Source organism: Dermacentor andersoni, chromosome 1 (genome assembly GCF_023375885.2).
Source record: "Dermacentor andersoni chromosome 1, qqDerAnde1_hic_scaffold, whole genome shotgun sequence".
Classification (NCBI taxonomy): Eukaryota; Metazoa; Arthropoda; class Arachnida; order Ixodida; family Ixodidae; genus Dermacentor; species Dermacentor andersoni.
Window position 1 is genome coordinate 279,080,455 of NC_092814.1, and position 52,627 is coordinate 279,133,081.

The following is a 52,627-nucleotide window of genomic DNA, read 5'->3' on the forward strand; positions in this document are numbered from 1 at the left end:
AGCAAGTCACAGTAGTGCCCTGGAAGAGCACAACTGGCGAAGAAATAGGGTTACGAACAGCAACGAACGCTCTACCGTTCTGAAAGCGCACCAGGCTAGGAGTAAGGCTAAGCCCACCAGAAATGCAGTGACCGCTCGGCGCAAGGAACACATCATTAAGAATAGTGTCGGAAGTCAGTGTGAGAATATGTTCACTGCCCGCGGGAATGAAACAGTCAGTAGACGTGACGAAACGTAGGCCATGAGCATCGACAGCGGACGAAGATTCAGTGTCCGTCATACGAATAGTTCGCTGACGGCAAGAGATGAAAGCTGAGGTGGAGGACAGGAAGTCCCACCCCAAAATCATCGCGTAGGTACACGAAGACAGCACGACGAACTGAATGTGGTGAAGGATGCCATCAATGAAAACACGCGCAGTGCAAACACCGGAGGGCTGAACAAGAACTGCATTAGCACAACGAAGGGGAGGGCCATTATACGGTGTCTTCACTTTTCGCAATCGAGAACACAAGTCAGTACTAATAACGGAGAGCGATGCACCTGTGTCAACCAAGGCTTCGATTCGCATACATTCAATACACACCAAAAGTACATTTGACGGGCGCTCCGGAGCAGTTTCACGTTGTCCAAAGGATGCAGCTTTCCCTCCTGAAGCTGCATCATTTAGTTTTCCGGGTGGTGATCGGAGGACGAAGTAGCCGGTCGTAGAGGGGAAGAGGAGCGCCGCATCGGTGATGGAGAGCGACGACGCGGGAAACGCAATGAACCGGCAGTGTTGAAGTCCTGTGGAGATTGGGAACGTCGTGGATAATAATCGTAGTAAGAACGCCGATGTTGTGGTACGGGGCCAGAAAACTCATCCCTTTCAAACCCGTCCTAGACACGTCTTTCATCTTACTGAAGCATCGGCAAAACCTTTAAATGTGGCCGCGGATGCCGCAGTAGTAACAAACTGGTCGAGGTGGGCTCCATGAGTTGTAAGACGGAACAGGTGTAGTGATAGCATTCAGGGACACGTGCGGTGCAGGTGCCTGTTTGTTGTTGTGGCTGCTGGGAGGGTGGCACTATAGAGGCAACCTGAGCGTAAGTTGGCGTAAGGATGGCGGGCAGGCTCGGCACTTGCGGGCAGATCACGGCAGCTATCTCTTCCCTCACGATATGGCATAGGCCGCCACCAGGAGGTGTCAGATGGACCTCAGGAGGGTTTGACGAAGCTTGGGCGTGTAGTTCCTCACGGATGATTGAGCGAATCAAGGCACGTAGCTCGCTGTCGTTGGACGCCTTGAAATCAGATGTGTCAGGGTGCAAACGGAGCATATGAAGCTCATCGAGACGCTGACACGTACTGATGATGTCTGCGACGGTAGTGAGATTCAGCACTACAAGGGCATTGAATGCCACAGTCCCAATACCCTTGAGCAAGTGACGTACACGGTCACTCTCTGCCATCGAGGTGTTCACGCGGCGGCAGAGGGCGAGAACGTCATCTATGTACGAAGTGTAAGACTCGCCCGGGTGCTGAACACGCTCAGCAAGCTTCTTCTTGGCGATATCAGAGCGGACAGACGAGTTCGCAAAAATCTGGCGTAGGTGGTGTTTAAAGGTGCTCCAGTTGACGAAATCGAGCTCGTGGTTGTAATACCAAGATTTCGCAATGCCCGTTAGGTGGAAGGCGACGTGAGCAAGTTTTGCTGATTCGTTCCAGTGGTTAAAGTCACTCACGCGCTCGTATAGCTCCAACCAGTCTTCAACGTCGTCACCTGGATCCATCTGAGGGGTGGTGACTGTCCAAGAATGGGTTCCCGCAGGAGCAGGCAAGGTGGATGTCGTGGTATTGGTCTGCTGGTCATGCGACATGGTTGAGTGCAGTTGGTAGAGGCGGCGACCCGAGCGGAGATTCAGGGATGTAGCGTAGGTGAAGCTGGAGAGAGAGCGAGAGGACGAAGGGACTGGACAGCACACTCCACCACTTGTGAGACGAGGTTTAGGCAGCCAGTCTCTTCTTTATTCTCTCGAGTGAGAGCCCCAGCAACAGGACCCAAAACGGTGATGATGAGTATGTACAGGTGAGAATATGAAGCGTATGAATAATGCTCGCAATATATATAGTAAACATTTTTCCGTGGCGCTATAACGTTATAGGGCCCCTTCGGCACGTATACGCCATCACTCTGCCAACTCTGCTTTGCTGGGGATCCGTTCTGGCGGCATTTTTAACGTTCCGTTGCACGTCGCCGCGATCTTCGACCATCCAGCGCAAGCTAAGTAAAGAGAATCGGATCAATCACACACGCCGGCACCATCCTCTTCAGCCGGTTATCTACTTTCACCATTCTGGCTCGGCCCCATCGAATCCCTCTCCATTTGAGCATACTCGTCGCCTCTTGTCAGCCAATTCTATGAGAAAATCTGCGCAATGTAGGCAATGCTGTTCGTTTTGAAAGCAAGAAAAGTGACCTCCCATAAAAGAGGAGAGCGTTCGCTTGGGTTTTTAAAACAACGCTGTGGGTTACCGCCCGATGCTTGCGTCAGTGGTTACGTAAGTTTGACGTCAGGAGATTGGAATAAAAACAGATTGGAATAGTTTTACGTTATAGGGCCCCGGCGTACATGTGTCCCGGTCTGTAATCTCATCTTTGTGGTTTCTTAAACCATACCATCGCCGTGCATTGGAGGTAGAACATCAAGTTGGCTAACATTACATACATATGAATCCCATCTGTTGTGGGTGGTCACACGCTCATACGGGGCAATCCAATCTTCCACGTCGACCCTATTGGTGTCACAGAACTTTCTTGGATCTTTCGGATACGCCAGGCGAACGGTTGGGCTTGTCAGCACTGGCCCCACCTCTTCAAGCACGATGTTGAAAGACATGTTTTTTGCCTCAAGTTAAAATACATACAAAAGGAAGACACATAGAAGACAACACGGGCGGCTTGTCTACACGCATGCGCAGGCTGTTCACGAACTTACATTATCCAGCGGTCAAACAATCTCGTTTCCGATTTGTAGAGCAAGATAGATGTATCGCTAATGCAACTTGAACCTTTCTTTTTTATATACTAAGCTTCCATTAGCTCACGTGCTGTTTTATTTCTGCTTTTGCCAAGAATCTTAATCTCAGAAAAACGTGGTTTGCACATGCAGGCATTGCAGTGTACTGGCAAATGTGTCACGCCATCTTTCATTAGATTTAGTTCGTGTTCCCTGGCTAATTCATTTATGCAGCGTCCAGTCTGTCCTATGTAGGACTTGCCGCACTCAAGGAGAATTTCTCACACCATCCCCGTGGCGCATTTCCCGTAGGACGCGCCATGTTTCTTGTCACAGTCTTGCGCACCATGTCTTTTAAACATGTCTTTTAGCAAGCACCAACTAGGCCAACAAGCAGTTCTGTTGTAACATATGTCACGATGTTAATACCGAGGCGACGACCGCTCCGTCATATTATGGGGCTGCCCCGAACCTTCACAAAAATTCCACGGCGACAAATTAGTGAAGCAATTACGTAAAAAAAATGTATCTACAGATTGCTTACAAGCTCCGGCCACGCTGCATAGACAAGATGGATGCCGAACCAACGGCGCATTCTTCCCGCCAAATCTACTTTGTTAACAATCATCCGCGTCTTCAGCACCACGCCCTATATATACGGCTTAGTAACAATATTACTAAAGTTAACAAAAGCTTCGATATTTCAACTTTTATTTCCACACTCGACCTTTGTTTCCGACTTCTTCACTTCTCGCATATTCTATTTGTCGGTTGAGGGATCGACTTAGTGGCACATAAACAACGCACATACGCAGTGGCCGAAGCTGTCTATTGGGAATACCCAGTGGCGCATACCCAGCGACTCAAGTTGTCTATTCGGAAACCTACCAACTTGCACAAAATACCCAGTGGCCAAACAAGTAAAGCTGACAAGACAGCAACGGCCAGCTGCCAGCATCCACAAATTGGGGAGAGAAGGTAAAGCAAGGTTCTCTTTAAAAAAAATTATACTGTGTTGTAGTTGTAGTGTTGTACTGTGTTGTAGTGCTGTAGTTGTTCACCTAGGAAATCAGTTCGTAGGAAGTGCGCCATCTTCTGTGTTGAGTCGTTTTGTGACGCCTATGTTGTGTACAAGAAATGATTGTAGCCAAAGGAGCATTCCTCCACCTGTGAGATACCTGCTGCTGTCTGCGTAACAACTACTTGCAGAGCACTTTGAGGCGACGTAGAGTGTTTGTAGATTGGGTAGAGTGTGGGTAGATTTGTTTAAAGGGAGACGAATAACGCCCATAAATGAGCGCATAACCGACATAACTTGTCGATCTGCCAATAACACATCCTTGGTGTGAGTACTGCGTGTAAAAATAGGGGCAACGCGTAATGCCCCCACTGAAGTATTGAGGAACAACCAAACCTACCGACTAACCCGCTTTTTGGCGAGTCTTCCATAGTGGTCACCAACCACTGAGTACGAGAAAACTAACACGTCGTTTTTCTTTTATCTCTCTGCCACGATTCAATTTTGCAGAAGACTATGGGCACAAACGAGGCAGTCATAGATCACGACGCCTGGTTCCTTTCACTGGGATTCATTGCTTCCATCGTGGTGGCGTTATGTAGTTATGGATTCAAGATGGTCTTGGTGATCGTCGCTACTCTTGCGGGCACTAAGTTGTACCTGCGCTGGACCAAAGGCATTTACAATGGCATTAATCGGATGGATGGCAAGACAGTCATAGTTACAGGAGGCAATGCAGGTGAGTCGGGGGTAAACTTATTGATGCTTCGATTGGGATTGTTCTAGTTCTTGTAGCCAATGGGGCTCATGTGCAAAGGATTATTGTACCTTTGTCTGCAATGAAGTTAATTTACTGCGTTCAATGAACGCGTTGTGTAATATAAAATACCTCCTAAAATGTTTGTTCACAGCGGGTAATTCCCTTCGTAATACCGTCTATAGTATACCGCGGGAAGTTGTATCCCGAATACCACTGGTTTACGAGTGACGCTGCATGCACTCATTATTACCGCTGGAAAGACGGGAAATACTGGAATACGATGCGCTTCGCTGTAACCCTTTACTAGAATAGTTCAAGACTGCGCTTTATATAGCCTATGCTAGTTTGAAAGAGATAGGCGGAGAGCCACTAGCGATGGTGAGAAAAACGATATGTGCAGCGCTAAACGGCCTACACAGATCAGCGTGGATTAAGGATCGAATACGAGAAACTTGAGGGAAAGGCTGACTTTGATGGGAAGTTCGAGGTGTCACGTTAAGGTAGGAGGAACTGTTATGTTTGTAACCGGCGGCGACGTGCCGTGAATAACGGTACTAATAAAAACGTTTATTTCGTCTTGAAATAAACATATGGTTTTGGCGAGTTGGTCCAAGTGAAAAAAAAAGAGGCTGGAAAAATTCTGTACCGAAAATTGAATCTCCCGTCCCCGACCGATAGCTGTCCATGTTGTGCGTGAACGGCAGTCAGTCTGGTATAGCTATTGGCAGGTGATAGTGGTGACAGCACCCTCCCACTGTGGTGCTCTCTTGTACGTCAAAAACACCTTGGAACGATATTGTCAGCGTTATAGGAGCAGTGTCTTGCGCTGGTAATCTTGCTAAAGCTGGGTTTTAAACATTTCCGGCAGCTCCCGTATTCAAACCACATGATGCGTTGCGCGCGACTTCTTTAAGAGGCCGGACTCTGTTTCCGATTAATCTCTCTTGATGCCTTGTACCACTGTAGTGTGTAGTGCATAGACCGGCGGTCAAGCGTATCGCCCACTTCCAGGGATCGGCAAAGAGACTGCCAAGGAACTCGCGCGGCGAGGCGCCCGCGTCATCCTGGCGTGCCGCAGCCCGGCCAAAGGTCAGCGGGCAGCCGAGGACATCCTAGTGGAGACCGGCTGCTCCGTCGTCGTGCGCCAGCTCGACCTGTGCTCGCTCAAGTCGGTGCGCCAGTTTGCCGATGACATCGTTCGCAATGAGCAGCGGCTCGACGTACTCATCAACAATGCCGGAATTTTCCCAGGTGCGCTTACCCATCAAACAAGGCAGAGACACTGGACTCGCCCCCATCGAATGGGCACCCGAAAGGGACATAGACCGCAGAGGTCCCCGCAACGCGTTTGGTCGCTGCTTTTGATTTTGTATTTTTCATACACTGAGTCTGACCGAGAAGTTTGCGACCGCAGGCGCATGCGCGGTTTTTAATTGAGTTATTCACGTCAGCTTGTCGGCCGTACGCTCGACCATCTCCGATGTTATTAAAAAAAATATAGAGGATAGCTCGTTTGGACCTTTGCACCGCGTCGAATGTGCACAATGCCCTCAGGAGCTCCCTGGGCGTCCCCACATTAGCCTCTTGACAGCTGTAATTATCCGTGACCCTCCGCAAAAGCATTGCAGCAGCCGCTTACGTTTCTACTTACATGCAAGTCCATAGGGAAACTAGTTAGAATGATAGCGAGAAGGCAGAGAACGCGTAGAACCAACGCAAACGCGAAACGACTGAATAACAGCCTTGTCATGCTTCCCTCGTAGGATAGAGAAAAGGTGACATGAGGACATGACAGCGGTTGCGGGCAAACGGGATAAACTTAAGTTCAAGGCGCGGTACAGTACGTTTCTGGTGTTTCTGAAAAACAAACACCATGCACATTTGCCAAGGGGACAGCTTACGCAGGGCGTGCAGAAGCAGAGCCGCATTAAAGCGCATCGTAGGGTCTAGGCGACACTATACGGAAGCGGTTACACGTCAAATCAGCACTTTAGTGCCCGCCGCGGTAGCTTTGCGGCTGTTGCATTTCTCGAGTTCACGGGTTTGATTCCGACCGCTGAAGCCGCATTTCGACGGGGGCGAAATAAAAAACGCTCGTGCACTTAGAAGTGGGACATGTTAAAGAACATCCCAGTGCCAAAATTAATCCGGAGTGCGCGACTACGGCCGGCCTCATAATCCGATTGTGCTTTTGGCACGTACAACCTCATTATTCAATTAAAGCTTAATACTTCTGCGACGAGGCGATGAGCCACGTGACAAAATAGCAATGCTCAACCCACTCATACGTTATGAATTATGGCGCACAACAATGCCTCAAGCAAATACCTCTCCCTGTGTGTTCTGCAGACAAACAGCAGTGGTGCACGCAAGGTAATGTTTAACATCAACTCACCACTATCGCGTTGGACTAGAGGTTGAAGAAATTCAACACTCGCCGTCAACATCACTGCTAATTATCGTCAATCAAAGCAAACAGCACAGAAAGCTTCGCTTACATTGATTCCCACAGTGCGTGAGTTCGATATCATTTATTTTTCTGACGGCGCCAAACTAGGTGGGAGCAAAAATTCCCAGGAATCGAGTATGTGCCCCGCTGCCGTAGAACGTACATTATTATAGTCGATAGACATGTCTTTTTATTGTAATATTATTTAGGCACAACATTATTATATTTTGTTGTGTAATTTACTTATAAGAATGGCAAAAATATAGCGTTTTCTAGAAACTATATGCAAAAAATTCTTATATTCAGAAGCCCAAAAATACAATCAGACAAATGTCCAAAAAGCATATTATCTTCCAAAGCTTAATTTGCACCTCAGTTTCACGCAAGAACCTCGCAAAGCCACGCTGAACTTGGAAAACACAGTATGTTGGTCTATGTTTACGCGTCCATAGAACACCGTAGCGGTGCTTGAAAAAGTCTGCCAAATAACGGCCATCATAGAGATGGACATGAACTATTCGTACAGAAAGTTTGCGAAAAGGTAATTTTGTTGTAAGGATGCACAGGGTAGTGAAAGGTCGGAGCTGTGGTCGAAATTAAAGACAAAAGACGCGGTTGCATAGCATAATAATGTAGTTAAGCTTAGCAGGGTGGTTCACAAAATACGTTCAGAATTTTTTTTTTAAATAGGGAAGATGCGATGAGAAAGCGACTTCTTCGACATTGCATTTAGCACAGAGACCTACGTACTAAAATGACTAGTAATCAAACAAGCAATAATGCGACTAATTTATAATCGGGCGTGGCTCGATGGGGACGCTCGACGGTGCGGCGTAATAACATTACTCACAGCCGTCAGCTAAAGGCATTACATTTGCGTTCTTCGTCCGTTCAGTTTAGATTTTCTTGGTGCTATTTGACGAAACTCATTTAGGTGCATACGTTAAGAGTGTCAGCTTTTGCATGTCTGAAAGCGGTTACGAACTCTCGGGATGACAGGCTTTAATGGTGTTGGATTATACTCGCTAAAAAATAAAGGCGTCATGTGCATGTGCATGCAGATATGCATATGCTGCGTTTACTTCCCAGGAAACGTGTTTGTTATTTTTTTCGAATGCTTTTCTGACGGTGCATGGAGTAAGAAATTACAGAGCATTCGCTGCAAGTACTCTACTGTACACGCAAATGCACTCACATCTCAACTCCACGAACCATCGATCACGAACGTTTTGAAGAGTGACGGCAGATTAAAGACGCCGTGCACGTGGTTCATGACACCGATACTGTGGCAGAAAAAGCACACTGAAATGTCACACCTTGCGCACTACTTCGCACTACAAGCTGCGCCACAGATGTCGCCTATTTTCTTCTACGCGACGTGATTTTATTACATGGAGCTCCGCGACAACTTCTCACAGACCATGGCCGGACATTCCTATCAAAAGTTATCGCGGACATCCTGCAGTCCTGTGCCACGAGGCACAAGCTATCCACGTCATACCATCCGCAAACAAATGGCCTCACAGAGCGTCTCAATCGCACTCTCACAGACATGCTCGCGAAATATGTCTCTTCAGACCACACTGACTGGAAACTGGCATTACCGTTTGTCACATTTGTTTATAATTACTCGAGCCACGACACAGTCGGTTATTCCCCCTTTTTGCTTCTGTTCGGCCGAGAACCGGCACTGCCCCTCGACACAACCCTCCCTGTTCACGCGGCACCGACCAGTGAATATACACTTGACGCCACCGCCCGCTGTGCCCACGCAAGGGAAATTGCCCGTGACCGCGAAACACGCCTCGAGACTAAACTCACTCACCTCGTAGAAACCCTCACGGAGAAATTAGAGCACCGCATAGAACACCGCTTCATAGAACATAGAACACCGCTTCACACAAATGCGTCCTTCCATACCCTCGCAACCCACCCTTCAGCCTACACAATTCACCCCTCCTGTCCAACACATTCCAATGGACACGCAACTAACCCCCCCTCTCCGCCCCCCCCCCACGCTCCAGTATGGCGGCGCGGGGAAATAATTACCTACAAATTCTAACTTGGAATTGCCGTGGCTTCCGGGGCAAGTGTGCACCTCTGCAGCTTTTACTTCCCACACTCACTCCTCAGCCCCAAATACTTTTACTCCAAGACGCTGCACATTGCGCAACACTTCCCAGCTACACCTCGGTACATTCGGACGCCACAGACAAACCCAGGGCGTCCACACTCATACACCGTAGCATCACTCACAGGGTACACCATATCACTTCAGAGACGCCCTGCGTGATCACTGAAATCATAGGCCATAAACGCACGTTACCATCCATATTTATTGTCAACATTTATCACCTCCCATCACACCCGATGGCGTCTCTAGAGTCCTTACTTCGATCGGTGCACCGGCTGGCAGGAAAGCACCCCCTGTTAGTCGGCGGAGACTTCAACAGTCAACATACAGACTGGGGATACAAAACAACAACACACCGAGGTAGCAGGCTCTGGCTGCTCCTCCAGAACCTCCACCTCACCGTACACAACAACTTCCTGACGCCCACTCGGATCGGAAATAGCGTCAGCATGGGCACCAGCCCGGACTTGGTGCTGACCCCCTCCCTCCGAGGCGTCACCTGGACCAGAACACAATACACACTAGGCAGCGATCATTACATTATACAGGTCACTGTCCCATACAAACAACCCCGTCACACTTACATGACACACAAACTCATAAACTGGGACTCTCTCCGCACCACTCGGGCGGCCCGCTCTGACACCCCTATTTCCGATATCGACACCTGGGTGAAATCACTCCAGGATGACGTCCAATGCAACACAAAACTCATTGAAACCCCTACAGAAACCCCTACATTAGACACCCGACTGGCCCACCTCTGGGAGGCCTATCACAGCCTCCTAGAACGGTGGAAGAGGAATAAGCTAAACAGGACACTTAAAAAGCGGCTGGCCGCGCTGCAAACCCAAATCCAACAACATTCTGAGGAGCTCTGCCGGTTCAACTGGGGCCAGACATGCGACGGCATTGCTGGGAACCTGTCCACCAAGCGGGCCTGGCAACTCCTCCGCCACCTTATAGAGCCGACGCAGACAAAAACAGCAACACAACACCATGTAACAAGACTCGTCCACGCACACATGGACAACCCTGACAGCCTTATAGATACACTTCAAAAAACCTACACCTCCCCAGGCACACCGACTCGCTTACCTCCCTACACAGGGCAGCCCAACGCCACACTCGACACGGACATAACGGAGACGGAAGTCAGAGCGGCCCTCCTGACTCTCCGTACCAGCTCCGCACCTGGCGCCGACCAGGTAACCAAATCTATGCTTCGTAATCTGGATGATCAATCCATCACACAGATTACGGACTACTTCAACCAGTGTTGGAGGGAGGGCACCCTCCCTCAGTCCTGGCGCCATGCGAAGGTTATTTTCATACCCAAACCCAACAAACCACTTACACTCCAAAACCTTCGCCCGATCTCGCTAACCTCATGCCTCGGAAAGCTTTTCGAGCATGTAGTATTATCGAGACTCACACAACACATGGCGGAAAACGACCTTTACCCTCACAGCATGGTGGGCTTCCGCCCCCATTTATCCGCGCAGGATGGCATGCTACAACTTACGCACGACATTTTCGACCCCCTTATCCTGGGTCACACAAAGGCAGTCTTGGCTTTGGACCTCTCCAAAGCCTTTGATCGCGTAGAACACCATGCGATCATGACTGCCCTCTCGCCACTGAATGTGGGTGCACGTACGTACACCTACATTCAAGCATTCCTGACCGACCGCAGGGCTCAAATACACTTTGGCCCGCTCACCTCCCTCTCTTTTACTTTACGGAGTGTTGGCACCCCGCAAGGGTCCGTTCTGTCCCCCTTTCTATTTAATATCACCCTAATCCCCCTGGCCCGACAATTGGCAATCATACCCCATCTCAAACACACCCTCTATGCCGACGACATCACGCTGTGGACTACCCACGGCAGTGACGGCGGCATAGAGGACACTCTCCAATCTGCAGCCACCCTGACCCAAAATTATGCTGCCAGTGTCGGTCTTTCTTGCTCCCCAGAAAAATCCGAACTACTACTCATCAGACCTCGTAATCGCTGCTCCCCATGCTCCCCCATCACGATCGAGCTGGACGGACGCCCAGTGCCGGAGGTTGAAACCCTCCGAATACTGGGACTCCATATCGAGAGTGATGGTAAAAACACCACCACCCTGAAGAAACTCAAGCAGATTGCAGGTGCGATTTCGCACCTCATTCGCCGGGTTTCAGCCCACCACAGAGGCATGAAGGAGCGCGACCTATGTCGCCTCATCCATGCCTTCGTCCTCAGCCGTGTGCTTTACACAACCACATATTTACACTTATCCCGACACGATACTAATGCCCTAGATGCATTAATACGCAAGGCGTACAAAGTAGCATTAAAACTACCCATTAATACACCCACAGACAGACTACTCGGCCTGGGCCTCCACAACACTATCGGGGAACTTGTAGAAGCCCACCGACAGGCGCAATACATTAGCCTGACACGAACATCCACTGGGCGGCACATCCTGGACTCCCTCGGGATCCGGATACCGGCCAACGACCCTACACAACTCGCCACTCCACGCCACATCCACCGGGAGCTGCTTATTAAGCCGCTCCCGAGGAACATGCATCCACAACACCACGAGGCGCGCCGCCGAGCTCAAGCTAAGGCGCTCCATCGCTATTACGGCCCCGAACCGGACGCCGTATGGGTGGACGCCGCATGCATGGGAGAGCAAGCGGTTGCCGCCGTGGTGGACTCCTCCCTCTCCCCACTCATCACACTACCCCTCCCCCCACACACTTCCCCAGAAGCTGCAGAGGAAGCTGCGATTGCCATTGCCGTCACCCCTACGGAAGCCCGGTACATAATAACAGATTCAAAAACAGCTATACTAAATTTTGCACGAGGCCGAGTCCATGTTCCTGCTTTTTGCATACTGGACTCGCCCGTTGCACCTCCACCCCGCCATGTGGAGCTGATATGGGTGCCTGCGCACTCCGGGAATCCCGGAAACGAGGCTGCCAACCTTTTAGCCCGAGGTTCTATTAACCGGGCTCAGGTGGCCTCCGATCCGGGATTCACGAAGGAACGCATGCACTCTTTCAGCGATCTGACGCAGGCTTATAGAGCAGCACGTCAGACCTACCCCCCACCTCACCCATCCCTAGACAACAGGCATGGACAGGCAGACAACAGTCTGGAGGCGACTCCAGACCCACACACTCCCCTCCCCTGTCACCCTATCCCATTACCATCCCTCTTTCCCCACGCGCGCGCCTGCGCCCTCTGTCCCGAACCGTTCGCATCCGCCATCCACATCCTCTCGCTTTGCCCGGCGGACCCTCCCCCGCGGGGCCTGGAGCACCTGACATCGTGGGAGGACTGGGAGACCGTGCTCCGCTCTGAGGACCCGGCAACGCAGACCATCGCGACCAGCCGGGCTGCCAGTGTTATGGACCTACGGAACATAAACACTTGAGTGGACTACGGTCGTGCGGGGGCCCAGGGATCTACGTGGCCCGAACACCGCTGTTTAAATAAAGTTTTTAACAACAACAACAACAACGTGACCGCCTTCTGAAACCCCAAGAGAGTCAAAGGCGTTGGTACGACCGGCGACACCGAGACGTGCACTTCCCGGCTGGTTCTTTGGTGCTTCTATGGTCTCCGTCGCGTCAGGTCGGCCTGTCAGAAAAAACTGCTGTCTCGTTACACAGGGCCATATCGAGTGCTTCGTGCCGCGACTCCCGTCATCTACGAGATCGTCCCTGACGCCCCATCTGCTTCCCAGTCCCGTGATATCTTGCACGTTACACGACTGAAGCCGTACCACCCCCCCAGTGATGACATTTAGACGCTCCGGGATGTCGCTTCTGCCGCCGGGGGATTATGCTACACGGTTGTGGTATTTCATTGTTTGAACGACGCACGTGGGCGCTATCACTCGAGAAAAGAGGAGGAAGAACGCTCTCTGGCTCTCGAGCTGTCGGCTGAACTGGCCAGCGCTGCATTATCCCTTGTAAATATATTTTGTAAATAATCTCCAGTTTTAATCCTTCGTTCGTGTAACAATATGGCTGACCAACTAGTTACGCACCCCTGAAAAGCATTCCGACATGCAGCAATCGTAAAAAATTCCAGGCTATTGGCGAGTTCCGTAGACTGTCACGCCACCCCGCGGCCACGGGCGAATTTTTTTCAAGAAGTATCGGAGTAACCGCAGCCGCCCGTGGGCGGCGGTAGCGCATTTGCTTGCTTTCTTTGTGGCGGCCAGTAGGCTTGATTATCTATTTTTACGGATCGTTTGAGCAAAGATGAAATTCAATATCAATCGCATGAGCTGCGTGCCGCAGTGCACCAACATAGATGTGGCAAGTGAAGTGAGCCTCCACTCGTTCCCCAAAGATGCGGCATAGAAGAAAGAACGGATCGTCAAGTTGCGAATTTGCAAGCCGGTCACGCTACGGATGAAAGTGTGCAGTGTGCATTTCGTCTGCAGTGACTTCTTCTGAAGCCACGTAGTTAAGAAAACGAAAGTTCTGTGCTGATGTGCATTCTCGTATTCGTTTTTCTACGGAGAATCGATGCGTTATTAGAACAACCCGGCTTGGGAGAGTGTATTGCAGCAGCGCGAACGGCTGGGTTTTGATCCCGAGTACATGTACTACGTGGGCGAGCATCAGAAGTATTTGCTCAGGTTTCGCCTGCATCAACTCGTTGTGTGTGGTTGCCGCGGTGTCTCGTTTCGCCAGAAACGCACGTTTTCGTTCTCGCTTCACCCCGTGCTCCGCCGCGCGGCCAAGCTCGAGTTGCGCGCTTGAGGCCAACGCAACGAGGACACATGAATGTATGAGACCAAAACTGACGTCTTTGTAGCAATTTGTAGCAGCTCTAGAGAAATGCTACAGTAGGTCTACGTGGGCGGGCGTAGTAAGTCTTTGACCGTATTTCACCGGTCAATCTATAGACGACGGAACTTGCGAATACCGGAGGAGCAAGACATTGTTCGAGTGACGCACGGATGTCGTCAGTCTTGTGAATCCACTTCTTCGGGCTTCATATTTAGCCCTCACAAACATAAAGAATTTCGTTCTTTGCACGCTTTCTTCGTTTCAAAACGAAAACAAAGTGAAAACAGTGTCCATGAGAGAAGTTTTGATATCTGACACCGGGCGCTGAACGAATAGAAAGATAAAAAATACTTGCGGAGCGCCAATGGACTCAAGGCAGCACTGCATACGCGAGAGCTCGCTGAAGCACCATGTAATTAGATGATTATCTCCAGTCCAATGCCTCCGTTTGCTGCACACCCCGGGGTGCAGGAGCTTTTTCACGGCTGATCGCTCTCTATTCTTAATTTAATAATCCGTCTTTCCGTGCCCGCAGAATCGGTCAGCCCCGTAGTTGCAAACACTCAAGTTCAACGAATCGCCAAAGAGGGCGACAAAATCCACCGCGGCGTTCTAAGCGTAATAACGACAAAAGTACGGAAAGAGAAACAACATCTACGTTGGAAAGCGCACAGCCACAGGGCTAGACGAGGTTCCCGTTAGGCTGATTAATCAACTGGGACCAAAAAGTAAGGAAGCTCTGTTGAAAGCAGCAGAAAAGAGTCTAAAAGATAGACGAATACCAGACAGTTGGCGACAAAGTAGAATGAATTTAATTTATAAAGGCAAGGGGGAGAAAGATAGAATTCACTCGTATAGACCGTTGACCATTACATCGGTAATATACAAGCTAGCAATGCAGGCAATCAAATTAAAGCTGCAAGCATGGACATAGAATAATGGCATTTTGGGAGAACTTCAGAATGGCCTCAGAATAGGTAGGCGCGTTTGAATAATAACTTACTTGTTCTTACTCAGTGTATCGAAATATCAAGAGTAGAAAGCAGACCGTCCTATATGGCCTTTTTAGATATCACAGGAGCGTATGACAACGTAGACCGCAACATTTTGTGGGGTATTCTGCAAGGGGAAGGCTTGGGCGACGATTTTCTTCAGCTTTTGAGAGAGTTTTACCTAGAAAATACCGTTTGCGTTGAATGAAAAGGGATGAGGAGCGAGGAGAAAGTTGGTATCAACAAGGGACTGAGGCAGGGGTGCCCTTTATCCCCACTGCTATTTATGGTGTACATTGTGAGGATGGAGAGGACGCTAGAAGAAAGTAATGTCGCTTTTAATCTTTCATATCGTACATACAGGCGGGTACAGTAGTAGAGCGGCAGCTTCCAGGTTTATTTTATGCGGACGACATTGTGTTGCTAGCTAACAAGCAAAGTGATTTGCAACGTCTGGCTAACATCTGTGGACAGGAATGCGAGAATTTGGGTATGAAATTTAGCGTTAGACAATCGGGTGTTATGGTACTCAATGAGAACAGCCAACAGTGACAATACAGGGCCAGCAAATACCTCGGGTAAAAGAATATAAATATCTTGGTATATGGATAAACGAAGGCAATAGACATATGGAAACACAGGAAAAAACAATAATAGTAAAGGGGAAGCGAAATGAAGCCATAATGAAGCACTGTGCGCTATGTGGATACAATGGGTACGAGGTGCTCCGGGGTATGTGGAAAGTTGTAATGGTTCCAGGACTTGCTTTTCGAAGTGCGGTTGTTTGCTTGAAGTTAGGGGTACAATCAGGACTCGATGGCAATTAAAAGTCAGTGAGACGCCTCGAATTGGGCGCTCACGGGAAGACTACAAATGAAGCTGTGCAGGGTGATGTGGGCTGGACAAGTTTTGAAGTGAGAGAAGCTCACAGTAAAATTAATTATGAAGAACAACAGAGGAATATGGAAAAAAGTAAATGGGCTGGGAGAGTGTTCAGGTATTTGTACAAGAATAACATTGATTCACCGTGCAGGAAAAGAACTATATAGGAAGCTTACCAGCAAGTATGGGGCATGCAGGGTGAGTAACACAGCAACAAGGAACATCAAGAGGTAAGTCACAGAGGCTGAAATAATCTCATGAGTGGCGGCAATGGAAACGAAACCTGCCGTGATCAACTACTTAGAGGAATAAACGAAATCAGGAAAAGAACAATTTGCGATAACTCAAAGGCAAGCTCATTAGTTTTCGAAGCGAGATCAGGATAGTAATAAACTGCAGAAGAGTACGCATTTGGGCTGGTTGGTTCATGATTACCAGCAGTAAACAGCGCTAAACAACAGGACAAGGAGAAGGACACAGACGGCACCGCTGGCTAACATCCAGGTGTCTTTATTCTTTCAGTCAGGATATATATACTCCGCCGCTGTCTCAAAGCACAGAATCAACAGAATTGAGCCTGCGCAGGGGCGAATATTGCAATTAATGCGATAGGAAAGTAATCTCCTTCGGAAGGAGAGAAATAGAGGGAAGGCTTACACATTCTTCGCCGCTAATATGAATGTGGAAAGCTTCGGAAATAAAACGTGCGCGGTCATCGCGGTATTTTGACAGATATGTCACATCTTTAAAAGAGGGCTTGCAGCCGCATTCATTGCACTGCAGTGATAACTGACTATCTCTATCTCGTTTTTGAACTTTGTTTCAGTGTTCGCGCATGCGGTCATTGATGCACCGCACCGTTTGACCGATATAAAAACGCTTGCATGAAAGACGAATCTTACAAACCACACAATCACAACAGTCACCAACAAACCTTTGTCTGTGCTGATTTTTACAACTTTTGTTGTTGGTCTCGGTCACCCGATTGACTTGATGGCACAGGCTACCTAACTTATTTCTGGCAGTGAACAACAACCTAACGCATGCCCTGCTGACAACCTTTTTGAAATTATGTGCAACCTGGTGCACATATGGGATAACCGCAATCATTTGCCGTGAGCGATTCTGAAATTGAGCAGCTGCCGATTGCTTTCTTTAAAGGCTTGTTGCGAGGCTTTCAGCGATGCTAGTTAAAAGCGGTAACGGGAAACCTGCGAGCTTCAGCCTGGCTACTTCCAATATTTTTTTTTTAGATGCGAGGGTAGATGCCTCAGGGCATACAGGGGTATGGGATGGGAGTGAATAAGGATGATTAAAGGAATGAAAAAAGATTTACTGATCTAGTGAAGTCCAAGAGGGATCGATAATGTGGTCCCTGCGTCCAAGAAGTGTAATCGCTCGGATTATGCGGCGAAAGTACCGCTACTGCGAGGTGCCGGAGCCTCGTCGGTTTCAGTGCAGGGCAAACCCACAGCAGGTGGTGGATGTCGGCTTCAGCATTTCGCGACTTGCAGAGTGGACACCCAGGGCGAGGATATAACGGGCGAAAGTGCGGCCCCTTCCGAGTCACGGCAGGAGTGAGGGCAACCCCGACCCCGATCCTCCGAAGCCCAACCTCCTCTGCACGGGTAAGACCGTGGGGGAGGTTTACCGCACACGGAGGTATGAAAGCACGTGTGCGGCGCCGGAGGTGCTCCTTTCTTGTTAGAAGGAGGGTGGCATCATCTAGGTGAAAGAGCTGAGGCAGTGACGATGGAGAGGTCGCGAGACGGGTCGCAGAATCTGCACGGCTTTGAAAGCTCAGAAGGTCGCGTGGGATCCACTCGATAGATATTGGCTGCGGGATGCGTGCCGCCAGAAGATGGATCTGTTGACATATTTCAGGGCTGCGACTGACGTATCGCAGAAGCCGTGTCGCCTTGAGGGCATCAGTGCGGATGACGATGCGGGCCCTGGGGACCACGGGAAAGGCGGCCACAGAGCACAACGCTTCTCTAACAGCAAGGAGCTCAGCACAAAATACTTGCAATTCGAAGCTTGCATCGACTTGGTGGTCACAAGACCTGACGAGGGCCGCCTTCATGCAAGATCGTGCAATACCATGCGATTATCTTTGAGTGCGCGGAGGAAAAGGGAAGAAGGCTCTTATGAGACCGAGGAGCGTAACCCCAACATACATGATTGCTTCATGACCCCTTCCTCATAAAGACACCAGGTACTGTCTCCACCTTTCTCTGTGAGGAATGTTCAAAGGCTGTCCGAGCTTTTCCCGTGGACATCAAGGTCTTATATTACTCTTTGCCTCAAAAAGATGTAAGCATTGAAGTCGGCCATTGCATTGGCAAATACGGTATTCTTCAGTTTCAGAATGCATGTGGTATTAATGTCGACAAGTTATTAGAGCTTTTAAGGTTTTACATGCTTTCCACTGTCGTCTCCATGGAGGATAAGTTTTTTATATAAAAGAAAGGTGTATGCATCGATTCATGTATAGCCCCTGTTCTTAGCGACATATTATTAGCCAGCTATGACCGCAATCTTGGAACTAAGCTCAGCCAGACGAGCATTGTAGAAGTGATGCGATACGTTGATGACTTTTTATTTTTTTACAAATACTAACACTACTGACGCGCAGCCTGCTGCTGCTATAATATTTGACCTGTTCCGCATAGCTTTAGATTCCTTTGAATTCACCACGGTGCATCCGTCAGACAACTAGCTGCATTTCTTAGACTTAAAGCTATCGTTCTCAAGCAATAATGTATGTTGGGGTTACGCTCTTCGGTCTCATAAGAGCCTTCTTCCCTTTTCCTCCGCGCACTCAAAGATAGTCAAGCGCGGTATTGCAAGATCTTGCATGAAGGCGGCCCTCATCAGGTCTTGTGACCACCAAGAGGATGCAAGCTTCGAATTGCAAGTAGCCAGGCTGAAGCTCGCAGGTTTCCCGTTACCGCTTTTAAGCTGAAAGCCTCACAACAAGCCTTAAAAGAAAGCAATCGGCAGCTACTCAATCTGAGAAACGCTCACGGCAAATGGTTGCGCTTATCCCATATATGCACCAGGTTGCGCATAATCTCAAAAAAGATTGTCAGTAGGCCGGGCGTTAGGTTGCCCCCTGGTCACTGCCAGAAATAAGTTAGGTAGCCTGTGCCATCAAGTCAACCGGGTGACCGAGAACAACAAGAAAAGTTGTAAAAAGCAGCACAGACAGAGGTTTGTTGGTGACTGCTGTGACTGTGCGGTTTATAAGATTCCTCTTTCATGCAAGTGTTCTTATAGCGGTCAAACGCGGCTGTGACTCAATGACCGCATGCGCGAATACTCAAACAAAATTCAAGAACGAGCAAGAGATAGTCAGTTATCACTGTATTGCAATGAATGCGGCTGCAAGCCGTCTTTTAAAGATGTGACCTATCTGTCAAAATACCGCGATGACCGCGCACGTCTTATTTCCGAAGCTTTCAACATTCATATTAGCGGCGAAGCATGTGTAAGCCTTCCCTCTATTTCTCTCCTTCCGAAGAAGATTGCCTTCCTATTGCATTAATTGCAATTTTCGCCCCTGCGCAGGCTGAATTCTGTTGATTCTGTGCTTTGAGATAGCGGCGGAGTATATATATGCTGACTGAAAGAATAAAGACACTTGGTTGCTAGTCAGCGCTGTTGTCTGTGTCCCTCTCCTTGTCCTGTTGTTTAGCGCTTTTTACTGCTCGAGATCAGGATGGCCTTAGAACACGCACCTATAAAGCGAGATATAAGAACGAAGAAGAAGCATGGTGCTTTCTGCGGTAAAGCTAGGGAAACGATGGAGCATGTTTTATTACAATGTGAATATGTCTGCCCAGCGGTGGATTTAGGCACCACTGGCCTCCTTGAAGCCCTTGGGTTCCGCGAGAGCAGGGGGAAAGTAAACATGACCGCAATAGAGATTAGTAAGAGGCGATTGGAAAATTCGTAGAAGAAAAGTAGGAGAACGACAAAAAACGGAGACGTACAAAAACAAAGTTCACAATAGTGGGTCAGAAAATTTGTTTATAAGAATTCCTCGTGCGCTCTTTTTTCCTTTTTTTTTAACCTATGTAGGATCTTAGGCAGTATAATAGCAAGAGCTTGGTGGCGCAACCCACCGCGCTGTTCCAAAGGGGACGCTCATAACATTTATCCATCCATCTAACGTTGCTAACGAAAACAAGCATAATACCTTCCCTGCAAGAAATGCTGTCGTCAGCCCACTAATCCCTTTAGAGACGCCGTACTAAGCGCAATTTTAAACAACAATCTTTCTCACTCTTTTATCATAGCATTTTTCTGTTACATGACAAAGAGTAGGAAATGATTATTTTGAATTATATATAGCACTCTGGAGTACCAAGTCTGTCTTTTAGCGTTCCTAAACGTAAAATAATGTCCAGCATGATCGACCCCCTACGTGACCTCTGCCCTCGCGGTTCAAAATTTTAACGGTTAATTTGCGTGCGGCTTCCTGGTTAACGGCTTCAACGGCTTCTTGGTTCATGAGCTAAAACAAGTATTTTGCGCTATTATTTCTCGCGTTATTTCACTTTGGTCTTATGCTACGCGTTCGTGAGCGGAGAAGTAGAGGTATTCATCCGTGGGGAACGCGTTCTGCATCATACGCGTATCCGGATTGCAACTGCTTGGACACTGAGGAATCTGGTGAGGCTTTGCTTGTTAGGCGGAATCTAGCACAGGAAACAGGTTAGAAAATAAAGGCCGGACGCGTTAGCACAGGATGCGTGAGCATAGGCCAAAATGCTGTGTTTTCCAAGATCAGCGTGTTATTGCGGGGCAGTTGCGTAACATTGAGACACAAATGAAATTTTGTCAGAATATATACATGCACCAAGATTTAAAAACACGCAAATGCTAGGTAGCAGGATAGAACCAAAGTAATCTTGTTTGCTGTCACTTGGAGATACTAAGATTAACTTTTTACATTTCGCCTAACTAAATAATTCGTCTAAATTATTTAATAAACTTGTCAAATATTATATTAGAGAAAAGTGTCAATGAGAAAATTGTAGAGCAACATAAGAAATTTCCGGTACAGCTTTCTGTCCCTCAATACGTGCTACATAAACGTGTTTAATTTTTGTAAGCGTGAAAACAGCGCGCAAAATTCACGCGACATTGCCGCGTGACTGGCCAATCGAGGAACTTTGGGTGTATTCGCAGGCTTCATGCATGCTCGGAAAAAAGCACCTTTGTGCTGTACGTACTGAGCAACAAAAAAGCTTTATCGGGAGTTTTTCGTGTTGCTCTACAATTTTCTCATTGACAATTTTCATCTAATTGTAATATTTGAGAATTTGATGAATTTAGACGAATTATGTAATTAAGCAGAATGCAAAAAAAAAAAAAAAATTGCCTGAGTATCTCCAAGCTACGGCAAACAACATTACCTTGGTTCTGTTTAGCTACGTGGCATATTTTTAAATCTTTGCGCACGAAAGTTGGGACAGCCTGTACAGACAATAGCCCTCTATAACGCCCTGAAGCCCTGAGGGTATCGTAATAAACGTAGATAAATAAATATGCTTTGAGGACACTTGTATAAAGGTATGTTTGGGCTTTTGTTTCAAACTTTATATTTCTTTTGCATAAAGCGTTTTAAAATGCTACATTTCTTTCATTTTTAGGAGCAAATGAGGAAAATAAAATTACAAAGTAGTGTCTAAATTATTTTCCAATAAAACTATTTCCAATAAAACAATAAATTATTTTCCAATGTCTGTTAGCTATAATAATGTATATTTTATGGCAACGAAAGAAATACTCGATTTTTGGCAAGTTCTTTCTTCCACCTGGTGTGGCGCCGTTTGCGAAAGCTCAAATGGCTCTCTAACTTACAAAAATGTTCTTTCATTTAAACTATATTGGGAAAATGTCTCTCGTGTCCTTCTGATGATCGTGTATATATTTCTAATACGATCGGCGATGACGGAGTTCATGGCCGGGACAGTTGGTTTATAACGACACAATTTGCTGTTATAATGTTGACGAGGGATATTGAGTTTTAAACAACTTCTTGTTGAGCGCGTCCTTCCATGTGGATGATTGTGCATCCAGCTGTTCATATCCGAGATTGCTAGCTCACGTACAGCAAGCGCCATCGATGCGCCTAATGCGCTTACCTAATAACCAATCGTTTAAGTGCTCGAAAAGCGGAGGAGGTTATGAAAAAAGCGCCATGCTAAATGGGCGCGAACACACCCAGTGCTACAGCGCGGGACCGTACGAATTACAGGACAAACAATTAAATGTGTTTAAAGGACAAATTTGAGCGATAATACATGGACTATATGGATACAACATGGATACATGAACAAACCGACAAACTGTGCATGAAATAACCGCGCTTTGCAAAACTCTTGAGCAAGCAAAAATTATGCGCACTCCATAAACCGGCCAAACGCTCGTGCTTTATTCTCAGACAGGATCCAGCTTACCGAAGACGGCTATGAAGAATGCTTCCAAGCCAACTACTTGGGCCACTTCCTCCTGACACTACTACTTACAGGTAGGCTATGCAAAAGTTGGTCTGTCCTGGCTCAGTGGTGAAAAGGAGAGTTGGAGTAATTTATTGGACACAATTATCTGGTAGAGTTGTTGCAATGTCAAAATGAATGAACCTGTATTGATTTATGCTGAGTTATTCATTTGCTCAACAAACAAATCCGTATTGCACACAAGTAACCGGTAACACAAAGATCGTTGTCGATAAGCCAGTCAGTTGCTAGTATTGCTTACTTGCACACAGTGTCGCAGTCACACAGCATGAAGAAGGCATGCGAAGCTGGTACGGCGTAAATGGCTTATCAGCAAAAAATAAGTCGGGTCGTATCTGCACAGCAGCAGAGGAAAGGCTGAAGTGGCCGCGCAAGATTGGCACTAATGCAAAGTTAAGCATCGTGACCAGTTAGCCGCAAACGAGAGCGGTGTACCAAATCCTTTAAGAAGTGGTACATCGTTCACACCGGGCGGTGTTCGAATAACCGTTTAACGGGTCGCAAAGCTTCCTTGAAAGCGCAGCCATCTTCTCATTTATCCCTACACTGCAAAGAGTGCAAATGCAAGCCGTTGCATGTCATTTAGGAATATCTGGTCGAGTCGCGAAGGTAAGACTGCACGGGAGATCGCCGAATCTTTCTTTATTCGCAGGCCTGGCGACGCTGGACAAGTTAATAACTTGACCGCTTATTCTTTATTTTGTTTTACAGATGTGTGTGCAATGTAATATATGTTCTCGCTTTTGTCAATAAACTCCAGTCGTTAGTATGCGCTCGTGCCTTTCTTTATGCCGACACACCCAGCGTTTTGTAGTTTATAGTCCTCTCCCACAAGTTGTGTGTACCCAAGATAAGCATCACCTTTAGCATGAAGATTAAGCGTTTGTTAAAAGCAGTTCTTTTTGAGCGTTTGAAAAGTTGCGTCGTGTCTTCTAGTTCGCACGTGGCTGCAAAAAGCGCATATAGAGAGTTAGAAGGAGTAATGGGTATAACACATATTGACCCCTACAGGGTGTCCCACGCAACTTGTGCGATAGTTTGAAAGTATGCGAGTGCGACGTATCTGGATAGAACCAAGCCAATGTTGTCTGCCATTGCTTGGAGCAAGTCAGACTTTTTTTGTATGTCGCCTAAATACGTAATTAATTATTCTTAATTACTTAACCTCTCAGATATTATATTCAGAGACAAATTGCCAAAGAAAAAAAAATCTAGACCATCCTGAAAAATTCTTGTTCCAGCTTGCAGTTGCTCATTGCGCGCTGCATACATATTCCAAGCCTGAAAGAAGCCTGCAAAACACAAACAAAAACACCCTTTCTGTAGGATACTTTATTAAGTGCATGTTCTATCTCCGAAATTGATAGCGAGCTTTGAGCGCTTGTGTACTTGTCATCTCTAGCTCGTGGTATTTTGCAAACTTTCTGTTTATTTCCGCGTTGAGGCAATGGTTTACAGTCATTAGTCAGGGATATTACGCGGCCCGTCTCCTTTTTCAGCACAGTTGTGTGGTGTGCAAGAAAATAATAATAATAATAATAATAATAATAATAATAATAATAATAATAATAATAATAATAATAACCTTATTAACATATCTTGCAATTACAATTCCAGAAATAAGGTTCGTCCAGCGCTGTACGCGCCGCATCAGACGGAAAAACATCGACCACGGAAGAGGTTTCATCATTTTTCCCGCGAAAGGAAATAATCAGTGAGCACGTTTTAGCTGTGCTTTTAGTACATAATTTTAACTGTTGTTGGAAGTATCGTGTTTTGCTTTTCGCATTATTGCGACCACCTTGCTTGTGGCAACTGTGTATTCAGCTCGAAGTGCACAATTCTTTTTCGTACGCCTTAACCGCTTCCAAAGTATACGTTTCAAACAGCCATTGCCTGTAGGAGTTCTGGGGTTAACCAGTTGTACTTCTTTCTGCGCTTGCATATAACAACCTTCGTACAAGTTTTTAAAACTATTTATCTGATCACAAAATTATTTGGCAAGTTGCACTTTCACAACCAGAGATTATAATCGATGACCAATTAAATGGTTGAACTAGTTCGTCCAGCTTGCGCTGATCGACTACATTCACCCGTGATTTATTAGCTGGAGTGCCTGGTGTGGTATTGCGAGATTCAGAAGGTGTGGTGCTCTGAGAAAAACCGCATGCCGTAAAATAGTGGTCAGCTATACGTTGTACAATCACACACACATTTAGAGCCCGTAGAGCAATGTGGTCCAAACAACCATGCGTCATTCTACCATTAACGATTTCTTAGCGCGAGGGTATGGTTATTGTTATCTCCAAACCAAACGCCGACAGAGTGGATCAGGTAAATTGGCCTAAAACATCTGCTTCTAGTACAAAACGGCCTACGCTGTGCGATGGCGTGCGGTAGAGGGCCAACAGATTATGAGGAAGTTACGAAGCATGGATTCTTAAAGATACGCATTCAGCATGTGTAAAATTTATAGCAAGATTGAGACGAGGAATACCGGTCATTTAGAAAAACAGCGATTTCACTACCTCGGCGTCGCGAACGCGTCATGAAACTAGCACTGTAACCATTCAACACACACACACACAAAAATCAATACGTGAACAAGGAACGTTAATTTCAGTGACAACAAAAACATCAACGAATCCAACCGCATCCTCTGCAATAGCTTTAAATTCGTCCCAATACTTGCGCAAACTGCGAATGTTGAGATTAACCAATGAAATGACTATCCCGCAGTTTGGGCCAAAGTTGGCTTTGAAAGTAACAAAGTTTGTAAATTCAATTGGAACACTCAGAGTCATTACGAATTCGTTCCTTCAATTTTCTAAACATCCTCTTCACACTTCACGCGAATAAGGGGCGAAGTTTAATACTTTGTTTCCGAAGACTTTGGCACCCGTCACCCAGACAAACTCAAACTTTTTGGCTTGCAAGAACGTGCAAGCCAAAACAACTGGTGACTCTCTTGGGTAAAGTTATTATTGAAAAACAGCTTTGTAAGCAAGTTAGCTTCATAGAGCTACCGAAGTTTGTCAGGTGTCTTAAACCAGCTTTCCCTGATTCCTACTGTCGCAAAGCAGACCAGGACCGTTGGAATCGACTCGGACCTCGCAGGGAGGCGGTGTATGGCGATGACATCACCGCTTGAGAAGTGGCGCAGTTCCGACTTATCACCAAGACAACATAGCCGAGATATAAGATGACGTCACACCACCTCTGTCCCCGCCGCCCCGCTCCTCCCCCGCTAGGCTTCACCCACTCTCGCCGCGTCACTATGCTGCGCGATGCTATTCTTATACTCGGCTTTCACTCTCTCTCAGCTCTCTCTCTCAGCTTCGCGAAGCTGCGGACATGAAGAGAAACCTAGCGAGGTTCTAACAGCTCCCCCGTAAAACCATGCCGCACGGGTGAGCTACCTCTGCTAGCACTCTAGGACAGCGAGCTGTTTCGGCAAGCTTCACTCAACCCTTCACTCAAGCTTCGGCAAGCTTCACTCGATTTAAGATGGTCATTTCGTTGCACTGGCAAAACAAGGCTTACTAAGTTTTTTTCTTCTGTATTGTTGCGACTCATTTTGTTGTCGAGGTAACTGCTTCAAAAGTGTCCCCTGTGTATGAACCGTCGTTTTCAGTTCATGAATTTCTTTGTCTCTAGCCAGCATGGCCGCCTCAGAACACTTCAACGGTTCTCTTGTTACGTCGTACTATTTATACAAAACCGTTATTGAACCTTCGAGGTCAGAGAGAGTTTTCGACACCTTCGCAAATTCAGCTTCGCGCAGCAGCAGAGAAACGACCGAAGCATGACGAGCCGGCAGTGATTCCAAGTTCCCTTTGACGTCCCTAATTTCGTCGATTAGGGCCAACAGCGCCTTGAGCTGCCACATCTGACTCTCTGTCATCTGTCACATATGTCACATCTGACTGAGAGGCGTAGCCTCCCTGTTTTATGCTCGCTCTGCACCTTTGCACACCGAAGCGTCAGGCTTCGGCTGTCCCATGGTAACATAAGTGTTAGACGCGATACCTGAGCAAGCTTGACCTACATGGTAAGAAAATTTGCGTTCAGCACAGGTCTTCATTTTCCCGTCACTAGGCAATAGCTTTTGACATTATATGCAGTTGTCGTCACACATCTCTGACAATACTGAAAAGCTGGCAAGGAACAATATGAGAACCTGTTATTTAAGCGAAATGTCAGCCAATACCACTGTACCCTCCAAAGTAAGGTAAAGAGTGCCCTAACTGTTTTATCGCCGTCGACTCGAGAGCCGTCAGGAAGATGGGTGAAGTAATCACTTTGCCAGGAGGGCCACGCCGAAGGCAGCTCGACGCGATGAAGTTCACCGGCGAACAAGCGTAGGTGTAGCGCTTGCGACTGCGAAGCCGACCGGCTCGGTGGGCGGTTTATCTTGCTGGGTCGAGTGAAGCTTGCCGAAACAGCTCGCTGTCCCTCGCCAGAAGCAGAGTGCTGGCAGAGGTAGCTCACCCGTGCAGCATGGTTTTACAGTGGAGCTGTTCGAACCTTGCTGGGTTTCTCTTGACGTCCGCAGGTTCGCGAAGCTGAGAGAGAGAGCTGAGAGAGAGTGAAAGCAGAGTATAAAAATAGCATCGCGCAGCATAGTGACGCGGCGAGGGTGGGTGAAGCCTAGCGGGGGAGGAGCTGCGTGGCGAGGACACAGGTGGTGTGACATCATTGCTCTGCGGTAAAAACCCGCGCGCTCGCTTCGGCGGTCCTCCTTCTCGCAGTGGAAAAAAAAGTGACGTGGAGTTTACTTAGCAATGGCGAAGACTACCGTGAGGACTACCGAAGAAGAAGCCGCTCGACGGGAGCGCCGTCGACAAGCTGATCGTGGACGGAAGCGTCGACAGAGATCCGATCCTGAAGCGAGAGCTGAAAGAGTTGGAGCAAGGCCTCGCGAGCGTGGAAAAGGTTCCGAAGCTCGCAAACGCGGCCGATCGAATTCTGCGAGATACTACGCAGAACATCGTGAAGAAATTCTGAGCTGGGGGAAGCCCAGCAAAAGTTAGACTAAGTGTGCGGTTCGGCACCACTTTACTGCCCTGCCCCAGCTCCGCTGGCCTCTGGTGCTTGCGATAGCAGAGCCACGCCTAATTCTTGAATAATAATAATAATAATAATAATAATAATAATAATAATAATAATAATAATAATAATAATAATAATAATAATAAAATTAATAATAATAATAATAATCTTTACTTACCGTGCCCAGGAATAGTCCTACGGCCTGAGTGCTGGCGCACGCATATATTAATACACGAACAAACAAATACTGCCGGGTAATATAAGTAATAAACAGGAATGAATAAGAAGAACAAGTTTGAAAGGAAGAGTCTACATACAACAAAGCGCAAGGTAAATATAAAAGAAAAAGGAGGAGAAGCTAGGGCAGCTGAACAATTGTGAAACTATGACAAAACAACGCAAAGCTCGGAAAAGAACGGTGAAAGCTAGCAATGAAAAATACCTAGATCATGATAACAAGCGTTATAAAGACTTATAATATTCTGTGGATGCTTGAGTGTTGGTGATGACAGCCAGGAACATGGAAAGGTCTATGTTCTCTGGTGATCTTGCGCGGAATACGAAACATGACACCACTGAAGGGTTCGGAGCAGGTGAGGATACCATGAAGGAGTTTGAAAAGAAACAGAAGCGCAGCGCGATTACGTCGGCAACGAAGTAAGGCCAACATAATAGTGTTAGCAAAGCGGTGATGATATATACGCATAGAAACTTTTTCTGGACCCTATAATAATAATAATAATAATAATAATAATAATAATAATAATAATAATAATAATTTTTATTGTGCAGCACTACAAGAAATACAGGGTAGGTGGGCCTGTCGAAGCCTGAATGGTTTGTGTGACTAGGCCCGGCAGCATAGGCGACAACGATAAGGTCAGGGTATGTCCAGGCGCTACCTCAGTGCCGACAAAAACATTGTGCAAGCTAAGAAAATAAAAAAATAAGTCTAATACATGCTATTCTAACGTCGAGTGAACATTTTTTCATGCTTAAATATAAATACAGGTCAAGGTAACCAAATTACATAAACTAGAACAAATACCCACACAACAGACCAACTGAAAACTCAAATAGAAGATGCCGATTTCTTTGAATTCTTTTTTGACTGCACGGCAAAAAATTTGTCAGGCAGATCATTAAGCATTTTTGCACATAGACGCATCGTCGTGCATCACCATACCTAGTTAATGAACGAGGAACTTTAAAACGCGTGTTGTCCCTCAGAAGTGGCGGGGCTACGTATTTCTCTCTGGATTGCTCATTCAAAAATTACGAAGAACCGCAGTTTGCTTGAATAAGGAGTGGAATGAAGGAAACCGAATGCCGAAAAGAAATTACCATCTGACACCTGGCCACATCCAAATGCAACACTTTACAATATATTTTTCAATAAACTGTCAATTCTCGTTTGCCATCGCAATGCGCAGAACGCGAATGCAGTGCATGACTCCGTATCGTAATATCCTATACGCGAGAGCATGCACTACGGTTTTCTTTACAAATAATGGTGTGAAGCCTTTTATAATAAAAAGCAACCAAGCTACACTCCTAAGTTTACCCCACAGATAGGGCAGATGATGCTGTCACGACATGCTGTTATTAAAAAGCAAACCGAGATATCGCACACGGTCTGCATACTCAACAGGGGTGCATGTACATGAAACACAGTGCTAATCACGCAAGTATACTGGGATGTTCATTGCAGTGGTCTTTAAGAGAATTATAAAACAGATTAACTCTGTCTTATAGATATTTACGTCAATACAAACTTTCGCCAACCAGTGCATTAAACTATGTATTGTATTTTGCAGGGCGCCCAAAGCTTTTTCATAACTTATATGTTTTATTAAAATTACCCTATCGTCTGTATATTGATAGATAGTGCCTTTAGAAATTACTAAAGGCAGATATTTTATGAATATATTAAACAATATAAGTGATAATATCGATTCCTGGGGAACACAGGCTGCAAGCCATTGCATGCTATACTGACGGTTTCCTTGTCGGCCATAACTATCTGCGACATACCACACATGCAGTTTCGCAGTACTTTGTGAAGTCGTCCTCTGAATCCCATCAAAATTAGTTTCGCCAGTAAAATGTTATGGTCCACTGCATCAAAAGCTTTGCCTTTGTCTAGAAATAGCGCACAGGTGAATAAGTTCTTTTCAAATGCGGAATATACTTCATCTGAGAATTATTCTAATAGCGCTGTGGGGCATACTTCAATTCGCAACAGAACCAAACTGCTTGGGCGACAAAATCTGAAACTTAATTTAAAAAGACGTCATGCATTCGTACAGGAATGTTCCGAGTATTGGGAAAGTACCGGCAAAATTGAGGTTGGTCTATAATTTTCTACCTTATGTTTTCTACCTTCTTTATACAGCGGCTTAACGATAGCCGATTTCACAGTCTTAGGAATTACTGCGCTTTCTCAAGAGGCATTAATTAGAAAAATCAAGATGTTTGAAAGCACATCGAAATTTCTTTGCAGAGTGCCTACTGATATGCGACCTATTTCTAGTACTTTATTTTGCCTTAAAAACTAAAGATAATCTATTTTGGGTCAGGCGTTTATAAGTTACAAAAAAGCGGACACCAACACCGAATCATTCAACGTACAATGATTTCCCTGTCGAGATAAAGCGTTTTCAGAAGCACGTGAAAAGAAACGGTTGAATGCTTTAACTACCACTGTTCTGCCATCTGCAAATGAGTCAATGGGATCAGAAAGCACGTTACTTCCTCTCTTAAGATTATATATTTATTAATGACCACGTTCTCACGGAACTTCTGTGCGATTGGTTGAATTTATTAAAAAAGTACAGTCTTCTTGCTACTCGCAAAAGCCCACTACCCTGTTTCTTGCCATTTAATATTCAGCTTTTAATCCCTGATTTTAGGAGCCCGTTTGAAACGCTTCCGGAGCCAACCTCTAAACGATATGCCACGTATATTATCGCCATTATTATTGTTATTATTATTATCATCATCATCATCACCAGCCTAGCTATGCCCACTGCAGGGCAAAGGCCTCTCCCATACTTCTCCAACTACCCCGGTCATGCACTAATTGTGGCCATGTTGTCCCTGCAAACTTCTTAATCTCATCCACCCACATAACTTTCTGCCGCCCCCTGCTACGCTTCCTTTCCCTTGGAATCCAGTCCGTAACCCTTAATGACCATCGTTTATCTTCTCTCCTCATTACATGTCCTGCCCATGCCCATTTCTTTTTCTTGATTTCAACTAAGATGTCATTAACTCGCGTTTGTTCCCTCACCCAATCTGCTCTTTTCTTATCCTTCAACGTTACACCCACCATTCTTCTTTCCATAGCTCGTTGCGTCGTCCTCAATTTAAGTAGAACCCTTTTCGTAAGGCTCCAGGTTTTTGCCCCGTAGGTGACTACTGGTAAGACACAGCAGTTATACACTTTTCTCTTGAGGGATAATGGCAGCCTGCTATTCGTGATCTGAGAATGCCTGCCAAACGCACCCCAGCCCATTCTTATTATTCTAATTATTTCAGTCTCAAGATCCGGATCCGCGGTCACTTGGCAATATCGGCTTTAAGTCAGCTACTATTATTTGTGCACTTTTTGATTGCAGTTTATGTACTAAGGCGCTCAAAGCGTTTAAGTTATTTTGCAAAACTTTTTATATACCTTATAGGCTGCACTGCCAACAATCAGCACAGACCAGTCGAAATTAGAGATGCGTTGGTCGTACACATTTGTATTAGTGATTTGAATTTCTATTTTATTTATTTCTGTGTTCCCAGCCAAGACTGAAGAACACGACTCGTGTTCTTGAGCTACAGAACGCTTCGAAAGGTGGCAGGCTACAAAATAGTGGTCGTCTAACCTCTGACTTATGAGGCAAGTAGCGAAGGAATATTCGTCTATGCAGGACGCTACTATTCGGTTATTCAAGCACTCTTATCTAGTCGGGTGAGTTATTATGAACTCAAATTATGGGGTTTTACGTTCCAAAACCACTTTCTAATTATGAGGCACGCCGTAGTGCATGGAGGACTCCAGAATTTTCGACCACCTGGGGTTCTTTAACGTGCGCCTAAATCTAAGCACACGGGTGTTTTCGCATTTCGCCCCCATCGAAATGCAGCAGCCGTGGCCGGGATTCGATCCCGCGACCTCGGGCTCAGCAGCCCACCACCATAGCCACTTATGATGAATTCCAACCCACAAGAAGACAAAACGGATAAGTAATCGGACACAATAGTTGACGTGACGCACAGCGTATTTATGTTCAAATCTCCAGCTAAGCTTAACTGCACAGCTGAACTCCATTTGCCTCATATTTCATCGAGCTCTGCCAAAAATCGCCGCACACTGTGACATGGTGGACGATTTGATGCAAGAATGATTAAATCGGCACTTGAAATATCTATTTTTATGGCCACGCATTCCACATAAACGAATGTAATATCTACTCCAGATGTAATATTTATGTCACAAACAAAAATCACTATACCACCTCCTCGCCCTCGGGGTCGAGTCACAAAATGTGAACTATAACCAGACAGCGTAAATATGTCGGCACATGCGTGTGGTATGCTTATTTCAATTAGAACAAAGGTGTCAACGTAATTGCTAGCCGCTTCCGCAATCTCTCTAAATTCATTCCAATCCATTTGGAGGCTTCTTATGTTTACATTAATGAGAGTAAAATTATGTCGTGACCTCCGGCCAAACGCATCTTTTCAATTTCTAAAATCACGAAGCGCACAGAAAATAGAGGCCATGCTGTCAACACATTCTCAGTAATATTAGCTGGCCCGACTATTCGGATAAAAGGCGCACTTTAGTCCTTCTTTACAAAAATCCTGCCGCCTTTAACCCACGCGAACTTCTATCCATTCGCCTTATAGACATTGTTTTTGCGCGCCAAAACAAAGAACGATTTGCTTTTGTCAAGTTATGGTTGAAAAAGAACTTACAACTTGGTATAGTCGCCACAGTTTTCCTCGTGATTCAAACTAAGGTTTTTTCGCTGCTACAGAAGTGAACCTTATCAGGACTGTAGGGATCCATTTACGTTTATTGGGCACGCGATGCACCGCCTCTGCATAAGTGCTTAAAAAGCTAGATAGCTCTAGCTTGTTGGCTACCTCTGATAAAAATGATAAAAAATGCCTTAAGTTTAAATCTTGCTCCAGTGGTAGGCCTTTAATTTCCAAGTTAGCCTTCCTATTGTACTGTTCGTTCTCATTTTGTACATCCTGCAGAAGCTCAAGCTGTACCACTTGGGCCCTGACTACTTCCTTCAAGTGAAAAATGTTTTCTCCCTGGGCGTTTCTCGCTCTTTGTTAGCGTTTATTTTTTCCACTACTGAATCGTACTGCTTCGACACAAATGAGACCGAATCCTCTAGTGCCTTAAGACTCACGGAAAGCTTAGTAAACTCAGCCTTCAGAAAAAGTAGAGAATCCACTTTTGTATGCAGAGTTTCATGCAGTAGTAGTAGTAGTAATAATAATAATAATAATAATAATAATAATAATAATAATAATAATAATAATAATAATAATAATAATAATAATAATAATAATAATAATAATAATAATAATAATAATAATAATAATAATAAAAACAGAAAACTTGCCTCATGCGCGTGTTTTCCGATCCTTCTGTGCCTTTCCTTACTCGTGCAGGAAACCTTGCAAATGTTTGTCTTATTGTAGTTTTAGTCTTCCTTGTCCTGCGAAAAGGCGTAGCCGAAGCTATTGAAGGCGCCAACCTCTACTTTAATTACGTAACAAAAGAGGCGTTCCGCAGTTGTATAACATGTCTGCTTCGTAAAGATCGGCCGCCATAAAAAAATTCCTGTTCAAATGCCATTTTCCTGAAGTTGTAATAAAGCGCGAAAAAAAGGATGTAATTTGGCTATCTCCGCGTAAGCCGCTTCGAAATTACTAACTACGCTTTGGTTGGCGCACCTCAGAAGCAAGTAGTTGCGTTAGATATTGCTCTATAGAGGATGCTCTATAGTACGAAGCGGCGACAGCGCAACGTTTACGAGTTAATATAAAAGAAAAGAAAAAAAGTTTTAAGAAACGCACAACGCGACACAGCTGCAACGCGCATTCCATCCATAAGCATAGTGCTTGAGCGAGGGGTGTGACCTGTGCGCGAGAAATTTGATGGCAACGGGGCTTCGCAGGGCTGCCAACTTACAGAATTGTGAACAAGGTCGGAGCTCGAACAGCTGTAACAGGACGCCAGCTGACGGTGTTCGTCGTACGGAATTTAAATCTGAAACTGGGTCAGCGGACGAGAGTTCTTGATATGAAGCTTCGTAGGGAATCACCTAGCACCGATTACACTAGCACCGATTACAATACGGTAGCCTGAGAGTTTAACAGAACTAGAATTTGGGCGGAGCTTATAGACCTCCAGCGTGCAATCACGGTGCCACAGGAGACGGCGGCTGGCGGAGAGGAAGTGGCACACAACAATATGCACACACAACACAACAACCAGTGGGCTTTCATTGAGATGGCAGGATTTTGTTCACCTAGCTTTGCCAGCCGTACATACGGAAACTAGCTATGTGCAATTAGATATGACGCGCAAAATAATAAAATTAAGAAAGAAACAGTCAGGTAATCCGTTTAGCAGGCGAGAAACAGCCAAATCGACATGAGTTAACGAGCTGACGGCGGTACAGACGCAGGTCACATTTCAGCGTGAATGTATAGGTACAATCTGTAGGCACGTAGCACCAAGCTAGTCAGAAATGGCTTCAATTTTTCCATCGAGGATTTAGCGAGCATGCGAGAACAAGTGTCAGCTATCACGTGCGGCGCCTTGCGGGCGGCTTGCCCGAGTATGCGCGCGCGAAGTTGACGCCCCGTGACGCGCGCAGACCTGCTCAAGAAAAGCGCCCCGAGCCGCGTGGTGAACCTGACGTCATCCCTGCACCACCTGGGGCACACGCAGCGGCTAGAGGAACGTGCTAGGGGCACGCACCCCTGGGTGACGCCCACGCTCGCCTACAGCGACTCCAAGATGGCCATGGTCTGCTTCACGAGAAACCTGGCGCACAAGCTCAAGATACACGGTACGAGAGCCGCATGAACGCGTGGCGTCTTTTGCGCAAGCGGGCGAAAATGTGGCGTCCAGCACGAGTCCTGAAACACTCGCTGGATGCGCTTGTCGGTGCCGTCGCAGGGCGGGTTGTACGCTTGGTCGTGCGATTGTATCTTACGACAGAGATAGGACCAGTGAGCAACTGATCGTCGGCAGGCCGATTCGAGGCCGCGTCGTCGCTGTGGACGCTGTATGAGCGATATGTGCTGATTCGAGCAATGTGGGGGCGCTGTACAAGAAAATTGTTGTCAGGAACAATGAGCGGAAAGAAAACTTGGCTGGGCGTAACTTATTAGTGGACCGGAAATAAATGCACAAGGAAGAATCAAGAGTTAGTGGAATGCATGAGTGTTGATATTAAGAGTTTCGGGAACGATGCCAAAATTATCCTGTTAGGTGAGATGAATGCCCATATCCATCATCTAGACGGCTATACCGACAACAACGGGAAGTCAAAGCTAGATCATTGTGAGCAACATAACCACGTTGTCGTGAGTACAGGGCCTAAGTGTGACGGGTAGACCACGTGGGAATTGGGAAATCGGAAATTGATTCTTGGCTGATGACAGAAGGAATTCAAGATAAGTTGAGAGAAATTGTCATTGACGAGAAAGGATAGCAGCATAGGGAGTGACCATAAACGCATCTTTTTGAAAATGGGATATGCAGTTGGAAAAGGGAGCAAGGAGCGCAAAATAGCCAGTGCAAACTTGAACACTGAACAAATTGCAAATATAGTCACTAGAGTTGAGGAAGAACTTGGCAAATGGCAAAGCAAGGGGTGGCAATATAGTGAGCTTCTAAGTGTAATAACGACACAAATACGGAAATAAAAGCAACACGTTCGTTGGAAAGGAAAAAAAATAAACCGAAAAGCTGGTGGAACAGGGAAATACGAGAAGTGATCGCCGAACGACAAAAAGCATCCCGAGAGCACAGGTAGGCAAAGAAGGTGCAGTTGCCGCAGGATGAAGTAGCCAGTAAATGGGAAATGTACCGGGAGAAAAAGTCTATGATTCAAATACTGGTGCAAGCAAAGATAAACGGTGAAAATGAACGTTAGTTATCAGAAATACGTGCGAAAAATAAGGCCGCACCGAACAAGATAAAATTATTGGGCAGGAAGGCAACAACCATATAACAACAAATCCTAGACGAAGACGGAAACAAACTGGAAGGGGAAGTGGAATTAAATTACATCCGAAAAATAACAGCCGAATCTTTCCAAGGCAATGACAAGGTTATAGTCGAGGAAAAAAAAGAGCGTGAAAGAGAACCAGATGGAAAAGGAGCTGGTGCTGACAAATTTCAACTGGAAGAAAGACGAAGACAAAATTCCTAAGCGTACAGCCACAGGGCTAGACGAGGTTCTCGTTAGGCTGATTAATGAACTTGGTCCAAAAAGTAAGGAAACTCTGTTGAAAGCAGCAGAAGAAAGTCTAAAAGATAGACGAATACCAGACAGTTGGCAACAAAGTAGAATGAATTTAATTTATAAAGGTAAGGGGGGGGGGGGGAGAAAGATAGAGTTCACTCGTGTAGACCGTTGACCATTACATCGGTAATATACAGGTTAGCAATGCAGGCAATCAAGTTAAACCTGCAAGCATGGGCAGGGAATCAGAGCATTTTGGGAGAACTTCAGAATGGCTTCAGAATAGGTAGGCGTTTGGAAGACAACTTATTTGTTCTTACTCAGTGTATTGAAATATCAACAGTAGAAAGGAGACCGTTATATGTGGCCTTTTTGACATTACAAGAGCGTATGACAACGTAGATCGCAACATTATGTGGGGTATTCTGCAAGGGGAAGGCTTGGGCGACGATTGTATGCAGCTTTTGAGAGAAATTTGCAAAGGCAATACCGTTTGCGTTGAATGGGAAGGGATGAGGAGCGAGGAGAGAGTTCATATCAACAAGGGACTGAGGCAGAGGTGCCCTTTATCCCCACTGCTGTTTATGATGTACATGGTGAGGATGGAGAGGGCGCTAGAGGGAAGTAATATCGGGTTTAATCTTTCATATCCTGCAAACAGGCGCGTACAGTATAGTAAAGCAGCAGCTTCCAGGTTTGTTTTATGCGGACGACATTGTGCTGCTAGCTAACAAGCAAAGTGATCTGCAACGTCTGGCTGTGGACAGGAAGGCGAAATATCTGTGGACAGGAAGGCGATAAGTTAGGTCTGAAATGTAGCGTTAAAAAAATCAAGTGTTATGGTACTCAATAAAAACAGCCAACAGAGACAATACAGGGCAAGCAAATACCTCGCTTAAAATAACATAAACAGCTTGGTATATGGATAAACGAAGGTAATAGATATATGGAAACACAGGAAAAAACTATAACAGTAAAGGGGAAGAGAAATACGGTCATAATGACGCACAGAGCGCTATTGGGATACAATAGGTACCAGGTTCTCCGGGGTATGTGGAAAGGTGTAATGGTTCCATGACTTACATTTGTAAATGCGGTTGTTTGTTTTAAATCAGGGGTATAATCAGGACTCGATGGCAATTAAAGGTCAGTGGAACTCTTTGCATTGGGCGCTCACGGGAAGACTGTGAATAAAGTTGTGCAGGGTGATATGGGCTGGACTAGTTTTGAAGTGAGGGAAGCTCGCAGTAAAATTGATTATGAAGAATGACTAAGGAATATGGAAGAAAATGAATGATCTGGGAGAGTGTTGGGGTATCTGTACAAGAATAACATTAATTCGCAGTGGAGGAAAAGAACTAGGAAACTTACCAGCAAGTAGCAGCCTGTAGGGTGAGCAACACAGCAACAAGGAACCTCAAGCGGAAAGTCAGAGAGGCTGAAATAATCTCATGGGTGGCGGCAATGGAAAAGAAACCTCCCATGAGTAACTACTTCAGAGGAAAAAACTAAATCGGGAAAGAATTTATGATAAGTGAAAGGGAAGCTCACTACTTTTCGATGCACGATCAGGATGCCTTAGAACACGCACTTATAAAGCAATATAAGAAGGAACAAGAAGCATATGCATGCTGCGGTAAAGCTAGGGAAACGATGGAGAATGTTTTATTACAATGGGAAAATATCTGCCCAGCTGTCGATTTAGGCACCAATGGACACCTTGAAGAACTTGGGTTCAGCAAGAGTAGGGGGAAATTAAACATGTCCGCAGTAGAGATTAGTAAGATGCGATTGAAAAATTGGTTGAAGAAAAGTAGGGAAACGACAAACAACGGAGGCGTACAAAAACAAAGTTCACAATAGGGGTTCAGAAAGTTTGGTTATGGGAATTCATCGTTTTTTTTTCTATCTTTATTTATTTTTAAACATAGGTAGGACATTAGGCAATAAAATAACAAGAGCTTCGTGGTGCAGCCCACCATCCCGTTCCAAAGGGGACACTCATAACATTCATCCATCCATCTGTTGTACAGCCCCTGGCACACTTGTCCCCATCGTCGGAGTGCGCTTGCGCTGAGATTTGAGGTAACTTTCTGCGACCGCCTTTTGTCTGAATATACGCACTGCCAAGGTAGCACATGTGGCGAAGCTTCCACCCAAATGGAAAATGCATGCCGCACTGAGACAACACGCACACTGTCCGAAATTGTGTTCAAGCGAGAACAAGTGGAAAACGACTATAGTCGGGTACAACTTAGGAAGGCCGGAGAGGCCTCACCGAGACGACCAAATAGCGGCAGCCGATTTCCTCCGCGACTAAAGAAACAGAGCCGCTGACGCGACTCGGCCCAGTTCGAAGGGCACGCTGCCATGTTCTCCATCGGCAGGGTCACCGGCCGTCCGGCTCATGACGTCAGTATAGAGTGCCCGCCAATTGGTGGAGGCCCATGTGCACCTGCCTTCGGGGGACAAATTCCACTGCCTTCTAAAGTTGTAGCAGACTATAGAGTGCAAAATTAAATTATGGGGTTCTACGTGCCAAAACCACTTTCTGATTATGAGGCACGCCGTAGTGAGGGACTCCGGAAATTTCGACCACCTGGTGTTCTTTAACGTGCACCTAAATCTAAGTACACGGGTGTTTTCGCATTTCGCCCCCATCGAAATGCGGCCGCCGTGGCCGGGATTCGATCCCGCGACCTTGTGCTCAGCAGCCCAACACCATAGCCACTGAGCAACCACGGCGGGTTATAGAGTGTATTTATGCGTTTCTAAATTCGTCTGGCATTTGTAACGTTGGATAAATTTAGGGTCCAAAACGGGCTACACCACGCTTAGATGTTGTCTACACAGAGATTACATGTCGACCTCCTGTGTGATTACGCTAGCAGGTGCCCTGAACAGTTCTTTTTCTTGTTCGCGCATCGATGTATTTATTTGATTATTTATTTATTTTTATATACTGCGACCCAAATAGGGGCCATAGCAGGAGAGCAATAATGCAAAAGCACAAGACAGTATAGTACGACACAGCAGAGGGGGGGGGGGGGGGGGGGGGTGGAATAAAACTAGGTGCAAAGCACGAACGTTCATATATTTCAGAAATTCATCAAGTGAAAATTCGCGAACACAGCCAGGCAACAAACAGCAGTGGTCTACACTGTACGAAAGAAAGCTGTACTTAAAAAGGTCTGTGCGAATTTATGCTTATGGTGCGGGACAGTAACTGAAAAATTATGGTGACTCGAATATTCGTTTTGTTTATGAATACGGTTCAAACGTCACAAAGCAACATAAGGGTGGCACTTTTAAAAAAAAATTTACAAAGGTGCATATTTTTGACCTTCTGTATGCTGTAAAAGTAATCAACTCATGGTAACTCGTGCCAAAGATAGGTGATTGCATTACATGCAACCACCTATCTTCTGGTGAATACGTGTCTATCGTAGCGCGAAAATAAATCCAGTTGTTAGCATAGCGACGTCTTTGCCTGTATCCCTTACTCCTTTGTATTTTTTTTTCAGTTCAGCCGTTCAAAACAAGTCGTAGCTATGAAGCAACTAGCTCAATTAAAACCTATTCAAACATAACACATTTTATTCGCGTACCATGAGACAGCTGCCGCACAGCCATCCACACAACAACCGTCGGAGGCACGCAGGCCTCATAAATAGTTATACGCACTCAAGCCAGAGGCACGCTCGCACCGACCTAGATAAGGATTAGTCATGGCCTCCGAGATTGCGCGCGGTGGCAGATTTTGCTCTGGCCGTCCCATTAGATGTGCTCACCATCAAAAAAAAAAAAAAAGAAGGAATGCGGCGCGTGCACCCGGTTGCCCCGAGGTGCCGTGGTTGGCCGAGGACTCTGTCGTATGCGGACGCTAAAGGCAACAGACTTGAGTGCCCGACTGCTGACCTGCTATACTTAGCTTAGCGCATGTGAAAGTGCGATATTGCGGGCGAGCTCCACCACTGGAAAAGCTGGCGCCACAGTCGGCGTGACGTGGAATGAGGGTTCACGCGGACACAGCGGCCGCGTCAGCTGCTTCGAAAGCGCCGAAGCGAGCTGAAAACGAAATTTAAAGACCCACCTGTACTGCGACTCTGATTAAGTGGTCAGGCTTTCCCGCCTTGGGTGTCTGCTCGAAAACATTTGAAAGGACTATAATAGGTAGTGGCTGCCTTTGGAGGCGTGCAGCATGGTAGGCTACTGCTCGGCACCGCAGTGCCGGACGTACGTAACGGAGCCAGATGTCAGCCTTATTCACACATGGCTGTAGGACAAGAAGCTGTGTGAAGCTTGGCTCGCGAAACTTAGAACTGGCAGACAGCCATCGGCTACAACTCGGGAATGCAGCAAGCGCAGTCGCGAGGAAGATTTCTGCTACGGCGCCCGGTCTGCGATGTTCAGTGAGTAGCAGAAAACGCGCACTGAGACGCTCGCCCGCGCCCGGCTGCCCGGCTAATATCATGACGCTTTATTAGGTCTATGAACTTGTTGATACTAGATTCTGGCAAGTTCATTGGCATAGAGAGGGAGCGGTAAGAAGCGCATAAAGAAGGCATGGCACATGGTCATGTTTGTGTTATGAATTAATGTACTGGATTACGAAAAAGAAGCAGTGGGAAAACGCCCGCTGAGAAGACCGATAAACATACAGTGCGACGCAACTTGAGAAATAATACTGAAACGTCAAACCAAGAATTTAGCAGAAAAAGAAAAGATTGAATCGTCGTGACGGCACATCACAGTCGCCGTAGGCGTCGAAGTCTTTATTACGAAATTATTTTTGAACAGCTCTGATAGCGTCAACGCAACAATGGTTGCTCATGTGCTGTCAAATGCTCATGTTCTGCGGCGTAAATCTCGCGGCACGGTGCGAAAACGCGTGAGCAGCTAAAGCTAAACATTCTGCGCGGACATGCATGCAGACGCGCAGTCGGTCACTGCGAACCCGTGCGATCACTGCATTGAGGCTTCATTCTGCTATGCTCCATTTGGTTATACAGACAGCCCACCATGAGAACATATTTCACATATTTGGCTCTCAGCGTTTGCCTACGTTTCACGAAAGGAGACAGTTAGGGAGACTCCATTGCGGCGACCACGCGCAGTGGCGTTCACTGTACGTATTCGGTTATGAGATAGCGTCTGTAAACGATTCTGTGCTTTCAGTTTGCCCAAGGTTATTATTTCGTCAGTAAAAAACTTCCCTCGTTTTGAGTGTGCTTACAGAAATGTAAGCACACTCGCGAGTCTAGCAGTGCTATTGGAAGAATTAGAGGGCAGTAAATGGGATATAATAGGGCTCAGTGAAGTTAGGAGGCCAAAAGAAGCATATACAGTGCTAAAAAGCGGGCACGTCCTGTGCTACCGGGGCTTAGCAGAGAGACGAGAACTAGGAGTCGGATTCCTGATTAATAAGAACATAGCTGGTAACGTACAGGACTTCTATGGCATTAACGAGAGGGTGGCATGTCTTGTTGTGAAACTTAATAAGAGGTACAAAATGAAGGTTGTACAGGTCTACGCCCCTACATCCAGTCATGATGACCAGGAAGTCGAAAGCTTCTATGAAGACGTAGAATCGGCGTTGGGTAAAGTCAAAACAAAATACAGTATACTGATGGGCGACTTCAATGCCAAGGTAGGCAAGAAGCAGGCTGGAGACAAGGCAGTGGGGGAATATGGCATAGGATCTAGGAATAGCAGAGGAGAGTTATTAGTAGAGTTTGCAGAACAGAATAATATGCGGATAATGAATACCTTTTTCCGCAAGCGGGTTAGCCGAAAGTGGACGTGGAGGAGCCCGAATGGTGAGACTAGAAATGAAATCGACTTCATACTCTGCGCGAACCCTGGCATCATACAAGACGTAGACGTGCTCGGCAAGGTGCGCTGCAGTGACCATAGGATGGTAAGAACTCGAATTAGCTTTGACTTGAGGAGGGAACGGAAGAAACTGGTACATAAGAAGCCAATCAATGAGTTAACGGTAAGAGGGAAACTAGAGGAATTCCGGATCAAGCTACAGAACAGGTATTCGGCTTTAACCCAGGAAGAGGACCATAGTGTTGAAGCAATGAACGACAATCTTATGGGCATCATTAAGGAGTGCGCAATAGAAGTCGGTGGTAACGCCGTTAAACAGGAAACCAGTAAGCTATCGCAGGAGACGAAAGATCTGATCAAGAAACGCCAATGTATGAAAGCCTCTAACCCTACAGCCAGAATAGAACTGGCAGAACTTTCTAAGTTAATCAACAAGCGTAAGATAGCGGACATAACGAACTATAATATGGATAGAATTGAACAGGCTCTCAGGAACGGAGGAAGCCTAAAAGCAGTAAAGAAGAAACTAGGAATAGGCAAGAATCAGATGTGTGCGTTAAGAGACAAAGCCGGCAATATCGTTACTAATATGGATGAGATAGTTCAAGTGGCTGAAGAGTTTTATACAGATTTATAGAGTACCAGTAACACCCACGACGATAAGGTGAGAGAGAATAGTCTAGAGGAACTTGAAATCCCACAAGTAACACCGGAAGAGGTAAAGAACGCCTTGGGAGCTATGCAAAGGGGGAAGGCAGCTGGGGAGGATCAGGTAACAGCAGATTTGTTGAAGGATGGTGGGAACACTGTCCTAGAAAGGTTGGCCGCCCTATATACACAATGCCTCATGACCTCGAACATACCGGAATCTGGAAGAACGCTAACATAATCCTAATCCATAAGAAAGGGGACGCCAAAGACTTGAAAAATTATAGACCGATCAGCTTACTGTCCGTTGCCTACAAAGTATTTACTAAGGTAATCGCAAATAGAATCAGGAATACCTTAGACTTCTGTCAACCAAAGGACCAGGCAGGATTCCGTAAAGGCTACTCAACAATAGACCATATTCACACTATCAATCAGGTGATAGAGAAATGTGCGGAATATAACCAACCCTTATATATAGCCTTCATTGATTACGAAAAAGCATTTGATTCAGTCGAAACCTCAGCAGTCATGAAGGCACTACGGAATCAGGGTGTAGATGAGTCATATGTAAAGATACTGGAAGCTATCTATAGCGGTTCCACAGCCACAGTAATCCTCCACAAAGAAAGCAACAAAATCCCAATAAAGAAAGGCGTCAGACAGGGAGATACGATATCTCCAATGCTATTCACAGCATGTTTACAGGAGGTATTCAGAGACCTGGAGTGGGAAGAATTGGGGATAAAAGTTGATGGAGAATACCTTAGCAACTTGCGATTCGCTGATGATATTGCCTTGCTTAGTAACTCAGGAGACCAATTGCAATGCATGCTCACTGACCTGGAGAGGCAAAGCAGAAGTGTGGGTCTGAAAATTAATCTACAGAAAACTAAAGTAATGTTTAACAGTCTCGGAAGAGAACAGCAGTTTACGATAGGCAGCGAGGCACTGGAAGTGGTAAGGGAATACATCTACTTAGGGCAGGTAGTGACCACGGATCCGGATCATGAGACTGAAATAACCAGAAGAATAAGAATGGGCTGGGGAGCGTTTGGCAGGCATTCTCAAATCATGAACAGCAGGTTGCCACTATCCCTCAAGAGGAAAGTGTATAACAGCTGTGTCTTACCAGTACTCACCTACGGGGCAGAAACCTGGAGGCTTACGAAAAGGGTTCTGCTGAAATTGAGGACGACGCAACGAGCCATGGAAAGAAGAATGATAGGTGTAACGTTAAGGGTTAAGAAAAGAGCAGATTGGGTGAGGGAACAAACGCGGGTAAATGACATCTTAGTTGAAATCAAGAAAAAGAAATGGGCATGGGCCGGACATGTAATGAGGAGGGAAGATAACCGATGGTCATTAAGGGTTACGGACTGGATTCTAAGGGAAGGGAAGCGTAGTAGGGGGCGGCAGAAAGTTAGGTGAGCGGATGACATTAAGACGTTTGCAGGGACAACATGGCCACAATTAGTACATGACCGGGGTAGTTGGAGAAGTATGGGAGAGGCCTTTGCCCTGCAGTGGGTGTAACTAGGCTGATGATGATGACAGAAATGTACAGGAGGGCTGCCACGTGGTGTTTTTATTCAGCGCCGTAAGCGAAACCTCTGAGGAGCGCGTCGCGTGATCCCTCATACTACGCGAGGGAGGCGCTCCCGACAGATGGCAACTCCGTAAGTCCTTTCCCCCAATAGACTCATGTCTTCTCAGTCTGTTTATTTCATTCCCTCATTCTCCGCCCCACGTGTATGTTAGCAAACTGGACTCAGTCTGGTTAACCTACCTGCCTCTCCTTCATCACTTCTCTCTCTCTCTCTCTCTCTACTAGCAGACAACGCAAGGGTTTTATAGAGACTCGCGAATATAAGTGGCAACAGAGCGACGAATCTAGGGTTTAAGTTTAGCACAGAGAAATCTGGAATTGGGATCTTTAATGAACAGACGAGTGATAATGTGGCATCAATTAAACAGGGAGTGATCTCGTAGTAAATCGATATATATATACCTGTGTGTATACATAAATGACGGAAACAACTACTCTAGCGTCCACTAAGACAATCTAAAAACGAAAGGGAAGCGGAATGCAGCAATAATGAAACATACAGCACTTTGTGGCTACAATAAATATGGAGTGGTGCAAGGAATCTGGAAAGGGAATGATGGTGCCAGCGCTAACGTTTGAAAATGCCATTCTGTGCTTAGAATCTGACATCTTGTCGGAGTTGTAAGTTAACCAAAGATCGGTAGATTGCAGAAGAGTACACATTTGGGCTGGTTGGTTCATGATTACGAGCAGTAAATAGCGCTAAACAACAGGACAAGGAGAGGGACACAGACAACAGCGCTGTTGTCAGTGTCCCTCTCCTTGTACTGCTGTTTAGCGCTGTTTACTGCCCGTAATCGGTAGATTGGTTGACTTTGGGCGCCTACGGTAAAACTGCAAATGAGGCAGCGCAGCGATGCATGGATTGGACTTTTTTTTTTAAGTCAAAGAAGCTGAATAATTAGAGCAGCCCTCCTGCTGGGGTGCCCTAACCGGTATGCCACGCAAGAAAAGGGTTAATGAACAGCTGCAAGTTACAAAAACTTTTGTGGAACGTAAACTTATTGGCATGGAGCTCGGTGCATTTTCAGAAGTTATGTTTCTGTCATGGTACTGTATCTTCCTTGCAGGCGTGACGGTGAACGTGGTACATCCGGGCATTGTGAATACCACCATTGCTGACAGGGACTCGATGATGTCGCTCTTTCTTCGCTTCCTCTACCAGACCGTTGGAAAAGTGAGTGTCTAATTCTATATTTACCAGGCGTGACTGTTCACATAAACATGCGTTTTCTCTGGAAACGTTGCATGCATGCAAGTCTGGCAAAGTATAATGCACGTATACTGTCATCGGATGCTATACCTAAAAGAAGAATATATCGAGTCAAGATAAGTGATGGGCTTACTTGCGATATTATTGGACGTTTCCGGGCAATGGTGCGCAGGAAACGCCAGGCTTCAACGGCGTAAACTGACCTCATTCTTCAACTGGGATGAACAGACTTGGGAACCGGTGTGAGTGTTATAGACGCTTCCTCAGGCTGTAGTAATGGTGTTGTTGTTGTTGTTGCCTGTTGTTTTCAATATCGCTCGAGCTTGCACAAGTTCAGCGGTGTCATATTCTTGACATTATACCGTCACCTTGAAGTGACTGCAGCTTTGTTACAAGAGTTTAGTCAACGAGTCCTTCTGGTACACGTGACTCGTCACGTTCCTGCTTTGTTTTCCGCGTTACCGTTTACGGACACCGTCGTTGAATCATCGACATCGGCGCCAACGTGAGGTTCTGTATGAAGTCGAATTGCAATAACATGGGTGCAAGAGAAAGTGTGCGAGGGTCGCCCGCGAAGGATGGTGTCTTGAAGCACGCAGTCTAACCGTGCGGCCAATGTGCAAAGGCATGGGGGGGGGGGGGGGGAGTAGAGCACGCGGTAAAACGAGAGTGAGAAAAAGAGAGATCGAGATTGTGAAGAGGATCAGGCGCTATTTTATTCAGCTATTTTGGCGAGGTCGGACGCTGCCAGAGAACTTCGCCACCTTGCGCGTAAGAAGTCCCAAGATCTCTGGATTTCAAGTGGCTTCAATTGCAGATTACGTAAACTGGACCCCACGCTACGGCTACAACTGCCATCTAGCCTTCCCCGCGGCGAAACAACCTTGTTGTGTCGCTTGTGGCTGGGAGTGGCGTTCACGAACGCATACTCCTACCGTATGGGAATGGCCGAGAGCCCGATGTGCGACTCCTGTGGGTGCGAGGAGACAATCGAGCACCTATTGTGTACCTGCCCTCGCTACGATGTCCAACGCCTCTCTCTGCGGGCAACTTTACGCAGACTGGACTCGAGATCTTTCACCGAGTCAAAGATACTCGGACCGTGGCCACACCCATCACTGGCTCGAAAAGCGATTCGTGCACTAATGCGGTACTTGAAGTGCACGGGCTTAACAGACCGTTTATAGTGTCCTTGTGTATGGTGTCGCTCCCACACGTACTCAGTGCTTCCTCTCTCCCTTTCTTCCTCTTTCTATTCCCCTTTCCCCCACCCCCAGTGTAGGGTAGCAAACCGGATGCTGTTCTGGTTGACCTCCCTGCCTTTCCTACCCTTGTTCTCTCTCTCTCTCTTGGGCGCACCTCTCAGCGGCTATGCCTATGGTAACGTGATCAAGATCGCCGCTAGGGGGTACCTTGAAATAAGGGTCGGGTAATCCTGCGTCTCCTCCGATAGCCCGGCCGTGGCTGCGCATGGCGTGCGCTATCTTGGAGGTAATCTGCGGCGGGTTCAAATGCTAGGTAAGCGGACACGAATGGTGGCTTTCCGCACGTATATTGGAAAGTGCCTTTCTGTGGTGCTGGAGCGCGCGTAATCTCACGTTTTGGAGACGCGCTGAAATTAAAGGCAGCAGGAAGCGTTCCTTCGCTGCTGCGGCCGCTCTTCATCGCACCAGCAAAATTGTTGCAGCGAGTGTTCGCTCTCATCGAATGAGATCTGTTCATGTTTGCCTGTGCGCATGACACCACAATTGTTAGCTGAGTTAGTAAGTGAAAATTAAGTGAAATTTACACGGCCGGTAAATCTGTACGAATCTTAATTCGGTTAGTTGCCCAATATTTTCCTATCGCTATCCATGCTTTGTGATTCGGGTCGAAACGGGCAATTCTTTTTTATTCTTGAAACTCCAACTCGAGGACAGGTCCATCCTTGAAAATTCACAAGTTCGCTTGACGCCTACGGCGAAACCTTGAAATATGACTTTTTATTAATCTTGGAAGTCGTCTGGTAACTCAACTCACCTGCGCTTGTCTTCACTGTGCTAAGGGATGACATACATATATAACCTGCGTCCCTAAACGCAAAATGAAAAGTTAATCAGTTCATCAGGTGCTGTCTTTCTGCTCCATGATAGCAGCACATCTCACTACGAGGAATAGAAGAACGCCCACAATACTTCGAATTCTAATAGAAACAGGAGTAACTAACTGTTAAGAGTGCGACAGCAACTCACGGGCTATGACAGAAGCCGTGGGGGGGGGGGGGGAGGGGGTACTCAGGTTTAATTTCGACCCCCTGGGTTTCTTCAACGTGCGCCCCAAGCATGGCAGCGTGGCACGTGAGTGGTGCACGGGCAACAAAAGAGCCCTATAGTAGCAAGTAAGGCGACCGGACTAAGAGTAAAGGTCCATGTGGCTTCGAGATTTCTTGCCCTGCTTTCCAAGATCTTCCTGGCACTATACGACCGATTGCAGTGAAAGGCCGTGGAAACGTCACGAGTCTTGCACTGAAAGCCGAGCTGCGATTGGTGCTTAAGATAGCTACGCTTGGAACAGAGTCACGGTTCGTCCTGGATCTGTCGCCTTCCATCCATTTTCTAGTAAAATATGTTTTCAAGATAAAAAAATAATGAAACATAGCAGTCTGGGGGAACTAGCGGCTAACCAAATGAATCGAAGGAGCTACTCCAGTTCAGCATTATCTTTGATTATCTTTGTCTTTCTCATTTAGATTGGTCTGAGAAGACGTAGAAAACGCGTATTCGTACGGAGAGTTGAAAACGCTCGCCCCGTTTCTTTTCGCGCTGTTGTAATTATGAATACGCAGCAAATGCTGGTTTTTGCCAAAGACTTGGCCAAAAATTTCGCTATTGCGATACATACGTTCCTAACTGACAAGTTACTTATACCTTAGAACTCCCTTTAAGACTTGCGGTGTTCATATATTGAGAGACATTGCGTTTGACGGATTCATATAATGCAGACGCCCTGGGAGGGAGCCCAGACCATCTTGTACGCGGCTGTGGATGACCGGTTCTTGGAAAGCACTGGCAAGTACCTAGCCGACTGCAAGGACGACTGGGTCAACTGGAGGGCCCTGGACAAGCGCGAGGCCTCCCGTGCTTTCGAGACGTCCGTCAGGCTCGTCGGCATGGAGCTCGACCAAGTTCAGAAGCTATTCTGATACGCCAAAGTCCGCGCACGTATGTTTCTTGCTCAGACTAAAGGCGAAGAACATACGTCTTCCATTTCTGCTCAATCTGTCGCAGTCCAGCGCGGGCACGACAGCGAGACACGCCGCTGCGCGCGCAGCTCGTGGCAAACGTGTGTCTCGCACAGCGTGCAACGCCATGCGCGTCCTCTCTCCGACGACGAGCCGCCCGCGCAGTCCGTCGAAAACTATCACAAAACGATGCGTTTATAGTCATGTTTTCGCACATGCGTTCCTGTGCTTGCCCTAGCTCACGCTATCGTGTGCCAAGAACTCGCCAATGTCGGTTTTCAGTCAGTTGGCACCGTGGCCAGTTCCCGGCCAACCGAGCGTTTTTCTCTCGTGCATACCCAAAATCAGTGGGCCGTTCTCCAACAGCCCTTGTTCAGATGACAGTTTTCGCCAGTTCCAGCCGCAAGCCGAGCCTAACCTGCATGTCACCGACGGTACTAACACATGGCGCCGTCGTTCGCCATCGCCGAACACTCACCAGTCCCGTTCGCCGCAATGGCATCGCCAGTCGTCCACGTCACCCCGGTCTCATCGCCTGTCGACGTCTTTCTGACCTGGGCGCGTACCTTCTGAAAACTAAAGGACGGTGCTCACGGAGGCAGCGCTGCATTGCCGACGTCTCTGCCAAAGCGTCTCACCCTGCCGACTAGACGCAATATAGTCGATGTAGACGTTGGTGTATATGTCCCAGGGCTTGTGGATACTGGAGCCCGTGATTCGGTAATGAGCAACCAGCTTCGTTGCCGCCTGAAGAGAGTGCACTGAAATAAGGCATACTAACAGCAGCCATTCTTTGTTGCACTGAAACTGCAAAATTAGAGCTCAGCAATATGGCTGCGAATCAATATAGGCGCGGATGCGCGGAATTATTAATGCGGAAGCATTACATGCACCATGACGCTGTAAATCCGGCGAGCGTCCGGTGTTAACATCCGGTGATACCAAAACCCACGTCACCAAGTGATGACGTCACGTTCCCGGCTCTGGACCAGCTACGGCTCGCATTGCGTAATCCCACGGTGAACAAAAAATTGACCTTGCCCAAGTCGAAAATTGAGTTCACCCACGTTCAAAACCGACCTGGCCCACTCCCAAAATTTGGATGGCCCACCCCAAAAATTCACCTTGCCCAATTGGAAAAGTGAGTTTACCCACGTTCAAAACCAACCTGGCCCACTTCCAAAATTGACTTGGCCCACACCCAAAATATTGCCTTTGCCCAATTCAAAAATTGAGTTCACTCACCTTCCAAACCGACCTGGCCCACTCCCAAAATTGAATTGGCACACCCCCAATATTTGGGTGATCCACCCTCAAAATTGACATTGCCCAATTCGAGCACATGACCAAGTGAAAGGTACCGCGAGGAAAAGTTACACTGCTTTCGCATTCAATGCCTGCAAGAAGACTGAAGTGTCTCAGTAACTCTTTCCGGTGCAAGAACTCTGTCCTTACCTAGCACATAGTGCGCTCTCTCACTTTCATAAGTAAAAGGGTGTACGACGCGGCGCACGCGCAAGATCTCTACTAGCCCTAGCTTTTGCGAAGGAAGTACTGGTAGTGTTATTGTGTCGTTCTGTGTATGCGTCCGTGGCACAATGGGTAGAAAATTGGGCTGCTGAGCTTCGGAAACCGAAGTCAAATCTCACCAACCGGCACGTAATATCTAAATGCGAAGCATTCTTTGGCGAACATTTGCCACTTTGACAGTATCAATCTAGCCGCCTTCGTCTTGGTGCTCTCATGGTCGTTTCGTTAACTTGGTATGTACCAAAATTGGCGTAGTGTGGCAAGTGTGCATGACAAACACAAATGATAAGTCATGACATGAATGTCATGTAGGTTATGATACAGCCGCCTACGTCTTTGCATGTATCAAAATTGGCGCAGTATGACGAGAGTGTATGAGGAACGTAAGTGATAGGTCTTGATGAATGTCATGACATGCGTGTCAAGTAGGTCATGAAACAGCCGCCTACATCTTGGTGCTCTCATGGTCCCTTCGTTAACTTGGTAGGCACCCCGCACACTGTTTTGCATGACGATTGCCCAGGGCGTGAGACACGCCGGCTTCTTATTGAGCGGCAGCTTGTTCTAAAGCAACGAGGCAAGAAATTGATTGAACGACCGACGCAGCCACGCCGAGGCCAGAGGGGTAGGAAAAAATAGTTTCGCATTTCGACAGAACCCAATTATCGATGCGTTTACGCGACTAGCATTCAAGCAGTGTAGCAACAGCGTATTGCTGAAGGGAACTTTGGTTACAATCTGTACTGGTCATTCTGGTACTTCCATTGCTTCGGATTTAATTATGGGGTTTTACGTGCTGTTGCAAAATGGGTCGCAAGCCCCAAGGGTAGCGTTGGACTGGCGGCCTGGGGCACAGCTGGAAGCATCCGAAGGTCCTGGCAAAGGATGAGTCGACTGCTAACAGAACAACTTGTTTATTCTAGCATCGCAAAAGAGCGGCCGGTCAGGTCGACCGAAGTGGAGAAACGGGAGACCACGTTACTCGACTGAATAAATCGAAACTTCTCTCTTGGCGTCCGGGGGCAGCTGCTTTTATACTCTCGGAGTCGAGGGCAAGAAGGAACGGCTCGGAAGAGGCGCATGTGACGGCGGCGCACGGACACGTTGTGACAAGAAGTGACGTATCCACCGGGCCGGCGCCAGTCAGACCTCCTCGCGTCTCTCCCCGGCTGCCGCGCTTTGACAAGCGTGGGCACCAACATGCACACACACACACACACACACACACGCACACACGAAGACACGTGACATTGAAACATGCCTGGACGTGCTTAGCAGGAGGCGTTGGGACAGCGCTGAACTGGCCAAAATGTCCGCCGCTGTCAACGAAGCCCCGGCGTCCGTTGTATCCGCGCCGGCTATACCGCACGTCGGAGGCGATGGTAACAGACCGCCCCGCTGGGAGAAGAAGATCCCGATGGTCAGGGGAATGCATCCGCTGTCCGGAGGGATGTCGCTCGATGATGCTCATAACCGCAGTCGGTCCTCCTTCGGCGTTTCTTGAGCGCAGCGCACAGAGAAGGCCTCGTTCTCACGTTCAGGTTCACACAGGACACTGCAAAGTGACTTCGGGAGAGTTGCCATTTTTTTTTTCTCGTTCCCAGCAAGCGTTAGAACTACGCCGAAACTCAACCGCTCAGTCAGCAAGCACGACACAACCCTCACTAAGCCATGCCAGGCTCTTTCCCCTTTTATACTACTGCCTAGTTCCTTACAGTAGTCTAGCAGCACTCAGAACGCGTCCACAAATTGGAAAATTGCACTAGAAAGCACGTCATGACTTTGAAACACTAAACAAAAGCAATATGTTAAAAATCCTGCCTCAGGAAGAAAAGCATCAGTAACAAACAACTTTGAGGCTGATTCCTACGTTAGGAGCCTCGACTTAAGCCATCGGCGTTACCGTTGAGACTCCCCTTTTTGTAACGCACCTCAAAGGAATATTGTTGCAAAGCGAGGCTCCAGCGCAGGAGGCGACCATTTTTGGAGATGGTCTGCAGCCATTGGAGAGGGCAGTGATCCGTCTCAATGATAAACCTCGAGCCGGCTAGGTAGCATGACAATTTCTAAACAGCCCACACGAGACACGCACACTCTTTCTCGGTGGCGCTGTACGCATGCTCACGACTGGTCAGCTTACGACTAGCATACAGGACGGGGTGTTCCACTTCTCCATTTTCCCGTTGGCACAGTACAACGCCCATGCCTCGCTCACTAGCATCGCACTGAACAACGAACCCTTTTGTGTAGTCTGGCGATCGTAGCACAGGCTGGCTTGTTAGGGCGCTCTTTAGGGCGCTAAAAGCTCTTTCCCTTGTCTCGTCCCAGACGACTGTTTGGGGCTCTGTTTTTCTTAGAGCATCCGTCAGGGGAGCCGCGATATCAGAGTACCTGGGGATGTACCTCTGATAGTAGCCGGCGACACCTAAGAACGACCGAATATCGGTCTTC

At 46.9% G+C, this 52,627-nt stretch overlaps 1 protein-coding gene across 1 annotated transcript; it reads left to right on the top strand.

Annotated features, from left to right (window-relative positions):
- The first annotated feature begins 4,633 nt into the window (after nucleotides 1-4,633).
- On the top strand, nucleotides 4,634-48,607 carry LOC126548318 (retinol dehydrogenase 12-like). Its single transcript, XM_050196464.2, has 6 exons — nucleotides 4,634-4,757; nucleotides 5,790-6,029; nucleotides 22,496-22,582; nucleotides 34,523-34,717; nucleotides 45,284-45,390; nucleotides 48,407-48,607. The coding sequence occupies exons 1-6, from the start codon at nucleotides 4,634-4,636 to the stop codon at nucleotides 48,605-48,607; spliced, it is 954 nt and encodes a 317-aa protein (XP_050052421.1).
- Nucleotides 48,608-52,627: the final 4,020 nt, after the last annotated feature.

Bases quoted from the DNA above. Each gene is read 5' to 3' on its own strand.
- LOC126548318 (XM_050196464.2), top strand. From the start codon at position 4,634: ATGGTCTTGGTGATCGTCGCTACTCTTGCGGGCACTAAGTTGTACCTG. The intron at 6,030-22,495 runs GTGCGCTTACCC...CTTTATTCTCAG, and splicing joins CAATGCCGGAATTTTCCCAG to ACAGGATCCAGCTTACCGAA. The intron at 22,583-34,522 runs GTAGGCTATGCA...TGACGCGCGCAG, and splicing joins CCTGACACTACTACTTACAG to ACCTGCTCAAGAAAAGCGCC.